General features: G+C 48.4%; 3 protein-coding genes across 7 annotated transcripts; 2 read left to right on the top strand and 1 right to left on the bottom strand.

Moving 5' to 3' along the window:
• The first annotated feature begins 11,673 nt into the window (after nucleotides 1-11,673).
• LOC135829754 (aldehyde dehydrogenase, dimeric NADP-preferring-like) lies at nucleotides 11,674-25,504 on the top strand. Of its 2 annotated transcripts, XM_065342143.1 has the most exons (12): nucleotides 11,674-12,247; nucleotides 16,304-16,447; nucleotides 17,649-17,759; nucleotides 18,421-18,541; nucleotides 18,827-18,912; nucleotides 19,964-20,209; nucleotides 20,777-20,872; nucleotides 21,210-21,262; nucleotides 21,726-21,858; nucleotides 22,086-22,156; nucleotides 22,498-22,746; nucleotides 24,424-25,504. In XM_065342143.1, exons 1-12 carry the CDS (start codon nucleotides 12,188-12,190, stop codon nucleotides 24,566-24,568), a joined length of 1,515 nt encoding a protein of 504 aa, XP_065198215.1. In that variant the 5' UTR covers nucleotides 11,674-12,187; the 3' UTR covers nucleotides 24,569-25,504. The 2 variants fall into 2 exon arrangements, with proteins under 2 accessions (XP_065198215.1, XP_065198221.1); XM_065342149.1 differs by lacking the exon at nucleotides 24,424-25,504 and having other exon boundaries at nucleotides 22,404-22,679.
• Nucleotides 25,505-27,573: 2,069 nt separating this feature from the next.
• Nucleotides 27,574-41,133, top strand: LOC135829742 (aldehyde dehydrogenase, dimeric NADP-preferring-like). The gene is made up of 12 exons (XM_065342135.1): nucleotides 27,574-27,959; nucleotides 29,471-29,614; nucleotides 30,997-31,107; nucleotides 31,848-31,971; nucleotides 32,895-32,980; nucleotides 33,456-33,701; nucleotides 34,989-35,087; nucleotides 35,394-35,446; nucleotides 37,091-37,223; nucleotides 38,129-38,199; nucleotides 39,403-39,648; nucleotides 40,433-41,133. Exons 1-12 carry the CDS (start codon nucleotides 27,780-27,782, stop codon nucleotides 40,572-40,574), a joined length of 1,635 nt encoding a protein of 544 aa, XP_065198207.1. The 5' UTR covers nucleotides 27,574-27,779; the 3' UTR covers nucleotides 40,575-41,133.
• A 369-nt stretch (nucleotides 41,134-41,502) lies between these two features.
• On the bottom strand, nucleotides 41,503-69,829 carry LOC135829714 (serine-rich adhesin for platelets-like). Of its 4 annotated transcripts, XM_065342122.1 has the most exons (21): nucleotides 68,696-69,828; nucleotides 65,896-65,987; nucleotides 65,381-65,493; nucleotides 65,054-65,157; nucleotides 64,061-64,133; nucleotides 63,714-63,824; nucleotides 63,306-63,446; nucleotides 61,474-62,472; nucleotides 61,188-61,257; nucleotides 52,683-56,414; nucleotides 50,690-52,595; nucleotides 49,234-49,352; nucleotides 48,087-48,154; nucleotides 47,547-47,636; nucleotides 46,907-47,012; nucleotides 46,570-46,588; nucleotides 46,174-46,212; nucleotides 45,484-45,595; nucleotides 44,402-44,442; nucleotides 43,495-43,550; nucleotides 41,503-42,774 (listed from the first exon to the last, which is right to left on the bottom strand). In XM_065342122.1, the coding sequence occupies exons 1-21, from the start codon at nucleotides 68,702-68,704 to the stop codon at nucleotides 42,411-42,413; spliced, it is 8,364 nt and encodes a 2,787-aa protein (XP_065198194.1). In that variant the 5' UTR covers nucleotides 68,705-69,828; the 3' UTR covers nucleotides 41,503-42,410. The 4 variants fall into 4 exon arrangements, with proteins under 4 accessions (XP_065198194.1, XP_065198181.1, XP_065198187.1 ...); XM_065342109.1 differs by having other exon boundaries at nucleotides 50,690-56,414; XM_065342115.1 differs by having other exon boundaries at nucleotides 50,690-56,414; nucleotides 65,896-65,984.
• Nucleotides 69,830-71,933: the final 2,104 nt, after the last annotated feature.

The raw sequence follows: 71,933 nt of genomic DNA, 5'->3' as shown, positions 1-71,933 counted from the left end.
AGTTGCTATCCAACTGTTACAAACCCGACGGCAAAGGGCGACAACGATATCAATAGAAGACTGTATATTTTAACTATCAGAGTGATCTGTTCACAAAAAGATCATCAAAAGGAAAGTGACATAGGGGAAGAGCGCTTCCTCCAAAATCTACTTTTCACCACGCGGTACACGTGCTTTCACAGTTTTCAGCCTTTTTTTGCAGTGCAAACTGCAATGAAAAGATCGCCGCACACCGCCGGACGCGCGTTACGAACTCAACGAAAATTTGTCGCACTAGCCTGGTCGCGCGTTACGCCGCACCCCCCTGCGTTACGCGTTACGCGGCAACATACAGTGTTGGCCAGAAGTTTGGGCCTACCTATAAATTTTTGGGGTTTGGCACAATACAGTGGTGCTGCCAAGTTGTGTATCTTCAAACCTGCTGCAAGCCCGATGAAAACGCGTGAGATAAGTTTTCTACAGCGCACGTGCGCTTCAAAACAAATTTTCAGGTGAAAATCATGAAAAAGCTAGGCCCAAATTTTTGGCCAAAATATTTGAATTTGTACAGTACCATACGGTACAAAAATGTGTGATGCAAAACCAGCGGGAAATTCAACTGCACAACACGTGGTGGTCCTCACGACACGAACAACAAATTTTAGTTGCTGTTTTTGACATTTTTCCTTCACCATGGGTCGATCCAAGCACCTTTGGCTCTGACGTGAGGGAGTTGACAGTGAAGATGAATAATGATGGCCTCTCTTCGAATGATATCGCCAATTTGACCCGCGTTTGTGCGCGCACGGTGAGAAAACTGTCACCAGGTTCGCAGTGATGCAAAGCTGCAAGAATTAGGCTCGTTCTGGTCATCCAAGGCTGACGTCTGCTCGTGACGACAGGTACCTCAAGGTGATAACTCTGGCTAGCAGAAGGACTTTGTCGTGGGAGCTCAAGACAGACTGGTGCAAAACCGTGGCAAACATGTCCCGAGCCGTACGGAACGTCCCAGACTGCTGAAAGCTGGCCTGAGAGGCTGCAGGACCACAAAAAACCCGTATATCAACCAGAAAATTGAAGAAACAACTGGTCTTTGCCAGGGCCCACCAAGGATGTACTGTGGACCAGTGGAGCAACGTACTGTGGCCCCACGAGTTTAAATTTAATATGAGAGCATCAGATTGTGTGGTGTATTTCAGTTGTTGACCTGGTGAACAACTTACTTGTGCCAGAGTGTACTGTTGGCACAGTCAAGCACAGTGGTGGCTGCATCATGATACGGGACCGCGTCGCCGGCAACGGGGTCGGGCGGCTCTACAACATTAACGGAGCGATGAAAGCAGACCAATACCAAGGAATACTGCAGAACAGTATGCAGCCGTCCATGGTGGATGTGTTGCGCGGTCTGGATGATGTATTTGCGCGCGCACACGCGATAAAGGCGTAATCGGCGGACCGCCCATATCGCGCACTGGGGCGGCCGACGCAGTCGCCGGACCTATATCCGACTGAGGATTTGTGGGAAATGCTGAATTGTCTCTGCCATGATGTTCCCCAAGTCCCATCAACAGAAACACAGCCTGGGGAAGTGTGCAAGACAGCATGGCGGAAGATCAGCAGGGACAAGTACGCGAAACCCGTCTCGACCATCCCGGCGCGCATGGAGGCTGTCGTCAAGGCAAAGAGAGGACCTACTAAGTGGTAAAATTGGGCAAACAGTTCACTGATAGGTTCTTAGCATGGAAACAAATCATTTCGATTAGATTTAGTTGATATCTATTAGCTAGTCACCTGGATTTTGCTGTTTTTTAATTTTGGCCGTAAGTTTGGGCCTACGCTTTTTCGATTAAATTGACTTTATTTTATTTTACAACTATCTAGCCTTCGAAAGATGGATCAGAGTATGATCTCTTCGGTAGATAGCCAACTTCAGTAGTTTTGTTCGTTCATTATACAAAGATTCTCTCTAGAAACCTGTTTTCTCTTGGGTAGGCCCAAACATTTGGCCAACACTGTATATTGCCAGTACGGTAGTAGCAAGAGTTCAAAACCCCCAGGGCTATATTTTTTTTTGTAGGGATTATGAACTCTTGCTAATATCATACCGGTACATGTAGCAGACAGTGTTATTATTATTATTTATTCATATTTTGATAGGGCAATCCCCACAGACTCAAGGTCTTCTTAGTGTATGATCAAGATGGTAAACGTGTGTTCATGGACTCTAGTCTAGCTCTATGATGATGAGCGAGCCGTGCAGTAAAAATATTGTTTACATGTACATGTATATAATAAATGTAGAGCCGAAGGATTTATTGCAATTACATACCAGTATAAAAACCGAGGTCCCCCGAGGTTTTTATGACTGGTATGTAATTGCAATAAATCCTGTGGCTACTACATTTATTATGCATACATGTATGTTGACCTTCGCTTTCCCTAAAAAGGAGTATTTTATAAACAGTATTTATTGGCCTTAAGCGGGATTCACAGAAGCTTTTTTGCGATGCGACACGCGATGCGACGCGATCTGCGACGGACGCGTGCGATGCGAACTCGCGAAATACCATTCACAGAAGAAGTCAACGATGCGACAAAGTTTTGCTGATTTGGGTACGCCACCATGATATTCGCGCGGTTTGACACAACTTGAAAAAATTTATAGGCAACTCTTGCACCTTTGTACAACTTTGCTGTAGGAAAGGTCAAAATCGTACACCAAATCGCTTGTCGCATCGCATCGCATCGCAAAAGTTGAGCCAAGCTCAACTTCTGCGATGGCCTGCGATGGCCCAGTTGCGGCAGTTGCGTGGGGTGCGACATGGCTGCGATTTGGGGTTTTCCCGGTTTCGCGTCTGTCGCATCGCGTGTCGCATCGCAAAAAAGCTTCTGTGAATCCCGCTTTAGTGGTATTTTATAAACAGTACTAGCAGCACCCCCGCCAGCGTTGCCTGGCCGAATGTGGCATGCGGGTGAAGCAAGTACATGAACAGCACACGTGCTCAGCACGTGGTGGTGGCCAGACCGCTGAAGTCCTGGTGAGGGAGGTTCTTCATCGTTGGAAGGAGAAGGAGGGACGTCTGTTACCTTGGTTACGCCTTCGGGAGGCTGGTCAGGGTTGTCCATCACCTAGCACCTGGTGGCGGATGAAGCGGCTCAAAAAATTCATAAACTTACGACCAAAAGTGCGATGCGCTCTTCACCGCAGATCAGATGCAGAGTGCAGTCAGTGCAGATCTTTTGTATCCTTTTGTTGCAGATATCAGATGTTTCTATTTGCAGAGAACGGTTCACGTGGTCCGCAGCGCTTGTGCGGCTGCTAGTAGTGCTACCTATGGCCTAGGCATAGGCTAGGTGGCTACATGATTCGCACGCTTCGCGTGCTCAGTGCTTCTGCGCGCGGCTGCTACTGCTACTCGTACTGATCGTGTCTGCTATGTATAAGTATAAGCGCTACCACCGGCCGTACCCCGGGGGCCGTACCTACACTGTCCGCACGCTTCGCGTGCTCAGCACGTGGTGGTGGCTACACGATTCGAACGCTTCGCGTGCTCAGTGCTTCTGTACTGTGCCTGTGGCTGCTTCCGCTAGCTACACGATTCGCACGCTTCGCGTGCTCAGTGCTTCTGCGGCCGCTAGCTACACTGTGCTACACTGTTCGCACGCTTCGCGTGCTCAGGGCAGCGCTGCTCCGCAGCGCTTCAGCGTGACACAAAAACACACGTCACAGGTGCCTCTTCTTTATAAGGAGCGTGACACACACACACACACACACACAGACACACGTCACAGGTGCCTCTCTTTTATAAGTAAAGATTTATTGGCCCAAAAGCCAATAAATACTGTTTATAAAATACCACTATTATAAAGGGGTCGTCCTCAAATATCGATGTTTTTTTAGAGAAGATATTCGTTCGTTTGGGGGGGGGGGGGAGGGGGTTTGGGCCCTGTTCGTCTCGTCTTTGCAGAAAAAAATATCGAACTCTATCTATGGACGGGTGGCGGGTGCTGTTCGAACATGTAGTTTATGACCTACACAAAGTGAAAGTCAACATCGTGAGCATAGCCATGGCAAGGTTGTGCGACCGTGGCAACATAAACCTAGGTGTATGGTGAAATTAGAGTGGTAGCTGGTCACGTTTTATGAGGAAATTGAACTTCATAAAAAAATATCGATCCCTTGCGTAAACATGTGTATGTTCGTTTTGAGGGGGGAGGGAGGGGGTCTGGGGAGAAATGAACAAATATCGTCTTGAAAAAAACATCGCTATTTACGGACTAAGGCCAATAAATACTGTTTATAAAATACTCCTTTTTAGGGAAAAGTGCAGTGCTGCATGGAAAAGTACAGTGGTATTTATTAGGGCTGAAACGATTATACCGAATAATCGAGTACTCGTTTGATAACTCTAACGATCGAGCAATCGTTATAGATTACCGATTACGATTATTTTGCGTTTTTTAAATTTTTAATTTCTTACGCACTGCACGCGCGACTCGCCTTGTTACATGCTGTCAAAATCGAAAAACAGTCCTAGTAGAACGAAGCTGGAGCATGAAGCTCGAAGCGAAGGTCAAGGTCGCGTCCGGTCTGCATACATAACACTTTTTTTGTGCAAAATTTTGTACATATTTCCACTTTTGGCCATTCTAATTCTACGTACATATTCCAGGTGCGGCCTCTTAAAGATTATAATCGAATAATCGATCGTTATGATAAAGAGAAATCGATTGGGCTAAATGGATGATCGTTTCAGCCCTAGTATTTATTGAGTCAAGCAAGTTTATTTGAATTTGATACTGTTGATGGTGTGGTCACTAATGAGTGTGGGTATTTATCAAAGGTCGATATATGTACCGGTACATGTAGAGTAAAACCTGCAACTAAAGACCACCGTGACTAGCGGCCAGCCTGGTACTAAAGACCACCGTGACTAGCGGCCAGCCTGGTACTAAAGACCACCGTGACTAGCGGCCAGCCTGGTACTAAAGACCACCTAGCCGGGCACGGACGGTCTCACATTCATACTACTGTAAGACATGTAAAATATTATAACAAGGAAGCAAATCTAACGTTTTAACGGATAACATTTCTTCGTTATAATAAGTTCTGTTGAGGCTGTAAGGCCACATACATTGTATGTGATATGTGCGGATATGCCTGAAGACTGCAAGATCGTTATCGTATGTTCTCGTTAACCTATGGATTTTGGACAATCGTTAAATTTGCGACTCGCTATAATAACATGTCTTACAGTAGTATAATTGTATAATGGTTGTGCGGTGCAAACCTCTAAGGACCACCTGCCACTAAAGACCGCTTTCTCTGGGCCCAAGGGGTGGTCGTTAGTCACAGGTTTACTGTATCATTGTATGTGCGAAGTAAACTTTGTTCCTGGTGACCCGTGCATGCAGGTGACTTACATAAATTAATAACCCCAGCCCAGGCCCAGGCCAGGGTTACTCAAAGGGGAAGTATACCCTAAAATCAAATTTTCACCAGTTGTAGTCTTCTGGGTGCTGAGTCGAATGGTCTTGGTCCGAGGAAGCTGCGACGCTCCCTTCCTACTTGTGTAGCGTCTCTGACGTTCTCGCATCATGACATCATCATTTGTTTGCATGTACACGTCATATTTTCCTCATCATCACAAACACTGATTCACCATACTCTCGCACACATTGTAATACCTACTACACGTACTTCGCTACCATAATAATTACGTAATGTTTGGCTAGCATAGTTCCAATACACATTACGACATCTTTTGATGTTACGCACTCCTCGCCTACAACGCTATTGTAGAAAAGTAGTCTTTACTCATCTCTTGTAAGTTCTGTTTGCATCCAAACACTTCTTCCAAACAGCACACGTCAGATATCTAACAAAACAACAAACTTCATTGCACAGTCTTCTATCACAATCTCTTTCCTATATAAACCTCCTTTCTCTTCACTTTCTTCATGACATTTAGTGTTCGCCAGTCTTGTAAAGATCTTGGAAACTAACACTCGTTGCACTGTATCTAGACTACTAAATTGGTGACCCCCGACGTGAGTAAAGTGCAATATGTCCAGCGACGATGGTTCTTCCGCTTCCGCCTCTGGAGCTTCAGCTGCCGCTAGCTCCTCCGCCCCGGCCCAAAACCAACCACTCGCCCGCAACGACCAACACGACGCACCGGACCGTCCGGTGTCTGCCATCACCTTCCGACTGCCGCAGTACTGGCCCGGCGATCCGCAGCTTTGGTTTGCACAGGCAGAAGCGCATTTTGCCAACCATCGCATCACCAACCCGCGGGCCAAGTATAATGTCGTCGTGAGTTCGCTGGCTCCTGAATACGCCGCTGAGATTCGGGACTTGCTCCTAGCGCCGCCAGCCGAGGAGCCGTACCAAGTCCTGAAAGAGGCGCTCACCGCACGCACACAAAAGTCCGATCAGGCACGGTTGCGTGAGCTACTCTCAACAGCCGACATCGGGGACAGCCGACCAAGTCGCGTCCTCCGACGCATGCAACAGCTTTTAGGCAGTAAGTCGCTAGACCCAACTATCCTGCGCGAGCTATTTGTACAGCGTTTGCCCGTGACGGTCCGCCTGATTCTGGCTGCAACACCTGCAAGCCTCAGCCTGGACGAACTTGCAGCGCTTGCTGACAAGGTGGTTGAAAGCACGTGCTCAACCCCACTCACCGGTACAAGTGTTCACGCTCTGAGTGAAGCCCCTAGCCCTGCTCGGTCTAGTACGTATACGGCCTTATCATGTAGATCTACAGCGTCCACAGATGCGGAACAGGCCTGCACCGCTGACAGGGCTGAGATGGCCCAGCTCCGAGCTGAACTCGCCAAGCTGACGTCCGCTGTGAATGTGATGACCCGTGACACCGGTGCCCCTTCCCAGCGTGGCCGCCAACGAGAGCGTAGTCCCGGGCCACCGTCACGCCACCCAAGTGCCTCCAGGTCTCCCGGCCGTGACAATCACGACGACCTTTGCTGGTATCACCGTGCGTTCGGTGCGAAGGCGAACAAATGCCGAGACCCCTGCCGATTCCTGTCGGGAAACGGGAAGGCCAGCCACTAGTCGCGACCGCTAGTGTGGTTGGCCCCTCGAATACCGCTACCGGTCGCCTACTATTCGTCAAGGATCGCTCCCAGTCCGTCGAGTTCCTTGTCGACACCGGCGCCGCCGTCAGTGTTCTTCCTCCGTCATTCGTAACTCTGTCTCGTCGTGTTCCTCGCAATAGTCCTCGTCTCCGTGCAGCGAATCAGAGCAGCATCGCCACGTACGGTCAGCAGCTGCTAGATTTAGACTTAGGTCTCCGACGCACTTTCAAATGGGTCTTCGTCGTTGCTGACGTCAGCTATCCGATCCTGGGTGCGGATTTCCTTGGCCACTTCCAACTCACTGTCGACCTGGCCGCCAGATGTCTGCGGGACTCCACTACTCAACTTGCCGTTGTCGGATTCGCCTCGGATGTCAGCACCTCCGCTACCAACCTGCTGGACACTGACAGCCCTAGTGAGTATTCTGCCCTGCTGAGTGAGTTTCCTGACCTTGTCCGACCGACCACTGGTGACTCGCCTGTCAAGCACAATGTGACACACCGCATAGTCACAGATGGCCACCCCGTCCACGCTAAGCCTCGCCGTCTGGCACCCGACCGCCTTGCTGTCGCTAAGTGTGAGTTCCAACACATGTTAGATTTAGGCATTATTCGTCCCTCCTCTAGTGCATGGTCATCCCCTCTGCATATGGTGCCAAAGAAATCCGGTGACTGGCGACCCTGTGGTGATTACCGAGCCTTGAATGACTGCACGATCCCCGACCGCTATCCCATCCCGCATATTCAAGACTTTACGTCCCACCTGCATGACAAGATCATATTCTCTAAGATTGACCTCGTCCGTGCATACCACCACATTCCTGTGCACCCTGACGACATCTCGAAAACTGCCATCACCACCCCCTTTGGACTGTTTGAGTTTGTCCGCATGCCCTTTGGCCTTCGCAACGCAGCCCAGACATTCCAACGCTTCATTGACCAGGTAGTTTCAGACCTTCCCTTCTGCTTTGCATATCTGGATGACTTGCTCATTGCTAGCGCCTCACCCGCTGAACATATGGCCCACCTTCGCTGCATATTCTCCCGCCTTGCTTCACATGGCATCTTGATCAACGTCCGGAAGTCGCAGTTCGGCCAGGATGAGCTTGACTTCCTGGGACATCACGTGACTGCCTCAGGTATCCGACCTCTCGACGCTCGCATGACCGCCATTCGTGAATTCCCACAGCCAGCTAGTGTTCGTAAGCTCCGTGAGTTCATCGGCTTCGTCACGTTCTATCACCGATTTCAGCCACATCTTGCTGCTAAGCTCGCACCTCTGCACGCTATGCTTGAGAAACGCCACCGCACCAAAGGCGCGCTCGTCTGGTCCGACTCGGCCATCGCTGCTTTCAATGATGTCAAAGCTGCGTTCACTGAGGCCATCACACTTCACCATCCTCGCCCGGATGCCGCCTACAGCTTGATGGTCGACGCTTCAGACATTGCTGTTGGTGCCGTCCTCCAACAAGAGCTAGATGGTGAGTGTTATCCTGTTGCCTTCTTTTCACGCAAGTTAAAGCCTGCTGAGACACGCTACAGCACCTTCTGTCGAGAGCTCCTCGCTATTTACCTAGCCATTAAGCATTTCCGACACTTCCTGGAAGGGCGTGTCTTCCATGTGTGCACCGATCACAAGCCTCTGACACATGCCATCCACAGCCGTTCACAGACCCACAGCCCGCGTCAACAGCGCCATTTGTCGTACATTGCTGAGTTCACGACAGATATTCGTCATGTCAAGGGTTCTCAGAATGCTGCCGCTGATGCACTGTCACGATGCCACCTACCCGATGAGCCCGTCTCTGCCATCACTGCCATTGACACAGCTTCCTTTGCCGCCGCTCAACAAGATGATCCAGACTTGCCCAGTCCTGGTAAGGATCCATCCACTTCGCTATGCTGGCAATCTATAGCTCTGCCCATGACTGATCACTCGCTCATCTGTGACACCTCTACTGCGTCTGCCCGCCCGTATGTACCTGCCAAGCTGCGCCGTGCTGTTTTCAATTCGCTTCACGGCCTCTCCCACCCTGGTACCCGCGCTACCAGGCACCTGATTACAGCTCGCTACGTCTGGCCCGCGATGAACAAGGATATTAGTGAGTGGTGTCGTACCTGCCACGCTTGTCAGCAGTCTAAAGTTCAACGCCACACCACATCTCCCGTAAGTGCATTCAAGCAACCTGATGCCCGTTTCTCCCATGTCCATGTCGACATCGTAGGCCCGCTTCCATCTTCTAGTGAGTCTCGCTACCTCTTGACGATGGTAGATCGCTTTACTCGCTGGCCCGAAGCAGTACCTATTCCCGACATTACAGCCGAAACCGTCGCTCGCCAGTTCGTTGCCACCTGGGTCGCCCGATTTGGTGTTCCCACTGTGCTCACAACCGACCGAGGTGCCCAATTTGAGTCATCCCTGTGGTCATCGCTCATGTCACTACTTGGCACGTCTCGCATTCGTACAACGGCTTACCACCCTGCTGCCAACGGCATGGTAGAGCGCTTTCACAGACAACTGAAAGCTGCACTCCGAGCTTCCGACAATCCACAGCGCTGGACGGAACATCTGCCACTAGTCCTGCTCGGCATTCGCTCCTCCCTGAAGGCTGACCTCAACTGCTCAGTTGCAGAAATGGTCTACGGTTGCCACCTCCGCCTGCCAAGTGATTTCCTCACTGACGAGCCTGAGCCATTTCCGGATCCGACGTCCTATGTCAGCCGCCTCAAACAAGCCATGTCCGAGCTCCGCCCTACACAACCCCGCAAGCCACCCACCCAGCATCCGTTCATTCCAGCTGACCTCTCGACATGCTCTCATGTCTTCATTCGCACAGATGCAACACGAACGCCCCTCCAACGTCCTTACACTGGTCCACACCGAGTCCTGGAACGTCATGATAAGTACTTCCGCCTCGACCTCAACGGCCGCTCCGACACAGTATCCATCGACCGACTCAAACCCGCATTCCATGACAACCAGTCTGTCGACCATTGCCATCCGACCAAGCCGACGCCATCGCTCGCATTCGACGTGCCTCCGCCACGCCAAACACGAGCTGGTCGTCAAGTCAGATTTCCCGCCTATTTCTGACACTCTCTCGCTTATCCCATTTGCTTGCTCTCACTTTATCGCGCTAGTTATCGCTCATTACTCATTCACTAGGAGGGGAGCTCTGTAGCGTCTCTGACGTTCTCGCATCATGACATCATCATTTGTTTGCATGTACACGTCATATTTTCCTCATCATCACAAACACTGATTCACCATACTCTCGCACACATTGTAATACCTACTACACGTACTTCGCTACCATAATAATTACGTAATGTTTGGCTAGCATAGTTCCAATACACATTACGACATCTTTTGATGTTACGCACTCCTCGCCTACAACGCTATTGTAGAAAAGTAGTCTTTACTCATCTCTTGTAAGTTCTGTTTGCATCCAAACACTTCTTCCAAACAGCACACGTCAGATATCTAACAAAACAACAAACTTCATTGCACAGTCTTCTATCACAATCTCTTTCCTATATAAACCTCCTTTCTCTTCACTTTCTTCATGACATTTAGTGTTCGCCAGTCTTGTAAAGATCTTGGAAACTAACACTCGTTGCACTGTATCTAGACTACTAAACTTGAATCCCAATCGAACTCGCGCACTTCCACCGAAACTGGGTGACTGCGCCCTACTAGATGGGGATTTGTATGCAAAATGTCACTAAAAGCGCCATTTCGTTCTTATAAAAGCACGGATGACCGCGATTGGCCCATATGTTGTAGTCTTTTGGACGCTGAGTCGACTGGTTTTGGTCCGAAAAGGCTGCGATGCAGCGTTCCTCCTTTATTCCCAATCGAACATGGTTGAACAAGCGGTCACGTGCTCCTGGGTGCCCAAATCACCTGGTCACCGCGCCAGCAGGCGAGAACTTTCACACCAAGGTTCAACTCGAGTTCAACTCGAGTGACAGGACTGCACCCAAAAAAGGTCAAACAGGCTAGTAAGTTGTACCCTGCAGGCACGGTGACCAGGTGACTGGTGTACGCAGGAGCACGTGACCGCTTGTTCAACCATGTTCGATTGGGAATAAAGGAGGAACGCTGCATCGCAGCCTTTTCGGACCAAAACCAGTCGACTCAGCGTCCAAAAGACTACAACATATGGGCCAATCGCGGTCATCCGTGTTTTTATAAGAACGAAATGGCGCTTTTAGTGACATTTTGCATACAAATCCCCATCTAGTAGGGCGCAGTCACCCAGTTTCGGTGGAAGTGCGCGAGTTCGATTGGGATTCAAGTAGGAAGGGAGCGTCTCAGCTTCCTCGGACCAAGACCATTCGACTCAGCACCCCAAAGACTACAACTGGTGAAAATTTGATTTTAGGGTATACTTCCCCTTCAATCTCCGGCCTGTATGCATGCATGCTGCCCCCCTCCCCCCCCCCCCCCCCCCCCGGTTATCTGGTTATGTTTGGCAGTAACATGGTAACAGCTGCACGTGCAGCGTGATGGCTCGATCACGTGGACCAGGCCGGTGGACAGATCCTCCAAAAAAAGGACCAAAGCGACTCAGCTAACTCAAACAGTAACTGCTTGCCTTGGACTAGTAGTTGTAGCTAAACAATCCGAACATGATTGTCCATTTCTTTTCTACTAGTACATGTGGTTCTTCCACATCATTGCCTATGATTTGTAGCACAGTCAGTATCAACGGAATCCACTTGCTGCAGCCTGTGTAGACTGAACCCCAATACTGCTCCTCTGACTGGAATCTCTTTCTAACAAACGCTACGACTGACACTCGTGCAAGGCACAAAGAAAGGAGACGTACATGAGCTATTATATGAGGGGTCTACGTCGCTAGCGCTACAGCTGCTAAGAGTGGCGGTGATTGCTACAAGTAGTGCTGACTCAAGCAGTCCTGGTGTTACGCTGCTGCAGATGTGCAGTGCTTCCACCATCTTCATTCTTGGCTACTAGCAGTACTGGTGCATGGTGCCTTTTGGTGGGTAATCACAGCAGGTAGCAGGTCAACTCGAGGGTGTTAGAAGTGTACACTGATATCGTGCAGTGTGGTTTTACAACAGTTAGTTAGGACTCAGCCGCTATGGCACACAGTGGCCAGAGTGAGATCATGGACGAGCAGTTAGACAGGCAAGCCAAAGCGGTAAGCAACTATTATTGTACTAGTAGTAGTAGTACTAACTAGTATATGTGTCCTTCTGGGTTTTGGGCCATTTTTGAACATCCCCGACATGCCATGCCATAACTTTCAATTAACTAACTTACCGTAAAGTGGCGGATAAAAGCCGGGCTTATAAGCACATAAGCCGCTTTCTGCATCAGGCTTTAATGCAAACCATGCTTATATGCACCACTGATAATTTTGCCACGCGTAGATCTACCACTGACTACCGGTATGGCGGCAGTTTTACTATGCCTTGTTCTTAGCGCATGCACTCTTGACCTACCCGATCCGCGCTGCGGCATAGAAGCCAGGCTTATAATTATGCATTTGACCCGTTTGATTTTCAGGCTTCTATCCGCGACGTGCTTGTATGCAAACCCGGCTTTTATCCGCGACTTTACGGTATGCCATAAGCCTTGAAATGAGGGGGGGGGGGGGGGCACTTGGGGTATTTTAATAAACTATTTTTTACACAAGGGAATGGTCTCAAACTGCGGAGAGTGCTCAATGCAAGCGAGGCAGAGTGAATTAGCTCCTCTTATTGAGTTGAGCACTTTCGTCGAAATCTGCAACCATGGATGAACCGTCACGTATGAACCTGGGATACTCATTGAAGAACATTCCGTTGCCATCGCCAAAGGAGTACAAGAAGAAGCTTATCGAGAAAGTCGAGGACGTTATCCGCCGCATGAGGTGGAAAGCCATCTTCTTTCTGAATGGCCAGGACAGCCAAGAAAAGAACACATACGGATTCAGAACGAAGACCTGCCCCCAGAAGGTCGCGGAGTTGAAGGCTTTCGAGGAGGATATGTACACCATGATCGAGACCGTGAGCTTCCGCAATGCCGACAACGACCTCCAGCAGCGCATGAAGGATGACCTACGGTCGGTAAGGACTTCGAGTGACATTATTGTTCCTGCTGATAAAACGAGGAACCTGTACCGCATGTCTGCCAACAAGTATAACGTATTGCTCACCGAAAATGTCACAAAAACGTATAAACATGCAACTGATAGCGCCGACAACGAAATCAATAGTGAAGCCAAAGTTATCGCTGAGCGGTTGGAGATTGATGACCGAGTAAACGTCTTGGCGAAGTCGGAAGCATTCATCACATTAAAAGATCACAAAGAAAACTTTGAAAAGAAACTCCCATGCCGCCTCATCAACCCCGCCAAACCCCAGCTAGGCGTTGTGAGCAAGGAAATTTTGGAGTCCGTCACTGAGCCTCTGCGGAGCCACGTCAATCTATGGAAGAACACGCACGCCGTCATTGATTGGTTTAATGGCATCCAGAACCCAAGGGAGTGTTCGTTCGTCGTGTTCGACATAGTAGAATTCTACCCGTCCATCTCCGAGGAACTGCTGAAAAGTGCCCTGGAGCATGCAAGTAGTAATGCCCTCACCCGAAAGAGCAACGTCGATATCGTGATGCACGCCAGAAAATCACTGCTTTTCGCGGGTGGTCGAGCATGGATGAAAAAGGACAAAGACGAGATTTTTGATGTTACCATGGGATCGCATGATGGGGCGGAAGCCTGCGAGTTGGTTGGCGCTTTCATCCTCAGTAAGCTAGTGCCGATCTTCGGGAAAGAAAACGTGGGTCTCTACAGGGATGATGGCTTGGCCATACTCCGAAACGCTAATGGCCACCGCGCGGACCGGGTCCGTAAGGATGTCATTGAGGAATTCAGGAAGCTCGGCCTGAGAATAACAATAGATACCAACATGAAAGCCGTGAACTTCCTCGACATTACCATGAACATCGCAACCGGCATCTACAAGCCCTACAGGAAGCCTAACGACACGCCACTATATGTCAACACAAAGTCCAACCACCCGCCTAGCGTGATCAAGAGCATACCTGTTGGCGTCAACAAGCGGCTCGTATCAATCTCATGCACCAAGGAGGTCTTCGAGCAAGCGCGGCCGCTTTATGCCGATGCCCTACGCGCAAGCGGTCACGCAAGTGAACTGTCGTTCCCTGATGAAGACCAACCGGCACCGGCAGCGGGCAGTCGTCTCAAGAAGAGAAATCGTGACCGCAGGGTTATCTGGTTCAACCCGCCATATAGTGCGAGTGTGGCCACAGGCATCGGTGCACGGTTCCTGAGCCTCATCCGAAAGCATTTCCCTAAGGGCAGCAAGATGCACAAATTATTCAACAGGAACACTGTGAAGATCGCATATAGCTGCATGCCGAATATGGCCCGACTCATTAAGGCCCACAACAAGAGAGTGTTGCACCCACCAACACCGGACAAGGACTGCAACTGCAGGATCAAGAACTCGTGTCCACTCGAAGGAAAGTGCCAGGCGGACAACGTCATCTACCAGGCCATGGTGTCGGACGACACCCGTAACGCCAAGGTCTATACCGGCATGTCTGCGCCGCCTTTCAAAGCTCGCTACTCCAACCATTTGACTACACTCAGGCATGACCGCTATGAGAATTCCACCGAGTTGTCAAAGCATGTTTGGTCGATGAAGCGGGACAACAGACAGTACGCCATTGACTGGAAGATCCGCGACAGGGCCACCTCGTTCGATAACACGTCCAAGAGATGCGGCCTCTGCACTACCGAGAAGTATCACATCCTCGAAACCGACGCCCGCACTAGGCTAAACAAGCGAAATGAGATTGTGTCAAAATGCAGGCACGAAAGCAAGTATGTCCTATCAAATTTTGTGCCAATCACATAAGGACAGTGATTATTCTATGGCCTTGGTAGCGCCTCTATATCTGTTACCTGGCATGGCACCACTCTGCGCTATCACCTTTCCCTAGGCACTCTGTGCAATGCATCATGAAGAATGGGCTGGTCACACCCCGCAATATCATCACCCTCATCTAGCACCTAGGCACTCTGTACAATGCATCATGAAAAATGGACTTGTCACATCCGGGACCCGACATAATGATAATCTTCACACTCCATAGTGACGGAGTTCACACCTTCTGAGTATATAACCAGTGTATCATACTTTGTTTGATCATCCATCTGATGATCCGTTGCTTGAACGGTGAAACACTGTGTAATGGAATTTGATCTCTGACGGTTTTTCCGCTTGTGTGTAAACTATTTTTTATAAAGGAAAACTCCGGTAGAAAGATGAATGATATCATATTTTCCGGAGTATAAGCCGCACCCAGATTTTTGTCACGAAATACAGACATCCACCCTGTATATCACTGTTCATTTGACCATCGTGGTATAAGCAGCACTGACCTTTTTTTGGGTGAATTGCGAATGTTTAAAGTGCGGCTTATACTCCGGAAAATACGGTAACTGATAAGTTCTGGGTCCATAGAGTTTGGGGCACTGAGCTCAAAGGTCTTCGTCCAAGGAAATCACGATGCATTGACGAGATCGAACTTCCATGTGCATTCCACCACCTTCCGCTGAGCGAGTCAAAGCAGACAGCTTGAAATGCAGTTTTCGAGTGCAAAGAACACGGTGCGTTGCAGTCTCTTCGACCCAAGATCATTTGACACAGTGACGGTCCAGACTGAGACGAAGTGTTGGGAAAAATGTTCACTTTTACTCGTTCATGACAACGTTAGTACATGTATGCCATATTTCCAGCACTATAGTATAAAAAAGCACGCCCTGCACGGCTGCATTGCAACTACATGTAGAATTGCAGATGCACCTACTGTACAAACTTGTCACCCCAGGGTACTACTGGTACCACCACTCATCGCACCAATCCTGTAGTTTTACATTCACCTTTTCAGTCACATGACTGTGCTCGTTACACACTCACAGCCATCAGGCGCGTGCCCCGTATGGGTTCCTGGGTGCCCGGAACCCCCCTTTTTTCGCTCAAAATGCAGGATTTTGCTTCATTTTTTGAAAAAATTCCGGGGAGGTCCCCCGGAACCCCCCCCCCCCCCCTTGAAGGGCACCGTCGCACACGCCTGGCCATAACATTCTTTGCCAAGCCGGTACTACTGGTAAGATAAGCTATGAAGAGCCATTGCAACTATGCTATCGGGACACTGTGTGCTGTTGTCGTTGAAATGCACACAGGCTGTTGACAAGGCCCGTCACAGTTTCAACATGGGCAAAGTCAAGACGTACGAGCAGAGGCTGTTCTACTTGCGGCAGCTGAGGAAGTTTGTCATCGAGGAGACGGAGGCCATTACGCAGGCTGCAATGGCTGACGTCAATCGAGTAAGTCCTGGCCTTGCTACATGTAACTCTGATGGTTCCTTATGTCCACCTCAAAACAACCCAATGCTAAGGTGCCTATGTGCGGCACAGAATTTTCAAGATTACAAATGTACCTTCATGGATTTAGATCAGATGATTTTAAATTCGATGACCTGGTGACAGTGGTATTGAAACGCTGAACTGCAAGTATTAGAGTAACTCAGCGGCGAGTGACTGTGGAGTGAGTAATGTCAAGCATAACACAGCATTGATAACGAAGTGCTGCCAGTCACAGTGTGGTAGTAGGGACTAACACTGGCGAGAAGTAACAGGTACACGAAGCATGATGACGTCACGGCATGATGTGCAGTTGTGCCGTGGCTGGGTGAAGTCTGACCCAAAAGCGCATCGTATTTGGAGCGCTGGACTTGACGGCCCTTGATGCCGTGGTATTAGGCTGCAACCACACTAGGTACAAAATCACGTACAAACGGCATTACAGTAGAAATCGTCATGCCGACGCGTGCGAAATGCAAAATGCGCTTTGTAGGTTTTCAGCAACTGGCGCACCCCTGTAGAAAGCCACGTTTGTCGTTTTCGCGCTCCTTCTCCTGTGTACAACTTTGCTTTTGTACCGGGTCATCGTACATAGCATCAGCACCACCATTGTTTTTGAATTATTTCCCGGTCTTTTCCAGCGTATGGCACACGCTTTGGTACGACAACGTCACGTGCTGGTCCCGTGAAAACGTCATCTATGCAGACCGAAAAGTGTAGTGTGGTTGCGTACCGACTTGCACTGAGATATGCATGAAAATTTGTACTGTGGTTTTTACGTAGTGTGGTTGCGGCCTTAGTACGAAAGCTGATGCCGGGTGTGCAGTGATGTAGTTGGAACCGGTACCTGAGGGTGCCAGCCGGCCAGCGTTGTGTTTTGAATCGGATCTCACCTAGCACAACCAAATTGTTGTAGCCTCAAGCGGGTCAGACTGTCACGATGCAGTGTTATGACTTGTTTGCTGTGTGATGTAGCTCGATATGTGAGTAACAGTTTCCCATGTACACAAGCAAATGTGCATGCATGCGCGCGCGCGTGTGTGTGTGTGTGTGTGTGCATGCACATGTATATGTGTTATTGCTGTTGTTGTTGTTGTTGCTGATGTTGTTGTTGTCACTGCATCTGTCATGGTTTGCTGCCTGTCTCCATTCCGTTTCTTGGCAGTGTCGGAATGAGAATAGTCTAACGGTGACTGTGGCAATGCTTACCGAGATCAATAACGCCATACGGAAGCTAGCAGATTGGATGAAGCCAAGGCCCGAACATCCCAACCTTGTAAGAGCATTCCTCACCTGCCTTCAAGAGTTGAATTGAGTTGAATTTTGCAAGATAATATCTCATGTCACTTATTGTATTCAAGGATAGTTCAGGAGCGTGAGAGACGAACTATTCTATCATTTCCTGGGGCAATTATTTGAATGCCACAACTTTCAGGGCTAATTTTTTGGTCTTCCTGAAAAACTGGTATTGTGAACTTGATTCCACTTCTTTCAAGGAGTAATAATTGAAAAGAAGTCCCGAAAAACGAGAAATTACTTCAAATTAGGTCCGAAAGTCACCCCAACGCGGACCGTGCCTTATGACCCGCGCCGTTCGACGTTGAACATCGCAACGACTGCTGCATGTCATGTCGTACGAATTATACAGGATTTTACAGCTCGCCCCAGCCGCCCCGACAGGCCCTAACGTCCTGTACCGTCAGTGTTGCGTCGAATGTGAACTAACACATGCATCGCGTACATGTGTAGCAGTGAGCATGTGAGTGTGAGGATTGATTGCAATTTCTAATTCGAAGAACATGCTACACCAGTTATAGACAACGTGAGGTTGAAGAGATCTTTCTGGGTGTGGTAAGGACGAACTGGACGGGATTTTTATTGAACTATTGAGCCTACAGTTTCTCATAGCGTGCATGCTCATTGGTTTTATCCTTCAGGTGTGCATTTTCGATACTTTGGAAGTGCAGTCACAGCCACTGGGTGTGGTTGCCATTTTCGGACCCTGGAACTATCCATTGACACTAATTGTTCGACCCCTGGTGGGCGTCATTTCTGCTGGTAAGTCCTTTCACCTTTACATCAGAGCGCTAGCTGCTGCGCTGGCTGCTGCGCTGGCTGCTGCACTGGCTACTGTGCTGGCTGCTGCGCTTCATGTCCTGTTGTGACACACTCAGACTGTTGTATAACTTATTATGCAGTGGTCCTTGGAACAAGTCAATGCCTGGTATGGTCGGATTGTATCAGGTAAATGTTACAGAGTATGAGTTGTACATAGCTTGATAGCGGATGATTTCAGCAATGGACCTGTATCCGATGTGCTTGTTGTATGTTGCTTGTAAACAGGTAACACCGCTGTTCTGAAGCCGTCAGAAGTAGCACCAGCCATGGAACGAATTGTTTCCGAGAAGCTCCCCCTTTACCTGGATCCTGTAAGGCCCTGATGTGTCTGTTTGTCACTGGATCAGTGTGGCGACTGGATCACACTGATATGTTTGTATGTCAGCGGGCTGTGGAGACTGGGCCTCTCATATGGTGCAGTGGTATGTGCAGCGATTTCCAATCGATAGGTTGCGGGTTCGATTCCCGACAATTATGGTCACACACGTCTTTCTTCTCTTTCTCAGACTCCTGACTTTTCTTTCATTCTCCTGGGTGGTTACCAACAGTCAGTGCATGCCGGAGTATGTGGTGTGATGTGTGTGCGGGGAAAAAATGAAAAAGACCAAAAAGTAGGGAGTCACTGGCCAGAAAATGCCACTTCACGGCATAGCTGTGTGGTGTAGACCAGGCTGAATAGTGGCGGTCAATTCATCAAAGCTGTTGAATGGTGCAATCCCAGCACAAGCTGCTATGGCTTCTGCCGTAGCATCGCTATCATTGCCTCCGGCGATGGGCGTCAAAAGGTAAAAAGGAGACTGGGCTACACTCCGCATTGTGATACAGGGCTGTGGGGTTTGCCAACTGCCAGGTGTAGACTGTGAATGGGTGTGAAGGACGGTGAGATGTGATGATAACTTCAGGGCCCGGGAAATGCGGGAATGACCGTCATTTTTACAGTGGCGAACTTTTCAACAACAGGACTCTGCCTGTCTAAAGGCTGGCTCAGTACCACCGACGGTGATGTTGCCATTGCACAAAGACTGGAGCAGGGACATCAGATTTGCAGCATTGCAGCACTGACATTCGTTGCTGAAGAAGACGCGGGAATACGTCGCAGGAAACATCTGAATGCATTAAAAATTATAAAAATTCACAGTCCGCGTCAGACTCGGCTTGAGGCCGAGTTTTCCGCATCAGTAGGAACGCCACCACCCTTCAAGGATCAAGGCGCAGATGCAGCTCCTAAAGCGGTGGAAGGTAAGGAGATCAGACCCACCAATGTGGTCAAAGACCGAAAATCCCATTCACTGCACCCATGCTTCGGAATGCATTAGACCATGAGTTATTTTTCCCAAACTGTTCCTGTTTTCGTTGTTGCAGGACTGTTTCCCTGTTGTGACTGGTGGTGCTCCTGTGGCTACTGCACTGCTAAAGCAACGTTTCGATCATATTTGTTTCACGGGCTCTGCGGCCATTGGACGCATTGTGATGCGAGCAGCGGCTGAGCACCTGACACCATGCACACTGGAACTGGGTGGCAAGAACCCGCTGATAGTGGACGACTCCGTCGATCTGAAAATGGTGGCCCAGCGCATCATGTACGCGAAGAGCTTGAATGCTGGGCAGGTAAGTTGGAATTGAGGGGGATGGGGGGGGGGGGGGGGAGGAGCGGGCTGTGAGATGTGTTCCCTACCCATGCAAGGGGTAGATTAGTTGTTTTCAATGTTGGATCCATGTAACGTTTTAAAGAGATGTCACTGAGCGGACATGATGGGAAACTCTCTGGGAATCCCATTCTAGTGGTATGGTTTCCAGACGACTGCTCCCTACGGTGCTGTACTGCAATGGCATTCAGGATCATTGAATCTAAGTTGGGGCGACCACCTGACTAGAACGTGTCAACTTCATGCTAGCATGGCCCGGGTGGAGATTCACACCAGCTTTCCAGTGCTGCAGGCCCGGAGGAACCGGCCCAGTCGGTCAGGCCATGGCCAGACCAGCTTTGGCATTGGCCACTAATGTGTGTTTACCGCTGAAGAGGTCATGTTTACACCCTCCATGTCATACACAACGTATAACAGGCTAGGGTGTGGCCGGGCCAATCAAAAACTGCCTCCGCCGGTCCTGTGCTGTCAGACCTACTGCTGCCCAAGCTTGTCATTGGGTCACTCATCTCCATTTGTCTGCCATCAGATCTGTTTGAACATCGACTATATCATCTGCGCAAGAGCGCTACAGCGCCCACTCGTCCAGGAACTACGGAAAGCAATCAGATTGATGCATGGCGAAGTAAGTCACTCCATTTTGCTTCTCTCCTCTCCTTTGTAGTTTATTCTTCCCCAGTTCTACCATCATACCACACAGGCTCCTGTCCCGCGATCCTTATTTCATTCTAATCATTATCCCACGGCCCCGCTCATCCACTCACACCGGCGCATGCCACTTTTAATAATAAAACTTCCAGCCTGCTTCTGATTTTGCGATTTAAACCTGAAATGTGACCAGCGATCTGATATCAACAAATTCAGTTAACAAGCCCATGCCGTTGGTTTGGCCTGCTGATCCTTCTTTCTATTTTTCAACATGAACGTTACTGGTGTTCGCATTCATTTCTGTGCCTCTTCAGGACATGAAGGAAAGTAAAAACTACTGTCGCATTGTCAACGAAAGGAACTACGAGTACGTGCTAACTAAGTCTGGTGTTCTGTAGCCTGCTGCTGTCTATCGATGGTGCATGTCAACCTAATACATTGGTACACCTTGGTGTTCTGCAGCATGCTGCTGTCTATGTGAATGCATACCACCAACCCAATACATTGGTACACCTTGGTGTTCTGAAGCCTGCTGTCTTTCTGGGTGCATGTCAACTTGATGCACTGACCTTGGTGTGCCTGGATGTCAAAGTTCTGCCACTCGCCTGAAGGACCAGTAGAATGTAATGTAGGTCCGCTTCTAATTTCTTTTCCATTGGCGCCTCTTGATGAGAGGATCACAGTTGTATGAGCCAGAGCAATAATGCTTATTTGGCGCATACATATCCAACGAATTAAGATGTCAAGTGCGCTGTCTGTATATCCAATGATCTTCTCTTGTGACAATGGAAATGATTTTTGTTTCTTTGTGCTCCTCGGATGAAGTGCAGCCGTCTCTCCGGTATGTTGGAAAGAACAAAGGGCACTGTCGCTATTGAGGGTGGTATGGACAAGGACAGCCTCTTCATGGGTATTACAGTCGTGACTGACGTTGCTGCAGACGACTCCTTGATGCAAGATGAGGTGAGTAACTTATGACGTGGATACATGTGCATGTAGGTCACTACCGCACTGGATACAGAGGATAGCCCAGGTCTTGTGTGAGTTTAATGTCAGCTTGATCTGCTGTAAATCATGCTGCATACCAGCGTGTGTACACTCCCATTGAGTCTCTGTATCGTCCCAGCCGCATGCCATCCTATTCATGATGTGAGCTACCCCGTCCCGACTATGGCATTGTGCTTGTGCAGATATTTGGACCGATACTGCCCATCCTACCGGTGGAAACCATGACCAATGTTGTATCCTACCTCAACAAACGGTGAGTGTGGCCTATGCTGTGCTTCTAGTGCTAGTATGTTTTGAACGGAAGGGATGCAGCGCTAGCGTAGTGTGAGTTCAGCACCCCGCTCATGCACACTTGTCTGCACATGTAGTACCAGTGCTGCTGCTGCTGCTGCTGCTGCTGCTGGCACATGTATGACCAGTGAATGAGTTGAGAATCGTCACTTTTATCTTGTGCAAAGGGCCTATGTCCGGTTCTGTCACACTCACTTGTGTTCTTACAGCTGCTGCATTAGTCAGCCACCTCACTGTGCAGGGTTTTTCGGTTTTGTTCCATCCCCGTTTCGTTCCTGTGATTGTGCGGTACCTGCCATGCAGAGAAAAGCCACTTGCCCTGTACATCTTCTCCAAGCGAAAGTCAAACATTGACCTGATAACGCACAACACGTCGAGCGGCGCTGTGCTCGTCAATGACGCCATAATCCACTACATGTGCGTCAACACGCCGTTTGGTGGAGTCGGTCAGAGTGGCACTGGCTGCTACGTGGGAAAGGCCGGCTTCGACAACTTCAGCCATCGCCGCGCTTTCATGCATCACCCAGCCGGCTTGGAGATCCTTTATGAATGGTACGTTGCGTTAGTTTAAACTGCACTCGTTTACTTTGGAGTGTCTTCTAACTCGAAATGTCCCCAGCTCTGAATCACATATTTTGACGGGGAAAGGCCAGGGATATGGCGTACCGGTATGATGCCATCACTATTTCCACAAAAACTCAAGAAATGACAAAAGAGTAGTAAAATGTCCACTAACACTCGCCGAAAGGGTGCTCGGTAGACCGAAGCCGAGTGTAGTGTGTCAAGTGAGCAATCAGATTTGCTCACTTGTGACTGATGTGTCACAAAAGAACGAGGAAGTTGAGCAGCTCACTGCCAAGCATACTGCCCTCACCCAGCAAATGGATTCAGCCCATGACAGAATTGGTCATCAAGAGCAAGACATTGCAATGTACACAGGTCAATTGCAAGAGTCTCAGCAGGAGTGTAAACGTCTCGAAGAAAAGCTGGAGTGCATGTTGCAATCGGAATCCGCAGCACAACAACAGTCGGACAAACTCCGCGAGGAGATGAGCACTGTCTCAAATACACTGGCTGCAGCAGAGGCATCACGCCAAGAGCTCGCAGAAGTCTTCGAGCAATCTCTTGCAGACAAGCAGCAACTAAGTGAGAGCTAGCACAGGCAAGAGATACCTTGAACAGTACGCACGCTGGTATGGCTGCTGGCCTGTCATCATCCCAGGACTTAATCAAGCGTCTTCAAGGCCAGGTGCAGGAATCTGTGTCTGACATGAAAGTTGCAGAAGATGCCTGGCAGCTGGAGAGGCAGGGCATGGCCGATCGCCTTGCAGAGGTACAGAAGGTCCGCACGGATTTGCTGGAGCGGCACTTACAGTCCTGCTAGTGCCTTGGTGAGCAGCTAGCAGCAGACAAGCAAGAGCTGGAAGCGCTTCAAGAAGACCGGGAAAAGTATAATACTGAGCGCAGTCGAATAGAGTCAACGCTTGCACAGGAACGAGAACTTGCAAGTCAAGCCCAGGAGCAGTGTTCAATGCTGTAAAATAAATATGAGAAATAACCGGCGTTATGCTGAAGAAGCAGCTGCTCTGAAGGAGAAACTGGAATGTGGCCAGCCTGAGCTACAGCAAGCATTGTCTGGAATCAACAGTGCTATGGTATTGTTGGAAAGTGAACGAGAGCGTGTGACGACTCTGGAGCAAGAGAACATTAATGGATTAGCTCAAATCAGACAGTTGGGAGTTCACAAAGAACTCTCGTAGAACAGATTTGGATACGTGACGTCAAAAGAAAATGAAAGGGTCAAGAGTAGAAACCTAACACGGCTTCTAGCAGACACACTAGTGACTAAGTCACTACACTTCGGTTTCCGGATACCGGTAACTGAGGTATGAGCGTACTCGTGACTTGAAGGTTGCGAAGTTCAACGTTTGCAATTTGGCACCCTCGCTTCACACGAATACATGTAGCAAAATAGCAAAATATCTCATGTTGCACACAATACCCAATTAATCGTATAGGTAAGGTCTGTGTGGAGCTATGGGGACATATTTGATGCCGATGGGAAGTGTTGGGTCGATTGCCTAAACCATAATTTGGATGACTGCGTGGAAGCTTGCATGCTTTCTCTTGTGTGTTCAGGTACCAATGTTTGGTACGTGTATTAGGTGGCTTGTTGAGATAAATCTGATGCATCCTCAGGCCCACCGTTGCTCTTTTGTCCTGGTGTAGGTTTCGATATCACCCGCAGTCAAACATTGGGCTGAAGCTGGTGAATACGTTCGTTCAAATCTACCCAGGCGAGTACCGCTGGCGAGCGCTGGCTGTGCTGCTGATGGTAGCACTGCCCTTCTTATGGGCTCGGCTCAGAAGGTGAACCGGCGGCTACCCTGGGACAGTATTATAATGTGTGCAAGCTAGCATCGGTGATGTTTGCAGTGTGGACTCTGAACCGAAAACAGGTTAGCATCACTGATGGTGTCTGTGGTGTTGGCAATAGACCGAAAACAGGTTGGCAGCATCAGTGATGCCTGTGAAACTGACACTGAGCCTAAAGGGTTAGCATCCGTCGTGTCTGTGGTGCTGGCGCTCACCCCAATGGATCTACTTGAAACTAGGGTGTCCTGTCCGGGGGCGACGACCATCTGGCTTGTGAGTTGCAACTCCTGGCGAGTGCAGTCAATACCAAACTCTGCCGTACCCCCCCCCCCCCCCACACACACACACACACTGCAGCCATGCATCCGTTGCATCCCACATATAAAGCAACCATATTGATATTCGTGTTAGTGTGATTTAAAAACCGCTGTGAACACTGTATGATTATTACTACTACTACGTTTTTTATCATTACTGGATGGAGTGTGCCACAGCCAATTGGAGCGTGGCTAGGGAGACGCATGGAAGCCAGGCAGCATTAGCCCTGTAGACTGCCATTGGCGCTAGTATATTTTCTTTAAAGAAGTAACTATTTTAAAAGCCACTTTACATGTACTTGAGTCATGACAGGTGCACTGTACATTGGAATTCGAGCATGTACTGTTTGATAGTGCATGGTACATGAGAACTCAGCTAGTTGACAGCTCGAGTGCGATGATCCGGATGCATTACATGATTTACAATCATACTTGTCAAAATCAATATCCGATCATTATTCTTTATTTTCATTACGTTTAAAATAAGTATCACTATCTCGAGTGCTAGCTTGTGTATACACATAGAATGTAATCGGTACGCTTTGCAGCTTGCTATGGTCATGATGTTGCACTTAACTGCACATCTCTCTGTTGCAACACTAGTCACTAGTATCATATGGCGTGCAGTAGTAGTGCGCACTGGTGAGCTGATCGGTGCCTGCGGCAGTGAGTAAAAAAGAGTAAATTATCCTGTCCGTTCCCAAAGGGAACTCACGACGGCCGCTAACACCCGGTAAACCCTAGCGGCAGATGCGGCGCCTAACGGTGGGGGTGGGTGCAGTGAGTACATGTACGTGACGGAAATTCCTAGTCTGTGCGTATGCACAACATGCGTAGGCAACCAGGAACATATCAAGGTGCCATCTGCACAGCCACTCCACAGTGTAGATTGCACACATGATTATCTTGTGTCTATGCTCCAGTGTCTGCTCTAGGATTGTAGGACAGCCGGGTACACGTGTACCGGGCGCAACCATTTCAACCGGGTCGGAGCCGGATACACAATGATATAAAGGCGAATGGATAAGCCGCATTTAGAAAAGAGAGGACAGGAATTAGAAAATTACGAAAAAAGAAGAAGTATCTGACACATACAAGCCATGTAGTCAGTCCTTTCAAAGTTCGAAAGTGTAAAGTACCAACCGGGTCACAGGTGACCCGGTACTATATTTTCAACCGGGTCCAAGCGCCGCCCAACCGGGTGGATTACCCGGCTCACCCGGTGCTGGAGCAGACACTGTGCTCTACAGAGCCTGCAGCACCCCATCACCACCGCTGCGTTGCATTTGCAGCCCCATTCAGTCAATGTCTTGTTAGTCTGTTGTTTTGTCATTTCCTGCTTCTTTCTTCTTTTACGAATTGGGTGCGTGGTTTCAAGTATATTAAAAAAAAAACAAAAAAACAAAAGCAGTGGTATGGTGCCGGTGTTGCCATCATGTCCGGCCTCATGGAGGTGACGGCTCCGGGGCGTGTGCAGCCCTAGCTTTGCGAACACTGGACTGTGCAGCGTGAACCATGCATGGGGAACACAGCTCTGGTATAAATCATGAAGCTGACATGAAGTGAATGTGAGGCTGCTGAAGTGAGCGCTTTCGCCAAGAAACGATGTGCTTTTGGAACCCAGATTTGGAAGGTCTACAATGTGATCAGTGGTCTATGCAGCTTATGATCTGCAGCATGCTGTCCCCAAACACGACCTTGTCCGGCGATGCCATAATAATAATAATAATATTATGCTTGTGTGCATAAATCGGTCCTACCCCAAGCTGCAAGGGTGACTGGAGCGTTTGGTGTTTACAATCATAGTTCATATCTGTGTTGTAACCGGTAACCCCGGACACTTGCCCTGTGTCTTCCTGGTACGCCCCCCCCCCCCCCCCCCCACACACACACACGTAGACCTACTGTCTAGTACTGACTACTGTGTTGGCTCCCCGGTAGGGCCCCACGCCCAGGTCCAGGAGTCATGGTGCAGCCTAGACAGTCTGTGTTTCGAGCATCCCTACATAAATATACATTATAAGATATGGCTGAGTGAATTATTATTTGTACTCCCGGAGCACTACATACCGGTAATACTAATAAAGTAATAGTGCTCGAACAGCCCAAACAGCCCCAACATCAAAAGGGATACGAACTAACAGTGACACGTACATGTACACTCCGTTTCCAGGGCGAAAAACACCTCTGCATCAGGCCCCAGGTAGATCTACGCAGCGAGGGTCAGAGTCGCTCACGGAGTGGTGTAAAACAGACGCTGCATGAGCTGCAGGTGCGGATTCACAACGATGTTGCTCTTTCTCTCTATACAGCATTCTGCTCCTTTTTCTTGATAGCGCTATTGAGTATTGTGGTGTGAAAGACGAAATTGTTACTGTAACTGCGAACTAATACTTCGGAAGGCGTGGAGAGCATGAATTGTAGTACAATGTACAATGTATTCTAGACCATCTGTAGCGTCGTTACACTGAGCGAAGTTTGTTTAGTCACAATCAATTCATGTAGAGCTGCCTGCAGGCAAGTGTAGCACAATCATCGTCATGCAACTCACTACTGTGATTCCGTTATGATAATAATGTGACAGAGCTTTCATGATTGTATGGTGACAGACTTTTCTGGTGCTAGTTTACCATGGTTTTACTTTTACTAAGTTTTAGTCATGTATCCACTTCTACACTTTTTCTAGTCTTTAGTACAGTACTTGTACATGACGGTCTCTTTGAAAGACTTTGTCTCGGCTGAACTAATGCAGTAAAACTGCATGAAAGCTAGGTTGCTTCCTGTACTAGCTGTAGATCGACGAGGTCTGTAGACTGTGTAGTGTAGACTGAGTCTGTAGTCCCAGTCATTTGTACAAAGTCATGCACAAGTCATGATGACTGTAGCAGTGCTATGTCGTTTTTCCATCATCGCCATCGCCGCATCGGCGTTCCTGGTCGACTTGGTGGTCCCGTCTCAGTGGTGCGGATCTGTGCTGGAGTATCTACCACCTTGGCCATGTCACTTACAGCCTCGAAGGCATCGGCCTGTAGCGCCGATACAGCCCTTGTCCTGGAGCAAAGAATGAAGCAAGTAAGTACCATTATCACACGGAAACTCCGGCAAATAGGGAGGACCGAAAAGAAGTGGTGCGGCTGAAACTAGGATTCGATACAAGACGAGCTAGTCAAGAGACACGCCAGCTTTATTTTTAGTGATGGGTTTTACCATGTTTACTGTGCATGTGAAAGTCGCGGAGCGATAACGTTTAGCGTCTGTACCGCCCCCGGCCCGGAGTACTTCTCAGTTATACTTATACTTATAGAAATACCGCGCCGGTGCACAACAATCTGCGACGAAAAATAAAATCTCACTCACTGCTTGTAGTTGTAGTCTTCAGGGTGCGGAGTCGAATGGTCTTCATGGTCTTGGTCCGGGGAAGCTGAGACGCTCCCTTCCTCCTTTATTCCCAATCGAACTCGCGCACTTCCACGGAACCTGGGTGACTGCGTCCTACTAGATTATAACGTTATGGGCATTTATATGCAGAATGTCACTATTAGCGCCACACATTTTTATTTCGTTCTTGTAAAAGCACGAATGAACGCCCATGTAGTCTTTTGGACTGGTTTTGGTCCGAGAAGGCTGCGCGCGATGCAGCGTTCAGCCCTTATTCCCAATTGAACAGTCACTTGCTAATGCGTACACCAGTCGCCTGGTCACCATGCCTGCAGGCTACAACTAATTACTTTCACACCAAGGCTCAGCTCGCCCGCTAACACTAACAGGCTCTTTAGATGGATAATGAGTGATATGCCTTGGCCTTATGTATGCATGTCTGAACAGAACTAATTACTTGGACAAGCGCCACTATCCCGGCACAATGGCCCCCGGGCCTTCCCCTTTGAAACGTATATGATTCAGAGTCACAGACATATCAAAGTTATGGGCAGTGCCTGGTCGCGGAACCCCGGATAAGAGGGATAAGAGCAACATGAGATGATGAGTGTAAAGTAAGACTTGCAGTGAAACCTGTCTAAGACCACCGCTGCTCAAGCACCGCTGCTCAAGCACCGCTGCTCAAGCACCGCTGCTCAAGGGAACTTCAAAATGTGGTCTCTGTTGTCAGGTGGCCTCCTTATCCAGGGTCGTTTGACTGGAAATAGCATCCCTTGGTCCTGGTTACAGTGGTCTTCTGGGGCAGGTGGTCGCCTTATCCGAGTGATCACCTTGACAGGTGTTTTACTGTAGTGTAGTGTGTAGGTGTGTAGCCATCACTGATCACTGATCGGTGATCGGTGATCACCGATCACTGATCACTGATCACTGATCACTGATCACCGATCACCGATCACTGATCACCGATCCCACTGATCACTGATCACCGATCACCGATCACTGATCACCGATCCCACTGATCACTGATCACCGATCACCGATCACCGATCCCACTGGTGCCAGGACTGATGATGTAAGTTCGTAGCCGCTCCCCGCCAGTGTGCTCAGGGACTTTTGCCAAGTTAGTTTAATTCCGCATGATCGCCATGATGTGTTATGTCGCGGGCCATAATGCCGGCATCCTGGCTGTGCTATGTGTTTGTAAGGCTGTTGACAGGGCCAGGCAGAGCTTCCATGCGGGTAAACTCCGGGAGCACGGGCAGCGCATCTTCCACCTCGAGCAGATGCGGAAGTTTCTTGTAGAGGAGTTCAGTACACTCCTGCAGGCTGGAATTGATGACTTTAAAAGAGTAAGTTTAACAGCATGGTTACTACCACCTAGGTCTCCTAGTGTAACATTCCTTGAAACATTACATCATTCTACTTAAGTAAGGAGCTGTGCTACACAAACATACCGGTACATTGGGTCGGTGGCGTGACTCTGTCTGACCCAGAGCAGAGTAAGGTTAAAATCACAACTGCAACGGAAGAGTAGTACTGTACGCTTGTTTTTATTGCTGCGATAAAGTAACTCTTCTTGTGGGACTCAAGACGGTGTAAGTGCTCATACTACTACAGTAGGTATCGGTTATAGCGTGGGTGTTTGAAAAACGACTTTCTATTCTTATTGCCGATATTTCTTACACACGATAAATCAAGTGTGACATATCATGTGCATGTGCGCAGAGGCAGGAAGATGATCGTATATGCAATGTAGTGCTACTGTGCATGCGACTGGTCATAGTCACATAGGCTTACCATGTGGCGATGCAACTTGAGTTACATGACCGCAACAGTTGAATCTGCAGCACTACGACTCAACGCGAGTCGGATCAGAACTGCATTGGACGGATGTTATTACTACAGGCGATATACAGTGAAACCTGTCTAAGGCGACCCCTCAAGGGACGAGAAAAAGTGGTCGCCGTGGCCAGGTGGTCTTCTTATCCAGGTTCAGTGGGTCACGTGACCATATCCACATGTGATACACCATTTTGATCAGTGCATCACAGCGCACACACCGATGCTACTCTAGCCCGACTCGTGTGCCTGGGGTCCTCAGACCTGTCAAATGTCGTGCATGCACCCTGTACATCTACACTTCCTGCACTGATGTGTAGATCTACCATGCCTGGTGCACCATGCAATGCATACATTTACATGACTAGCACTGTACAAAGCGGTCGCGGGTGGGTGGTCGCCGGTCGCGCTGAGCGAGTGGTCGCCTTATCCGAGGTGTTTTGAATGTGAATGCATCCGTGACAAGGAAAAGTGGTCGCCATGGTCGAGTGGTCGCCATGGTCGAGTGGTCGCCATGGTCGAGTGGTCGCCATTACAGGTTTTACTGTACTTTGTACTGATGTGGCATGTTGCATGTTTCATGTTTCATGTTTCATGTTTCATGTTTCATGTTTCATGTTTCATGTTTCATGTTTCATGTTTCATGTTTCATGTTTCATGTTTCATGTTTCATGTTTCATGTTTCATGTTTCATGTTTCGCTACACAAAGTCCATTCTTAGGACCCATATAATTATTCTACTGTACAATAAAATTGCTTGTAAGAATAAATATGCACTTGAAACCCATGTTATGATTATGAAAACATGAGAGTTCATTCTTGTAGGCAGCATATTCTTTTACACGACCACGCCGTATAACCAATACGCGCTGTACCTGTTTGACTGGCACAGAGCCCGGAGGAGACGGAGTACATCGTGCTGCCCGTGATCCACGCAGAGATTGACCATGCAATCAGGAACCTGTCGTCCTGGATGAGGCCGCGGAATGCCACCCGTTCCCTGGTGAGTGCATTGAAGAGGAGGAAACTGAGAACTCGTCTCTCGCGGGTGTTAGTTATCTAGGGTAGTGGCAAGTGCGTATGCTGCAGCTGGTGGCTTAGAGATAATGCTTCTTTCAGACATGGCCAACCCATGAGCTTGATACCCCACACTCTGAGGAGCACAGCCTACCAGGACAATGAGGCCTATTGGAGATCAGTCTTGACTCTCGGCTTTGAAGCTTCCCCGCTGACGCGATATGTGCACCCAAAGTAGAGGCGGATGCTTTGGATAGATGATATGCCAAATAACGTGCAACTAGACTTGGGAGGGCATTGCACACCAGTTGCATACAAACTGTACTACAACGTGTACATGGTAGGCTCTGAGCTCTGCCGGAGCACAAGTCACAGGTACCCCTACAACTTTGAACATTGTATGCAACTACTCTACAATGCCGTCCCAAGTCTAGTTGCACGTTATTTGGCATAACTATCATCTATTGTGGGTCGTTGGGGCTGCCAGCTGCCAGCACCCTCGATAAACCAGCATAATTTTCCAGTAACCAAATGTCCTCTTCATGCACATTGCAGCAGTAACGGAATCAGATGAGTTAATCCAGCACCCTCCCTAATCCAGCAGAATTTCCCTAGCACATATGGTGCTGTATGGAGAGATTTGTACTGTGAAGAGAGCGCATGTGAGCGTTCAGACAAGAGACCATGCATTTTCTGATTCTCAGTTGTGCCCCTTGCTTCGTGCAGCTCCTTGCCTCGTTCAATAAAGTGCAGGAAAGGGCACAGCCGCTTGGTGTCGTGGCTGTCATATCTCCGTGGAACTATTCAATGCTTTTGCTACTACGGCCACTGGTGGGCGTCATTGCGGCAGGTATGACATGATGGGTAGCCCTGAGTTGTTTTGGGGAAGAGGATTTGTAGGCTAAGCCAGTAAGACTGCAAAACGTTCTCCTTTTTGATTGCATTACTGGTCGGGCTTGTCAAGCTCCAAGCCTCTAATCCCAGTACCAGTACCCTCTCCTCCTCTGCCCCTTCCACTTGAGCCCTACTATGACCAGAGGGTGGTAGGGTATGATTGGCAGGTGAGCAAAGTTTGCCTGCGGACACAGCACCAGTTTTACCAAACATTTGTCGTCATGTCATCGGAGACTTTAGACTTGGTGTGACTGTAATGCAATTTGCAGAGTAGGAAGACATCAATAGTGTGTGGGGGAAATGAGGAACTGTGTGACGAACAGTGAGTTGGGAATGGTTTCACAACCTCAGACCACTCGATTCAAGAGGAAAAAGCCCTGGCACGATTATACTCAAAAGGAATTCTTGCTCAAATAAAGGAAAGCTGCACTGTACCCTACTGCACTGGTGAGTTAGAGTTCACTGTAAACTTCTCCTTGGGAGCTTTCCAACGAGTCCAAGACCATCCAAATCAGCCAGGTAGAACCGATGTTATTTTCGAAAATCGAACGTAAAAATGCACATGTGCGTGCATGTGCGTGCATGTGTATAACGCCAGTCGAATATCATATAATTATATCATTTTGATGATTTCAGCCGGCCTGATTCCTTGTAAGGTGCGGAGGTAATATGGGTATCCGTGTACTCGTGCACCAGGGGTACGACTCCCTGCTGTGCACTCAACACGCACCACAACACGCACTTCACCGCGCACTCACCCCCCCCCCCCCCAACAAAAGCGGCTTTTACACATGAAATAACTGTAAAAATATATATAATGGAATTGTCGATCATGCTTTTCACACAATATCAATAATACACCCATGTGTGTGTTCACAGGAAATACAGCTGTCCTCAAGCCATCTGAAGTTTCTCCAGCAATGGAGAAAGTACTTGCTGAGCGGCTTGGTCTATACCTCGATCCGGTCAGTTGATTGGAAGGCAATTTTCACTTGGATATTTCTCCCATTTTTTTAGTGCAAAATTGATAATTTGGGAACCACCCCAAATTGGATGTTTGTACAGGCGACTGCTGCGTGTACTTCTACTTGCACATGTATAACGAGAATGTAAAACCAATATTTCTAGTCACTGCCTGGCTAATTTACCTGATCTACAGGTTACGCAATATTCTTGGAACTGTTTGAAACGAAGTCTGGAAGATGCTCATGATGCAGCAACAGTGGCAACGACAGTGGCATCAGTGGAGGCAGCGGTGGTGGAGGCAGCGGTGATCAGGGCGGTGACAGCAGCAGTGGCTGTGGTACCCACTGCTGCGGTACCGGCTGCGGTGGTGGCGGCGGTGGTGGTGGTGACGGCTGTGGGTTGGCGGCGGCAGCAGAAGCAGTGTCTGCAGTCATCACCGTTCTCAAACAATCTGTGCTGCTTGTCTTGTCTCAGGATTGTTTTCCCGTCGTCACAGGAGGCATACCCGAGACGACTGCTCTTCTCAAGCAGCGATTTGATCACATCTGCTTCACTGGGTCCACACCGGTCGGTCGCATTGTGTTGCGTGCGGCTGCAGAGCACTTGACTCCCTGCACTCTGGAACTAGGCGGCAAGAATCCTGTTATCATTGATCGTTGCTGTGACTTGGAGGTGACAGCCACTAGAATCATGTTTGGCAAGTCCATTAATGCTGGTCAGGTATGTTAATGCTGGCCAGGTATGTTAATGCTGGTCAGGTATGTTAATGCTGGCCAGGTATGTTAATGCTGGCCAGGTATGTTAATGCTGGCCAGGTATGTTAATGCTGGTCAGGTATGTTAATGCTGGCCAGGTATGTTAATGCTGGTCAGGTATGTTAATGCTGGCCAGGTATGTTAATGCTGGCCAGGTATGTTAATGCTGGTCAGGTATGTTAATGCTGGTCAGGTATGTTAATGCTGGCCAGGTATGTTAATGCTGGCCAGGTATGTTAATGCTGGCCAGGTATGTTAATGCTGGTCAGGTATGTTAATGCTGGTCAGGTATGTTAATGCTGGTCAGGTATGTTTAGTAATGAGCGGGTTATCCACTACACTATACTGTAGTCATGTTGTGCAATGTGCATGCTAGTCAGGCAGAGGCTGTGAGGCTCAGTTTCAGTCTGGGTCGAGACAGAAACGTCTTTCTTTCGTGTTCTGTGTTTGTGACAATACATGTACTACCACCAGGGGCGCCAAAGCCCGGGCCGCGGGGCCGCGGGGCAGTGGGGCAGTGGGGAGTGGTACGACCCGGGGTCAGGGTGTCCTTCGGGGAAAAAAAGTTTTTTTTTTGGTCAACAGGGTACGTTTTAGCGCTCTTCTATTGCTTTTTCGGATGAACTGGGCGGACCATCCTGGACGAAAGTGGTACGAGACCATGGTCGTACCGTGTGTGACGCCCCTGACCACGTTGGGAACGGGAGAGTGTGCGACCAGGTTAAAAAAAACCTTGAGTGATAGCCTAATAATAGATCACCATTGGTTGTAGGTCACACTTTCTTCCTCGACCTTCGGGGTTCTTGTAAAATCCTTATGGCTCAAGCGAGTCAGTCGGAATGATTTTCCGCATCCGCAGGACCCTCAAGGATCAAGGTGCAGATGCAGCTCCTAAAGCGGTGCCGGGAAGCAAGTGGATCAGACCCACCACCAGAGTGGTTAAAGACCAGCACTGATCTCATCCCCTGAATCTATGTGTCCTCTCGTGCCAGGCTACACAACATGTTCCTTGATATGCGCACCTGTCCAGTGGACGGATTTCTTTTTCATTTACATTGGCTGTCACTTTGTCTCGATGTGTGCGTGTGCATGTGTGTGTGTTTGTGTGTGTGTGTGTGTGTATATGTGTGTGTGTGTGCTGGTGTGTGTGTGTGCTGGTGTGTGTGTGTGTGTGTGTGTGTGCGCGTGCGTGCGTGTGTGTGTGTGTGTGTGTGTGTGTGTGTGTGTGTGTGTGTGGCATTCTTCTGCTCAGCTGTGCATTAGCTGCGACTACATCATCTGCCCACGCGCACTACAGGATGAACTCGTCAAGAAGTTCTGCTCTGCTCTACAGAGATTACATGACGGTGAAGTATGTGATAGCATGATGGCCCGCTGCTTTTATGTTATTATTTATCCACACTGTGCCATGGGCAACCAGGCTGCAGGCTGAAGCAAACCACCTTGGCCGGTTTGCGTAAATACATTGTGAGGAGGAAGGTGAAAATGAATATGCCCGCTATCACCATTGTGTTGCTAGTTAATAATCTTACCATTGAATGCGATTTGAATCGGCCTCATTGGGAATTTCAGTGCTGCTTGGAGGAGTGCAGATCTTAGAGATCTCCTTTTTCTATGCATTTAACTTCTGTGCTGTTTTCTATTTCTCCCACCATAGGATTTGAGTAAAAGCAAGTCGTTTTGCAACATTATTAACGAGCGGCATTTCAGGTGAGGAGGTTGTTACCCAGGACTGAGTCAAGAGCTCAGCCACGGCCTTACCAATCATATGTACGCATGTAGCTTTTCTTCACGGCCTTACCAATCATATGTACGCATGTAGCTTTTCTTGTTGGACAACAAACAAAACAAACAAAATTCCACGTGTAGAATCACCACTCTCTTGAATTGGATGATGACCTTGAGAATCGGATAACGCCTCTTGTACGGGCAAACAGAACACAATTCACTGCGACACACGGTAAAGGATTTGAAAGAAAGAAAAGAGAAAAAGAGAAAATATTGTATGTGTAGACTGAGTGTTATTCGACATGGCGTGGACATGGCGTGGACATGGCATGGACATGGCATGTCCATGGCATGGACATGGCATGTCCATGGCATGTCCATGGCATGGACATGGCATGGACATGGCGTGGACATGGCGTGGACATGGCGTGGACATGGCGTGGACATGGCGTGGACATGTCGTGGACATGGCGTGGACCGAATTCCCATTTGACTTTAAAAGCCGATGTACAGAAGTTTTAAATATACACAAAGTATCATCAGAACAAGCCATGACTTATTTTATAAAGGGAAACTATCCTGTCTAATGTCACCTTGAAATCACTTATAGCCGTCCCTCTGCGATGGCCAACTCCCGCAAAGCATTCACAGGACGGTGATAGGCTGATCGGGCACCACGGATGCACATGATGGCTGGACGCAATAAAGCAACAAAGCAACATAGCCGGCACCGGACATACCGAGTCATTGTCTCAGCGTACAACTTCTGGTCTTCGTGCAAGATGAGACCACGCAGGTGCTTCACAAATCTGGAGCACTCTGGCGCACACTGGCGTGCAGAGTATGGAGAGAGGGCATACAGGAAGAACAGAGTGCATGCACTATGCTTCTAGCATAATTATTAGCAGTTTACTGAAAGCTCATGACCGAGACGGAAACATGCGTTACACCATGAGTCATGCACATATCAGACATATACACACGGGAAAAGCGCGAGCTCCAGTGTGAGAGCAAACAACTAAAGTATCGCCGAGGTCGCTACCACTATTTCGTACTGGTGTGCCCAGCGCGAGCTTGTGACTAGTTCGTTTGGAGGTGACAGTGTTGCGATGACCGAGGGTTCTCAGCGTCTGTTCTGCCTGTCCATGAGTGACACTGACTCGCGCTGCTATCAGGTGTTCACGAGGTGTTTGTCGCACTGGAAACGGAGCGCCTGTGTAAGGTTATACCCCTGGTGATGGTTTGGCCTGGAGAGCACTATATAAGTGGTGCTCTTCAGGCACAATCTTCCTTAGCAGATTGATGACCTCTCGTGTGCTCTGGATGGCAGTCGTGAGGCAGTTAAGTGTCAAATCAGGTCGGCGGGAAAAGCGTATGCTCCAGTGTAGGAGCCACCAACTTCCTTATAAAATGTTCTTTAAAGTAAAAACATATTGGCTGGTTGCGGTGGTTGCGTTGGTGGACGGTTAGTAATAACTTATTGGTGGACGGTTAGTCATAACTCATTGGTGGACAGTTAGTCATGACTTATTGGTGGACGGTTAGTCGTAACTCATTGGTGGACAGCTAGGTCATAACTCATAACAAATTGTCCATTATGACAATGTTCTACCTCTGTTTGTGCAGTCGTCTGGTATCTTTGCTTGAAGGCACGAAAGGTAATGTTGCCATCAAGGGCTCCATTGATCACCAATCATTGTTCATGGGACTAAGCGTTGTAACGGATGTGACAGAGGATGATTCGCTGATGGAAGCTGAGGTGAGTATGGGGGCGGGGGATGGTGGTGTTGATGATGCGGTCGAGATGTGGGTGTGTGCCCCTGTTGCCGCGATGATACTGGTGCCGTAGCTGCACTGCATAACACATGCTCAAAGCAGTAGGCACAAAGTACTAGTAAGCTTAGACAACCCCAATGTATTAGTATTGCCTTTTAAGACTGTGTCTTTTGAACTGCACCATGGCTTGATCACCCGCATTACATATTTTTTGAACTGCACCATGGCTTGATCACCCGCATTACATATTTATTTGCACATGCCTTCGTGATTATGATGTACTAGTAATAATAGTAATAGGTATAGATGAAATAGCACCTCAAACTAACTGCCCTCCATTGTGTCCATACCAGCTAATATTGCCCAACACCGGCAGTTTGAACTTGCAAAAGCATACTGCGCTCACGCCTTGTTTATCCGGGGGATCGGGGACCGGGCACTGTGCGTAACCCTGAGTCACGTACACTGATGGGGAAAGACCAGAGATACGATGGCATGTGATGCCACTATTTCCACTGAAAGTCACAGCAAAGAGCAATAAGATTTCCACTAAAACTGAACCAAATGGGTGCCCGGTAGACCGAAGACGAAGTGCCCGTAACTTTGATGTCCGGACAGCTGAGGTATGAGTGCACATGCATACATATGTGGCATGGCCATGGCGCTTTGTGGTCACAGACCAGTTGATTTCATAAGTGTGAAAGTATGGTGTCACTGATATGTGGACTTCAGTGTGTCACAGAGTCGACTGAACAGGTGCATGCCCAACTTGCCTTTGTAGATTGCAACATGTATTTTACTAGCATGTGCCACTGAAGTATACATGTGTGCATACATGCATGTGTGTGTCCTCTGCCCCCCCCCCCCTCCCTTATATGCCACTCCTAGATCTTTGGGCCTATCCTACCGATCCTGCCGCTGGAAAGCACCGAGGAGATTCTGATGCACCTAAGAAAGAGGTATGTGTGTACAGTAACTTAGCTAGCTGCGTCACAGTCCTACTTGTAGTCACGCTGTTCAAGATGTGTGCTGGGTAGTTTACATGATTTGCACTGGGCGGTTGGCATCAGTGGACGAGTTGTTTTCAGGAGAGGGGCAGATCTAACGTTCCGTGTCCTGTCGATCAGAGCATGCAGCAAATTTGTCTCCGGCAGCTGGAGTGGAGATTGTAGTCCTGTCCCGTCTCAGTCAATTGCTAGAGTACTGTATGGAGATTTGTCCAGACGTGTACGTGTGTGAATTGCTGCTGACAGTGCTGTGTGGAAAGGGAGTTTTAGTGTCTTGTGAAATGCTAGGTTGTCCAACTAGGGTAGGGTGTACAATGTGCAGGTACACTGTACACTAGCAACCTTGTACCTCACCCATTGTAGCACAGCCTCTCCTACCCCCCCCCCTCCCCCCCCCCCCCCCCCACACACACCTTGTACAATGTCACAGTGCAGGTACACTAGCAACCTCACCCATTGTAGCACAGCCTCTCCTACCCCCCCCCCCCCCTCCCACACACACCTTGTACAATGTACTGTAGTACTTTGCAATCTGAAGAAGCACCAGTTCTGGGGTCCATCGGTAGCCAGCATCACCCAGGCTGACTGGAGGCCAACACAGCCTCCCGGGATTTTGCTCTGTGTCACCGAGTGGAACCTGCGTTTCGAGGGTGTTTGTCGTTACCTTGCTAAACTAGCCTCTTGATGACGCCACTATGGTATACGTATACACAGAACAGATGGCCAAGTATGTGCTAATTTCTAGGTATTAGGACATCATCGCTGTACCAACGTGGCCAGAATAACACTTCAGTAGGCAATAAGGCTAAAACGGCACATCCTTTGGAATTTTTACAGAAAGAATGTAATACTATACGTGGGTAGTTGTTTTCCAGGAACCAATGTGTGCTTCTTTGTTCATACTCCACTTCACGTGTGTTTTGCACACCACTAGTCACTAGTGTTTTGTCCCAGTGTTTGTTGTCAAAATCGTCTTGGCAACTCCCAGGTCTCACTGCCAAACCTCCTCTCGGGGTCTTGACGTACTTCAGCTAAGTGTGACTATGCGAGGTTAGCGCCACCGTACTTGAGAAAAGTGTCATTTGGGTACGCGTGGCATATCCGCGCATAACTGATCATGCTTTGCCTGCTTTCTGTGCGTCAATGCGGCGGCAGGGACAAGCCGCTCTCACTGCACGTCTTCTCCAATCGTCAGGCGTTCATCGACGAGATAATTGACAACTCGTCGAGCGGCATGGCGGTGGTTAACGACTGTGTCGTCCAGGTTACCGGGATGAACACTCCGTTCGGTGGTGTCGGCGCCAGTGGCATGGGTGCTTACGGTGGCCACACAGGCTTCAGCACCTTCAGTCACAAGCGCACCTTCCTACAAGTGTCTCTCTGGGATGGTTTCAACAGCTGGTGAGTTCATAGCTAGCCGCTTGAAACTGCTGCACTGGCCAGTGCTGCCCCGGCATGCCTGTTCACTCAGTCGGGTTCTCACACACCGGGCGGCGGCGTGCTTGGCTAGGTGAACACTCACCATACACCTGTGCTTGGCTAGGTGAACACTCAACATACCTGTCTCATCAGTCATCAAGCTCTTTTCACTGTACAGTGCATTGGGGGAAACTTAGGAATAGAACAGGTTGTCGTCGGGTCAGCTTGTCGAATTGACTATCACAGCACGACTAGGAGAGGTTCAGTACCTAATATGCAGTTTGCTGCAGTAGCTAGTTTACTGCATACGAGACGAGTCAATGCGCAGGTTTGGGTTGGAGTCTGGTGAAGATCTTGTAGATTGGATTCGTTTACACGAAAAGAAAAGAAAACTGTGTGTGTGTGTGTGTGTGTGTGTGTGTGTGTGTGTGTGTGTGTGTGTGTGTGTGTGTGTGTGTGCGTGCATGCATGCATGTATGCATGTGCATGTGCGTACGAAGTATATTCATTCCTTCATCTCAGCAATCCTCTCTAAAAGCAAAGGGATGCAGCATCAGTCTTACATTATAGGTATTTTTCGGGTAAGAAAAGGGCATAAGAGGAGAGCTGATAAAATAAGAAAAAAGCATTAGCGGATCATAAACTAAGATACGAAACCAGGTGTGTGTGTGTGTGTGTATGTGTGTGTGTGTGTGTGTGTGTGTGTGTGTGTGTGTGTGTGCACGCCCGCACATACATGTGCATGCATATATGTCTGTGTGCTCAGGTTACGCTACGGATACGCCAAGAAGCCGTATGCGAGAGTGGCAGTAAAGCATTTTGAATCTATCCACCCATTTGACTATTGGCCACAGGTCCTGTTGACTTCCACGCTTTTTGTAGTAGCGCTCCTGCTAGCCAAAGGCTAAGCGTAGCCTTTGAATTCACTGCACTTCTACTGCTACATGTATCTCTCTGTGCAGTCACATTGCAAAAGTGGGATCTCGCAGTCACATTGCAAAAGTGGGATCTCGCAGAGGAGCATAAGCCCTGTCTGGAAGTCGGCCATTCGCCAGAAAACAGTCCAGCATTCTCATGCCTCCTGACACCCTCTCGCCATCCCGTGTTCTACTTCTAGAGATCGTTCATAATTATAATATTATTGACCTTTCACACGAAACGAAAAAAGTTTCTTTTAATAATGGGCGGGCAGTTTATAGAGGAGTTTCATTTTGGAAAAAAATATAGCTGAAAAAGATAGCTGAAATCCATATTCTACTAGTAGCTGTCAAGCTTTAAAATTATATTTTTCGTTCCATGAAAATTCTTCCCGCACTTTTTTTGGTTTGGAAACAGAACTGAAGCTATCTCGCGTTTTTTTCATTCTGTGTTTTACTGTTTTCTTCATTGCGCATGTACATGTAGCTTGGCTACTGGCATAATGCGTGCTGCTGAATTCACACAACTAGGTTTTTCACGTACGGTTGATCTGCTAAAGAAGTGAAAATGAGAGTGCCGGCGGCCGGGCAAATCATGCCCCCCCCCCCCCCCCCCCATGGGGCTGGGCAAATCATGACCCCTCCATGGGGCTGAGTAGCACTCGTTATCTTGATGCTTTGAGGTTGAACACACTCAATACTCATGCTTCGAGCTGCAATGACAATCTTACGTGTGACACGCTAAAACAATACTGTTTTCTGATGATCGCTTAGTGCAGAGTTAAAACACTTTCTCTGTCCTCTTATTGTTTGAAAACACGCTAAATTGATTATTTGATGGAGGGAAGTAAAAAGCAAATTCTGATGCATGCAGCTCTCTAGTCGGACTTGCACAGCACCCCACAATGCACACACACAGTTCTCCAACCATACTTGCACAGCATGGCTGTGAAATAAGAACAGTTCAATTGTGGGTCAGTGACAATGACTGAGAAAAAAAGTAAAAAGTAAAAATAAAATAAAACAGCAGAAGTAGGTAAAAGGACAAAGGTTGGCCATGTAATTACATGAACACAAGGGCACAGGAAACACTTCACGCAAGCTGTGCTGGAATGGTTTCCTCCAAGTAAAAATAGCAATTGTTTTCAGCAAGCAAAAATTTTCAAACATTAAAAAATGTAACTTCAATTAGCAGCAAAACTGTCAAGTAATGATAGGAAATAGGACAGTTTCAGACATGAAATCAAAGTCAACTTCAACAACGTGAGAATAAAGAATTCAAATTCAAAAAAAAACAACAAAGCTTTTACGAATGGGGACCGGGGACGTATGTGAGAGAAAGCAAGACGAGCTGTTGCATGCCATCCGTACTAACGAACCTGCGTGTGCACGGCAGCATGTATACTACACACCCGCTGGTGTACTGCTTGTCTTTAGCTTAGTGTGTGCTATACGGCTCTAATGCCTTGCATCGTCGGTGCTCTGTACGTTATCGTAGTTTCACACCAGGTGTTGTTGTTGTTGTTGTTGTTGTTGTTGTCAAATGCATGAGTGGTTGGCAGACACAACAAGCAGGAGCCGTAGAAGGTCAACATTAATCGCATCTAGTCGTTGTCTTCAGAAGTGGGTACTTCTCGAAGCAAAAAGTAGCCAGTTGGAAAGTCAGTCAGTTTTCTTCCTGTCTGGAGAGAAGCGCAGTAGCAATGTGCTGGTCACTGCTACTATCATACCTAACACCCACAGAGGTGTAATTCTGGCCTTGTGCTGGTTGTGCAAGTGGGTAGACGCTGCAGCGCCGATGTGCCGACACCGTACTGCCCAGTGCGTCTATGGTGGGCTAGCATATGAACCAACTTGGTTCAGTGCCAGATCAGCCAATGTTGCCAGGTTAGTGGAAGCTATGTACTCCTCCTCCTCCTGCTCTTGACTTGGCACATGCAGACTAGCAGTGGTGGCACATGCCTGCAGCATATGCTCCTTCGGCCCAGCAACAGATGGAGTGACGTCATTCGTCAAGGCGGATGACTGAAGTTGCTGTAACGCACGTGCTGCTTGCTTTTCACTATACTCTAGCAATGTGCATGCGCTTCCTTCAGCGGTGGCAATTGCTGATGCTGCTTCTACTGTCACAGCGCATGGCAAGACTAGATGCCGTTCTGTAGTTTCTCTGGTACTGTGCTGCACGTCAGGACTATTTAGTGAGCAGCGAAGAAACAGAACATTGCAGTACATGTAGTAAACGACACAAATATCCATGTTCGCTCGCGTGCACACACACACACACACGTTTGTGCTTGTACTTGGACTTGCTCACTGCTAAACCTGGTCATGTGGGTCTCCCCGGAAGAGGTAAGAGAGATTCAAAAGGAATCTTGGAAAGATAACTTAATCGGCTATTGAACCGTCCAACAGCCGACACCCCTGAAACTCTGGGTGGACTTGGAAATGATCCCACTTATGGGATCACCACACCTCAGTACTAGTAAGTGGGTGAGGACAAGGTGCAGAAAAAAGGATTGACGGCAAAGGGCATCCATCCCGGGATTCAACTGCATTTACCCCTGGCCCAGGGGCGGATCCAGAGATCAGGGGGGGGGGTTCAGTTTAGCTGACACATGTACAATGTAGATGCATATGGTTTCCAGTAGCACATTTGCGAAATTTAGGGGGGGGGGGGGTCCGCGGAACCCTTGGACCCTCCTGCACTTAGGCGCAGTAGATCAGGGCCGATGTGATCAGTTTTGGTGGCGCTACCCCACACTCCCTCCCCAAATAGCAAAATACCAGCAAATGTAGAAATGAACCTGACGTTCCAGCTGTCTTTTCAAGAGAGTAAGACGCACGGCTATTACAGCAACCCCACACGTGCAACTTACATGGTAGCAGTAGCAACCACACACGTGCAACTTACATGGTAGCAGTAGCAGCAAATTTTGAGAGGAACTCCGCCAGACTATACACACCCATCTGCAAATAGAAGCATTGAAGAAGAAACCGTGATGTCAGACCATCATCACCTATCGTATTTCCCAGATTATAAGTCAAACCCCCATTTTCAGCTCTGAGCCATATTGTTTCAATATGTTCACATAAGTACGTTGTCGCATTCGATTCTTCTAAGTCACATCCCCTTCTTTGCCCGCGACGTTTGTCATAAAAATAGGCGTGACTTATATTCGGGGGAAATAGGGTATGTGTAGGTGTTGTTAGCAGAGTGTAGGACAGCGAGAGAATTGCATGCACTACTCAACATGTGCATGCAATATGTCAATACGGCGTCGAGGCCACAGGCCACGGGAGCCGGGGGCTTGCTGCATTCTCGCAGGGTTTGCCAATCACCCAAACATAGCTCGAAAACATCGAATCCGTACACAGGGTATGACCGTAGCAGCTGAAAGTGGAATTTCCGTATTCTCCGGAGTATACGCCGCACCCAGATTTTTTTGTCAGGAAGTACAGATATCTACCCTGTTTAACACGGCATTGATTTGACCATCGCAGTATAAAAGCCGCACCTACTTTTTCAGGGTGAACTACTGGTGTTAAAGGTGCGGCACTAGTATACTCCGGAAAACACGGTAATGAAACTTGCTCTTTTCAGTTCATCTTGTCCACCAGCGCATGTCGGAATTCACCTCAAAGCAGGCACATGTACATGTACATTCACCATGCGACTGAGCATCACTCGTAGTACTGGTGATACTGATATACTTCAGAAATAGAATGCACGGGCACAGAACTCAAATTGAGAATCACAGTTCACACTATTGCCAACACTGACGCATTTTCGCTATTGCAGCTCAGCTCGTACAACTTACCCCTTTGCCAATAAACGGCCAACTGTCCTCCTCATCCATGTCTGGAAGGGCACGGGGCAGGGTGGAATGCAAGCATAGTTAGCTACTACCATGTACAAATCTTAGCCACCATAATACAGCCATAATGACAGTGTACAAACACATACATGAGGTGGGGGGTACAGAACGATTTGTTTGGTCAGGCCTGACACTTCTTGGTATGCAATATGCAGCCAGGGGTGCACACGGGGATGGTCCACTTCTACATATAGAGAGGCACAGAATTGTGGGAACGGGGTCTACAAGGGGGGGGGGGCAATCATTCGTACATGTACACACAGATAGCTAGACTTGAAGGCACAATGCAAAGAGAGACACACAAAACCTACTAGAGTCGTACTTGAAGTAGTTACAGTAAGTATCGTTTATAAAGTGACCGGATATAATGATATACCGGTTATAGTGATAGAACACGTCAAAATCAAAATCAAATCAGAAAAAATACAGCTAAAATATCACTATATACACTATTATCGGCTATACCGATATATCGCTTATTGTGATGGACTTCAGGAAGCAAACCATATCAAATGTACAGGAAAATATCGCGTATAATGATCAAGAGTGATCTTTCTGCATGCTCTTGTCCGTTTCTGGCTGTGTTGCCTCTCACAATGATTGATGTTGCCAACTCACGTACACAGCCACTCATGTCTATTTCTGGCTCTACGCAACTCGTTGGACACCGAGTAGATCTACGTGAGTACGGATCCAGCTCAGGCTTTTTTTGGAGAACACGCTGAAGAAGCAGCCATGCCACATGATGTATCGAAGTTCTAGTACATGTACCATGTGTACAGTCTGTACTCGTACTGCACTGCCATGCACTGCTCTGTGTCATGCACCGGTACACAGTCCGCGGAGCATGCATGCACTTTCAGCATGCTTTTTCCAGCGTGTAGATCTACGCATCATTTCATGTGCAGTCATGTGCCATGTGTCGGTCAAACATGCAAATCGGCTATAGTGATGCACCGGATATAGTGATACATTTTCGAAAATCAAAGGGGCACGTTATATCCGATATTTACTGTACTACTAACCGTCCAAGAGGATGAAGTGGCGGTGCGTCTGCATGTGTTTTCGCTGAAGACGGGACATTGTGCCTAGCCAGTCTGTCGTGTCTGAGCCACCGTCTGCTTTGGAGACAACTTCCTGCAGGGAACATGATCGCCATGGATAACAGTTGGTAAGGCTACAATGAACTCAAGTTGTTATTGAATATAGAGTTAGGAGAACTTTCACTGCACACCAGCTCAATCCCAGCTAAGTATACACACTGTGTGTATGAGTGTGTGTGTGTGTGTGTGTGTGTGTGTGTGTGTGTGTGTGTGTGTGTGTGTGTGTGCGTGTGTGTGTGTGTGTGCGTGCGTGCGTTCCATTCAACCCAACAACCAGGACAGCACAATGTGGATCATTAATGAGCTATTGTTTCACATGGGTAAAAAGCTTGCCCTGCGGTCACTTTCTATTCCTCGACCTAAGCATGTCCACATTTTAAAATATACAGTTGAGTGTAATGGATCCACGGTACAAGTTGAGTGTAATGGATCCACGGTACAAGTTGAGTGTAATGGATCCACGGTACAAGTTGAGTGTAATGGATCCACGGTACAAGTTGAGTGTAATGGATCCACGGTACAAGTTGAGTGTAATGGATCCACGGTACAAGTTGAGTGTAATGGATCCACGGTACAAGTTATGTATTGTACACTGGACTACGGGATACTTACATCCTCCGAAAGGATGCCGTCATGCTTTAAGAGGATGTCCTGCAGAGCAAAACGCAGCAGATCCATCACATGAGTGTACCATCATGTCATTGAGGTACGCAGGCACATTTTAAAAGCTCATACACCATTGCCCTGGTTGCTGTCCAAACACTGAATAGCAACAACCACTTGACAGTGTCAGCTAGCCAATGACAGACCTCCGGCACAGTTTTTAACCAGAGTTCCGGTACGGCTTACCAAGTGCTAAAACTAGGAATCATTCAGACTTTCCGAGGCACAACAGTTTATTACCAGTAGGCCAACGCAGACAGCTGTCCAAATCAAAACAAGCAGCTTGCTGACATGGTGTACAGTTGGCCAATGTTGAAGGACAGAAAAGTGACAAGTCGGACTCACCTTCATCTCTTTGTCAACCCTGCAGAAGACGGGACCGAAAAAGAGAAAGAACAAAGAGAACCAAGCTCTACCATCATGTTGCATCGTTATACTACTTAGAATAGCTGTCCATTGATCAGCCACCAACACAAGCCAAACCATTGCAACCCTCATTTACACTATACACACACAACATAACATACACACACACACATACACACACACGCATGCGTACACGCACACGCATGCGCGCGCGCACGCACGCACACACACACACACACACACATGCGCATGGATTGATAACGCATGCCAAGACAATCACATTGCTGCTGCTTCTGCGTGGGTGAGGAGGACTCACAGGTTCTCAAAGAGAGAGCTGAAGTCTGCTGGTTGCATCTTGAACTTCCAGGAAGTGCCATTATGTGACATACTGTCGATGAATGACAGTAACCTGGACACAATACCTGTGGAAAATAGGCCGGAAAGCAATCAACTAATGAATGTCTATGCCAATCTGAATGAAACTAGATGGTCTTATTTCTACAGTAAGTACCTGCAGGAGAATAGCATGCATACTTATGGCGAGGCCGATCTTTCATTAGTATTCCAGTGAAAACATGCCCTGCACCAATATAGGTGACGTATGAACATTCAGGCGATGCTGACGCGGATCCCGCACATATTATTATTTTATTTATTTCTCACAGATCACAGGATCTGGTGTGAGCCGGTCTCACACCAAACCAGCATGCACATACACCGGGCATCAGCCATGTGCGCAGGCTTTCTCATCTGCTACAAGATGGCACCGTTCAACACTCTTGCCACTCCGGGCCTTTCCGACTACATGGAGTGTGTGTACGATAGGTTACTCCCGTTGCCGGTAGTCATGCAGAATGAATGCGCTGAAGGCTTACTTGAAGCACACGCACATCAACCACTACCCAAACACTGTATAAGCATTGTACACACATGTACTCGCACTCGTATAAGCTTACCGGCTGGCAACGAGAGAAGATAGGATGCCGTGGACAACACGATGCCAGTGTCAGCGGGATACAACTCATGGCAGTGGTTAGCACGTAGAGCTGCAAACACACACAATGCACACGCACATGCACACACACACACACACACACACACACACACACACGCACGCACACACACACACACACACACACACACACACACACACACACACATACGCATGTACATGTACATGGCCAAGCACAGATAAATACTCAAACCTACCAAGCAATTTGTCCAAATTTTCACCCAGGAGGGCATCATCAGGGATCTACCAAGCAATGCACAATCAATTCAGTATTCATTGCATTAAACATCACCCATAACATACCTGCTATCAACATCTCAGCAACCAACTGGCAACTGCGTACATGAGTAACACCAGATCTTCGCAGAGTATGCTGGAAGTACCAAGCACAGCCTGCACAGCATTCCACACTACGTGACCTGGCAACACGTAAACATACCCGCAGGACTCGGCACTGTGCACAAGGCCAATGTCTACAACTAACCTTCGACTGTTGGTACGTGCACAAATTGGACATGTCGATTCATCTTCAGAAAGAACAGCTCTGAAATTCTGCAAACAACAACAACAACAACAACAACAACAACAACAACAACAACAACAACAACAACAACAACAACAACAACAACAACAACAACAACAACAACAACAACAACAACAACAACAACAACAACAACAACAACAACAACAACAACAACAACAACAACAACAACAAACAACAACAACAACAACACATAAACACAAGGACCTCTTTCAACTATGCCACAATCCAAAGCAAAGAAGGAGCATGTTCTGCGTATCTCTTAATAAACTGACCAGGTGAGATACGGCATCAACAAGTAAAATACCTGCCTCTTACTTTTTGTAGTAGTGTTACAATTCTCACCATTCTTTGTACTTCAATTTATGACCGATGAGTTGAGGGTGACGTAACAGGTTATCAGCTATGCTACCGCCGTGCCCTTGTCATGTTCACGCACCACTTAAAAACTGACTCACACTTTTTTCTGAGTATAGCTATCACTTGAGTGACATGACTTTCGTCATGCACCTTCCCGGCACCCATTCAAGCAGAACAAACGCCTGCCAGAAACAGCACTTAGAGCACCGTCAGCATGTCAAGATGAGTATTCCATACTTGAGAAAACTACAAAACGTTCTAGTGTAGAATTGGACAAATTTTCAGTACTGCTAATTTTAGCTCCTCCGCTTTTAGCAAATATTACGCAACATAATCTACCACTCCGGTCACAAATTGCCACATTGACCTTCCTTCAAGTCAATGTATCCCATCCCAGGCATTCACAACAACAAAACACAGAACTAATTACTTGGCACGACAGCGCTACCCAGCAATGTCTGGCGCAAAGGAATAGTGACCTGTTTACACTGTATGACGCAATCGTGCGAACTAGCAAAGATAGATAGTTGAAGCATGATCCCACCAGGGCAGACATACTAGTCTTCCAATGTGTTCCAGAAAGGTCCCACACAGTCGAGGTCTACAAACACATAGAGCAACAACTCGGATACTTTCCTCGTGTCCCTGGGGGTTCGGATAAGTACAACAAGTCAACAACGGATTGTCACAATGTCGCCCTCCGATAGAGGCTTCAGTAAGCGATACTCACTCATCAGCTGTGTTCAGATAGGGCTGCGGCGTCAACACCAGACAGCGTTCGATACTCTGTGAAAGCTGAAAAATGTTGTCCTTCCTGACCTGCGTGCAGCCATGGCAGATGAGATAATCCTGCAGTCATATAGGGGAGATACGGCAGTCATATAGGGGAAATACGGCAGTTATTATACTGAGGCTGAGTTATATAGTGGAGATACGGCAGTCATATAGTGCAGTCGTATCGGGGATAATACGGAAATACGGTGGGCAGGCACGCAACAGCAATAGAGAGGTTAAGATCTTATTGGAGATGGTGCCATCGTGAGAATAAAGAATTCAAAGGTGCACTTGACGCAAACATTTGTGCCCGCGCACTCAGCTCCATAAACCACACAGGTCACATTTTCTGTTATAAGAAACAAACAACTTGGATGAGGGTGCGTGTGCGCGTGCAAGCGAACGCACGCCAACTTACAAATAAAATCATCAACGCGTGCGCGATAGTAAAATATTTCTCGGATATTGACGAACATGCAAGGAAAGCACAAAACAAACTACACATGCATGGTCCTGCGCGAGTCAGGCCTCGCACATGTGTGGTTCCAGGTGCAGCGACTTGCGGCAGTTTCACCCCATACACACATCCACCTGACGTGTATCCTAATCTCTCTAATGTACCCCGTTCACTTAGAAGAGTTGTTTAGGCTAGTACTGATCACTGCATGCTGCAACAAACAGGACGTCCGGGTTTGTCACATTGTACCTCGCTCGAAGTGCCTAATGTCAAAGAGCTATACTGGCTAGTAGTCGACCGGGAACCTGTTTTAACCTGTTTGCTATATTGACCAAAGCAGCACATACTACTAGGACACTCGTACTACATGTAGTACCAGTACACCGCCATCTGCAGCAAGTGCCGACTCAACAACTGTATCCACACCACTAGAGTACAAGGATGTATGTAACACAATACCGGTGGCACCACTGCATCCTCTGCACACAATCATACATCGAGGAGACCCGGGTTGACTGCCGTAGAATCCCGCGGATAAGCCCACCCGCGTATAAGCCCATGCTCGCGCATAAGCCCAGGGAAAGTTCGAACATCACAAAGCTTCATCGTACAAGCCCATGGGCCTAAATTGTAGCAAGAGTCTATAAATTATGGACTCTTGATCGTACCATGTACGTAGTCATGTTTTTGTTTTTTTTGTACATTTCAACACAATCATCGGTTGTTTTGTATGCACAGTGGCTTTCAGCAATGTACTTCTCACTTCCGTGGTACTTTTCAATGCACACTTTTGGTGTCAGCGTATAAGCCCATGCCCGCGTATAAGCCCATGTTCTTGTATAAGCCCACCGAAATGTCCTTGTGAAACAGATAAGCCCATGGGCTTATCCGCGGGATTCTACGGTAACCTATCTAGTATGCTGCAATCAAAACAACCTGCACATAAGGTACATACCTTCGTCTTGATGAACATCGGATGTGCCACACTGCCGTGAATGAAGAAATTGCATCCATTGCTGATTTCGGGTACGTGTTTCTTATGCAGAGTGAGTGCCGAGCTATCAGTGGCATCAGGGGCGGCGACCGTACCCGCGCTGCTGAACGCAGAACCTGCAGGACCAGGCTCAAACAACTTGCCCGGTGTGGTATCCATTGCGGTAGCCTGGGGCAGAGCAGTAAACAACTTGCCCGGTGTGGTATCCATCGCGGTAGCCTGGGGCAGAGCAGTAGCACAGGTAGTGGCTGACAGTAGTGGTGGTGCTGTCTCCTTGCTACCCACCGCCACCACTGTTGACAGTGCATTAACACCAGTTCTGTGTGACATGCCTGGCACAAGGCTGGTCCGAGCAACAGACACTACGCTGTCATGGCATGTATCCTGCTGCTCGGAGGGCTCTGCATCAGGTGGCAGTGTTGTAACCTCTAGGTGAGCATTGTGTCGAGTGTGTTCTGACGCTGGGCATAAAGCTGGTGTTAGCACAGGCACAGGTGATGAGGGTGGAGACGGTGTGACCTGTGACAAATCTATCATGGGTGGTATTGAGACCAGAGGAGGTGGTTCAGATGGGACTTGTTGTTGACTCTCTGCACTCTGGGTTTCGAGATGTGCAGATTGGACGTGTGATGTTTGGCAGTTGTGCGGTGCTGTTGTTGATGATGACAGTGCTGGCGAGTGGGACTGCACCGCATCACCTACCAAGCGTGAAGAAAGTTGTTCCAGGTCCCGTTCTTCTCCAATAGTGGCAGCAGATTCAGCTGAGGTTGGATCTCGATCATCACACTTTCGTGTATGTTGAGTATGGTGCGCAGGCGAGACAGGCGGACTGCCCAACGGCACCACACTCTCTGCAGTGCTCTTCCACGCTCCAGCACATGTGTCGGCGTCAGTCACAGTACCCGGTTCGGCTTGGCCGTGTGAACTAGTGTGCGTCACCATGGCAGCATCTATGCAGCTGGATCTCGCAAGTGTGCCAGGATTAGCACCAGTGACACCACTAACCACTGCATCGTCCAGAGTGCCACATTCCATGTCCAGCTGTTTCTGCTGCTGCTGCTCACGGTGCTCCTGTTGGACCAGATCCAGGGCCGACGACGTGGGGGGCTCACTCGCTGATGCAGAGATAGGCATGCTCTGGCTTGCTGTCAGCATCTGCCACTCGTGCGACGACATGGCCTCGTTGCTCATAACGGACGACTGAAAACTCTCCACGCTCATGTCGGCAAAGACAGTTTTAGCAAACCCAAACGGCAGCACAATCACATTGCTAGTACTTAGGCTGATATGCTCGAACGAGCCCACACCACCATCACCGCTACATCTAGAGCCCACACCACCGTCGCTACATCTAGATTCAGAACATGCTGCTGCTGGTGATGCATTGCCGTCTGACGGCGACGCTACTGCGGTGCTGGATTCTAAGATCTCTTCCGCAAGCTCTCTGACAACACCACTGCTGGTTACTTTTAGATTCTTGAACCTTGTGTTGCTATCTTCGGCATCAGAAGTTGCAGCGCCGCTGTCTTCTCGCGTCACCACCGGATCATCCTGCTGGCGTGACGTTGCAGACTCATTCATCTTACTTACAGTGTTGGCTAGTGGGCAGCTAGACTTGTCACAGACAACATCGCTGCTATTCCTCGCGTCGTGCTGGTCAACGGGGATTTCCAACTGGGAGTAAAACTCGCTGGGTTCACCAATAGCTTCTCTCAGCTCTCGGATAGTGTCGTTCAACTTCTGTATGGCAGTGTCATACTCTTCAATCACAACACGGTAATCTTTGACCTTGACGGTCTCTTCCGTATCAGAAACATGACAGCTACCGGTCTGACTGCTGCACGTACTACTGCTACCACTACTACTGCTACTACTGCTGCTGTTACACGTACTGCTGCTGCTGCTGTTACACGTACTGCTGCTGCTGTTACACGTACTGCTGCTGCTGTTACACGTACTGCTGCTGCTGTTACACGTACTGCTGCTATCACACTGACCACGGTGCTCATCATCATCAACTACGGGCGCAGAATGACTGTCTCCAGGTTCGCTGGCAGCTAGTGGTGACTTGATCTGATCTAAGTCAGGGTTTAATTCTTTGGACACTGTGGCACCATAGCTTGACTCGGCAGGATGGCATGCTTCAACAGCCTGCACAGGAGTATTTGGCACAACATCTTCAACCACACTTTCTTGATTGATATCCATTAGTTGATGCTCACTGGTCGTTTCCATAACTTGTGTGAGCGCAGTGGTCACGTCCATGTCTTCACATTCCACTTCTGTCAGTGCTGTGCCATCAGCACACGCATGTATCCTGCAAGGAGACTCCTCGAGCTCAGGCTCTCTGCTGCTATCGCCTGCAATAGCATTCTCAGCATGGGGTGGTGTTGTTGCATGCATACTGTCAGGTGACCCGTGGGTAGCTGTCATCATGTTGGATGTGCCGTCGTCTTCTGCAGTTCTAACCACACTTGGCGAGTGCTCTGTAGATGTTCTCGCATCAATGGGGAAATTCTCTATGCACATATCATCGTCAGAGGCATCTTCATGCATTGCTTCAACCATAGCTTCCACTGGCTCACCCAATTTCTCCATAGCTGAGACATTTGTGATCACCTGCATAGCAATGCCACTATCTACCCTTGCAACACGATCATTCGCTTCCACCGTCTCAACATCGTCATCATGATATTCGTCATCACCATCAAGGCCGCTATCACTATTGGCCAGTGCAGCAGGGCTAGCATCCTGGGTTTGAGGTGATTTTACGTGTAGCTCGCCGCTGCCAGCATCACATGGTTCGTCAAACGCACATGGGCGTGATTCCATTGCATCGCCAGCACTTTCCATGTCTCCTTCCACTGATCCTTGCTGGCTAACTGAAACAGGGGCGTCTGATTCGTACAGCACATCTTCTTGAGAGTGAGAAAAGACACATGGGCTGCCATTTTCCAAACTCATGCCACGATGGTGTACACCCTCCACACTGTCGTCAATGTCACTCCTATTGTCAGTCGACGCAGTCTCGGAGCATATGTTTGATCTATCGTGCGGAGATGGAAACTGGCTGCTTGCATCACAAAGCATGGAGATTTTGTCCGCTGCTGATCCATCTGCGATGCATGTATCACCGCCAGGCTTGGAGTCCATGCTGGAGAGCTGTGGGTCAGATGGCGCAGTACATGAAACACCAGCCACTGCATGGTCACCATCGGTGATGGCAGTGGCATCAGTGGCACATGGAATACCACCCACCGCATCATCACCATCGGTAACGAGAGTAGTATCAGTGGCACATGGAATACCACCCACTGCATCATCGCCAGCGGTAACGATAGTAGTATCAGTGGCACATGGAATACCACCCACTGTATCATCACCATCGGTAACGATAGTAGTATCAGTGTGTTGTCGCTCGCTTGACCCACTGCACTGCGCTACTGGTGAATTCCTGCTACTACTCCAAGTCGATATCGCATGTTCAGAACTCGGAATGGCTGCAGTTGCTAGTGATGACATGGTTGCATTGGGCTGTGGACTAACATCAGTGTCAACAAGTACTGACTTGGTGCTGTCTTGGACTTGCACACACATAACAGATGTTCCAGTGGGACTGTGAGCAGTTTCCCTACAGACATCCACTTCACCAGCGCCAGATGTGGATAGATCGTCATCGGCACTACACACTGCGCCCTGAACAATAGCATCCACACTACACTCTTTACTCCGATGAGAAGCTATGGACACATCGTCACCTTCACTACACTCTACACGCTCATCAGCATCTGTGCTGCAACGAGTTGCAGATATTGTGTCGTTTACCACTGCAGCCTCACGGGATGGACTTGTATCAACAGGGCTAGTAGGTATGGTGTTATTTGAGACAATGCTGTCAGAGTCGTTGACAATACTGTGCGACTCATAAAAACAATGACTGTGGCTGCTGGAGTCACTGGAGATGCTCATGTTGTCATCATCATCAGCAAACACAACATCTCCAATACATTCTTCTTCTTCCTGCTGCGTTTCAGCTAGTCCACATGCCACAAGCGGTAACACCACCGACACTGGTCTTGCACTGGTTGCAGCCTGAGAGTGTGGACAGTGTGAAGTCACGTCGTCTGCCTGTAGCGACATCTCATCCTCCTGGTTCGCGGCAGCCATCATCCCATCGCTGCTCGCAACAGGACTGGACGAGCTGGGAGAAGAAAACAACCGCGAAGACAGCCTGCCGACAGGAGAGGGTGTGCTGCCATTCAGCTGACAGGATGACTGTAGTGGCAGCTCCTTCTGCTGCTGCTGCTTCTGTTGCTGTTGATATTTGTGTAAGTGGTCTGATGGACTGCACGCCCGGGGACTATTTAGAGATACAGAAGAAATATCAGTGGTAGGAGTAGAGGCACCGGCAGCAGCATCATGCGCAGGCATTGAAGCATCACGCACAGGCATTGCAGGATCATGCACCAGCATTGCAGCATCATGCACCAGCATTGCAGCATCATGCACATGCATTGCAGCATCATGCACAGGCATTGCAGCATCCATTGCATTCATCTCATTGTCCCGGCCAATTTGTCCAGCTCCGATAGCAGTAGCAGCAGCAGCAACAGCTGATGCAGGACCAGTATCCTTGGTAAAAGCCTGCTGCACCTGAGAGTTGAGACGGTTGGAGAGGCGGCCAACAACAGACAAGCCCCCCGATGAGCTACTGATAGTCGGTGAACTTGCACACCTGGCATCCACCGTGCTGCTTGAACTGTGTCTAGTGCTACTCGTTCTCTCCAATGGAGTTGCTTCGTTGCAGGTCAGCGAGCCAGCGGTGGCATCAGCGGAGATGAGGCGGTGGGACAACTTGCCAAGTCTGCAGATCACTGCCTTTGAGTCGGCCTGGTTGGGTCGGACACTGTTGCCGCTGCCTTCACTTCTACACCTAGAAGGCATTGTCGATGATGATGATGGCACATGTGGGCTTGGTGATAGTCTGGTAGCAGCGGTCTGACCATCACTGCCAGGATCGTGACCAGCATAGGAACATGAAGATGGCGTTGAAGCCGCTGATGGAACGTCAGGAAACTGGAATTCATGTGCCCACTCGCTCGTACTGTCTCTGCCGGTCGACGGTGGGTAACGAGACGATGCGCCGCCGTTACCTTTGCTGAGAACTGGTGCAGTTACCGGATGCTTTAAGCTATTCAGCGGAGATCTGCGCCTGCAGTGGTTCACTTCTTTGGTTCTCCTTGAGCTGCCAGCATCAGAGTTAGGGCCACTAGGAACATTCTCGGAGCTCGAGGACGGCGGGAGACTGAAACTGGAGGCGCAAGACTGCAGAGACTGCATTGATGAGCAGCTGCCAGTAGACTTTGGAGATAGCTCAGGGGGAGGTGGCTGTCTTGATGGTGGTGGTGGAAACGGTGGTAGAGGTGGTGGCGGTGGCGGAGGCATTGAAGGAGGTGGTGGGACCTTTGGAGGTGGAGGCGGCGGCGGCGGTGGAGGGGGTGCCTGTGGCATTACATGATTGTGCTTCCCGCTGGTGTTGCTGCCATTACTGCTACTACAGCCGCCAGAACTGGCAGAACCTCCACCAGCACCACCACCGGCACCACTCTGTGATGATACCTTGAATGAGTACATGTGCGTGGTAACGGTTTGCTGAAGCTTATCTAGCATGATGTCCATGCTTGTCCTGCAGATGAACAAGTGGGACAAGTACAAGCATGCACGCACACATGCACACGTGCATACACACAGTATGGTTAGCAACATTATATGCACACACACGCACGTATGCACGCACGTATGCACGCACACACACACACACACACACACACACACACACACACACACACACACACACACACACACACACACACACACACACACACACTTGTACTTGTATTTGTACTTGCTCACTGCCAAAACTGGTCACGTGGGTCTCCCTGGGAGAGGGGAGAGAGACTCAAAAGGAATCTTGGAAAGATGACTCAATTGGCCATTGTTTGTTGTTTCTTTATTTTACTTCACCATATGAACATTGAACCACCCAACGGCCGACACCCCCTGAAATCCCCAAACTAGGGTGGATTTGAAATGATCCCACTTATGGGCTCACCACACCTCAGTAAGTGGGTGAGGACAAGGTGCAGAAAAAGGATTGACGGCATCAGGGTATCCGTCCCGGGATCCAACTGCAGGTACCCCCTGCCCCCAGTGATGGTAATACTTGGTACTAGTGTGGGTGGCTAAATCAGACAAGCTTCACTAGCACCATTGATTACACAAGAGTTAATCTAGCCAGAAGCAGTCCATGGTTCACACACACACACACACACACACACACACACACACACACACACACACACACACACTTGTACTTGTACTTGTACTTGTTGCTCACTGCCAAAACTGGTCACGTGGGTCTCCCCGGGAGAGGGGAGAGAGACTCAAAAGGAATCTTGGAAAGATGGCTCAATTGGCTATTGAACCGCCCAACGACCGACACCCCCTGAAATCCCCAAAACTCTGGGTGGACTTGAAAATGATCCCACTTATGGGCTCACCACACCTCAGTAAGTGGGTGAGGACAAGGTGCAGAAAAAGGATTGACGGCATCAGGGTATCCGTCCCGGGATCCAACTGCAGTTACCCCTGCCCCCAGTGAAGGTAATACTTGCTACTAGTGTGGGTGGCTAAATCAGAGTGAATCTGATATAAGCGTCACTAGCACCATAGATTACACAAGAGTTAATCTAGCCAGAAGCAGTCCATGGTTAACAGGTATGTATACTTCAAATAGAAAGTATATGAACCCTGAAACCAACAAAGGTGGCAGATACAACAATACACCATCATGCAGCCGAGCCTGTTGGCAACAGACCCAACACAATCAGGCATAAGTGTACCCACCAACCGAACTAGCTGGCACACACACACACACACACACACACACACACACACACACACACACACACACACACACACACACACACACACACACACACACACACACACACACACACACACACACACACACACACACACACACACACACACACACACACACACACACACACACACACACACACACACACACACACACACACACACACACACACACACACACACACACACACACACACACACACACACACACACACACACACACACACACACACACACACACACACACACACACACACACACACACACACACACACACACACACACACACACACACACACACACACACACACACACACACACACACACACACACACACACACACACACACACACACACACACACACACACACACACACACACACACACACACACACACACACACACACACACACACACACACACACACACACACACACACACACACACACACACACACACACACACACACACACACACACACACACACACACACACACACACACACACACACACACACACACACACACACACACACACACACACACACACACACACACACACACACACACACACACACACACACACACACACACACACACACACACACACACACACACACACACACACACACACACACACACACACACACACACACACACACACACACACACACACACACACACACACACACACACACACACACACACACACACACACACACACACACACACACACACACACACACACACAGTTTCAAGCATACAGTGATCATCAGACAGCATTGGCTACCGATTGCATTCGTACTATGAGTGATCCCCCTAAAAGATGTGCAAGAAATACTAGCATGAGGAAATGCACTCTATCCACCCCATCTTCCCACATTCTCGTGTCTGGACGACTGGACGCCTACAAACAGGATTCGCACATGACCCTTGTCTAGGTCCAAAAAAGGCAACTGCTAAGAAACTGTTATGATTGTACTTTTTTTTAACACAATTCTGAATTTTTCACAAATACACTTTCATGCCTTCTCTTCAGGTGATATACAGACAAGAGCAAATTGGAACAAGAACAATGAGTTACGTACAGCAGGGAGGTGATGAAAGAGTGCAAAGAAGAAGTGCTTAAAACAATGATAAATGCGTGACCCATACACACGGAAAGAATGACAAAAAGGTACAAGTGTGAAGAAAACCTAACAAACGTGAAACGTAGTGCGACAACAATAGACAACCAATGGACGTAACGAACGAGTTGTTGACGACCTACCTAACGGCCTAAGTGTGAATTTAACATTACTCAAAGAACTTTATGAATCTGCTTCTGTAACACAAAACACAAAGAAACCGAACCTATAACAGTTCACATTTGTTAGATTTCTTCACACTAGCACATTTCAGCGGCGGATCCAGAGTTCATCTGAGGGGAGGGCGCGGGTAATATTCATGACAGGGGAACCTATGCCGTACCTGTATTTTGTACACATTACGACATAGCGGCTATTTTACATCATAGGCTTAGCGGTTATGTAGAATTACTATTTTAGCACATGCACTCACTCCCACTTTTTCAACCACTTCATTGAGGACTCTGGCTGTAGTAGAACATAGCCGTACTACTCGTACATTGAATTGTGTAAAGGTAGTGCTTCAAAGCTCCAGACATGCTGAGATCGAGAACAATGGCAAAATAATAAAATATACGATTACTTGGATGGCCATGTCCAGCAGTAAGAATGGATGATGAGGTATTCACCTCGGGTTGATCCTTGTCGAAGCAATGTAGGAAACGGGGCGCACGGCGCACAAAAAACGCCTTCCTCGCCAGCCTTTCCAGAATAGGCAAGCCACTCAAACCTCTTCAGTAGCAGCAAGCGAGTGGAAGTACCGGTCTTTCGGCGGCTGTCGGGATAATCCCTAGATGGCAACACCGTCTGCTTATCAGGCTTCCGGATCCCAAGTATGCTGCGCTTTTCTGCATCGCTGAGAGTTGCACCGCCAATAGGTGCATCAACAGCATCCGAGTAACTTCGCTGCGTAGCAGTGCCACCAGCCACATTCGTGGCAGTCACAACATCGTCATCTGCGATAGTTTCAACAGGTAAACGCTCCTAACTCGCATCACTACTACTGACAGTCCCACCATCGTCGTCAGAATCTACTTCGGATTCCATTTGGGGAAGATCAGAGTCTGAGCAGACCTCGATCTCAGTGTTGTACCTGCGCCTGCACGTGTTATCTCTTCGTCGTAGCTGCTGCTGTATTTGTGTCTCTGTGTGTACATGTGGTTGCACGTGTTGTCTCTTCGTCGTAGCTGCTGCTGTATTTGTGTCTCTGTGCTGCTGACCCGTACATGCTGCTGCGCTGCTTTGTTGCTGACCCGTACATGCTGCTGCGCTGCTTTGTTGTTGACACGTGCACCTTTTTGTGCTGAGTACACCACCTTTTGTGCTGACGAGGGCACCAATTTCTGATATCATGTTTTCCTTTTGCCATGTCAGAGTCAGTTGTCCGACGTTCGTCGTCAGTTGTGAGACGTTCGTTGTCAGAGTCAGTTGTCCGACGTTCGTCGTCAGTTGTCCGACGGTCGTCGTCAGTTGTCAGACGTTCGTTGTCAGAGTCAGTTGTCCGACGTTCGTCGTCAGTTGTTAGACATTCGTTGTCAGTGTTAGTTCTCCATTATGAGTTCTTCCGTCGCCGCTTGAAGTAAACTATGAAAAACTCTCTCTCTAGCTCTAGAGAAAAACCACTGATTAGTTCGTTTTGAGGTGTGGCGTGGCGAGGATAGAAGAGGCAGTTCGTTCTCAACCTTCCGAGACGACATTAGGATCTTCGCGGTGGTCCGAATTCTCCTCCAAAGACGGATCGCTCGACTGAGCAGCTGACGAAGCGCAAGTTTGCTTCGCGAAAAATCCGTGGAGAGTTTGTTGGCTCCCTAGCCGCTTGGGCGGGCGGTGCGCCATCCCCTTCACCGACTTAGCTATACAAGTTCGTGAACTGAACACTAATTTCAAAACTAAAAGTCAACCAAAGTCTAAGAGAACAACTACTCCGTGTTCAGAAGAACTTTCTTACCTGACACTAGAAACTACTTGTCACAGCATGTGCAAACACTTGCGCAACTGCCCATGTGCCTGCACTAAAAAAAATCGAACTGTTTGAGGGGAGGGCGCGCGCCCACCGCGCCCTCCCCTAGATCCGCCACTGCATTTGTTTGCCATTCTTTCTATGTGCATGGGTCAAGCATTTATCATCGCTGTTTTTTAGCTGTTCTTCTTTACGCTGTGTTATCACCTCTTTGCTGCACTTAATTCATTGTTCTTGCTCCTGTTTGCTCTTGCCTGTATACATTACTTATCAACTAAAAGGGAAGGCACAAAAGTTTATTAGTAAAACACTTCAGAATGTTGTTGAAGAACCTGAAGGTTGTGCTCCCACTAAGTGTTAGAGCTTCTCTCTTTTTTTTCAACTCCGAGGAAACTTTGTACTTTTTAAAAGTTCCAATTCAGTGCACTTACCCAGCTGGAAAGGCTTTGAGTGAACTAGTGGCACTCGACATCATCTCATCCATTTGTTTCTGATTTAGACCTGACACACGCAAACAAGCAGCCATCCAAGACCAGACACATGAAAGCCAAGAGAGCGTTTGCCGCCATTGTCACTCCGAAACTGAGACGATTCAAAGTAGGCAGCAGCAACACGTTACAAGCCGGGATGAGCAACGCCAGCAACTGAAGAACCAAGCGCCACACTGGCCCACAGTCATTGAAGTACTCTGTACTTGTACAGACAGCAGCGGCTTACCTCCCAAAAGTAAAGGTAGAAATGGGTTTCTACTGGCGACTCTCATCAATGCAGACAATGCATCACCATTGAACTCGTCCAGCATTGTCCGGCTGCTAGTAGCTTCACGCACTTCTGCTTTCGATCGCCTGTGTTTGCTCTCTACTCTGTTGGTTCCTGCTGCAGCATGAGCAGGGGCTGGGTTACTTTGATTCGATTGGCTGACATGCTTGAATGCGACATTGGCAGATCTGGGTGCACCGGATGACGACGCTTCAGACACTGGCGGAGGTGCAGCCACTGGCAGTGCTATTGACGCTGTGCTTGTCGCTGAGGATACCGCACTGGATGACAGCGGCCCACTACCTCCTGTCTGCTGCATCGGTGTGCCTGACACACATGATACCATGTCGGCTTGGAGCGCATGCCTATGTCGACGTCCTGAGTGGCGCTGATGCTTTTGCTGTTGCTGCTGCTGCTGCTGGCCTGATCCAGGCGCAGGAGTGGAGTGTTGCAATCGATCGACAGAGCACTGATCAGGTGACATAGCAGATGTTCTGCTACCATTGCCTCCTTCAACTGATGCTGTGCTCTCTGCTGCTCTTAACCTAGGATCTTTGGTAGGATGTTGGTGGGCCACAACTGCAGACGGCGGCCGAGTGAAAACAGCAGAGATCTGACTGTTTCTCGTCGCCTCTCCATGAGAAGCAATGGATTGGGAAGTCGACGAGGTCAGCAGCTCCCTGCCAGTTCCTGTGCTCAGGCTCAATGGTTTGGATTCCTGCAATGGCTTGCTTACCATCAGGGGACATTTGCGTTTAGCAGCTGGTGGAATAGCTAGCATGGGTAGACGTGGCCGCTCTCCGTGCGATACATCGTCCAATTTGTCCGCGGACGGCCACGAACGAGCAGCTTCCTCCGGCTGACTTTCACTGGACAGTCGAGTATGGCTGCCATCGCTAGAGCCAGACTTTCTCTTGATTCGGATGGACGGATGGCTAGCATAGCTTCGCCTAGCACCTAGTTACACCAACATAGCACGTACCCGGCATGGCAGAATGCAACGTATTTCTCTTAGCTGTGAACACCTTAGACAAGACTGGAACTCAATAGGTCACACACTAGTACACAAAGGCAACAGTCGGGCAAACCGATTGCTAGTACATGCAGTACGATATAAATAACTTCACACATACAATTTGATGCATAGCTATTTCCGTTGAGTACTCTTCGTGTTCGTAGTGTTGAAGAATATATTGCTCCATTCTCCATCAAAGTTTACTGAAGATGCATGGCTGCCGGTCCAATCCGACTTAGGCTGATTCGTCCTGGTTGCCTACTATCTGCTGGAATCGGGCATAATCCAATAAATCCATTATCTGATGCTTTCGATTTATGTGCATGTGTGTACCTTGATTGGTCTGGTACTGATTTATTAACCGATACCCTGTTCATGGTGTCTCCTGAAGGCATGATCTTCGTATGCACTGTATATACCCAGAATGCAGAAATTTTGTAGCCGGTGTATGCTCTCCCAATAAGATAATTTTACTTCCCGGCTACAATTCCAATACAAAAACTACTGCCATTGGATACTGTGCTCTTAGAGTGCGCTCATAGCACACCTTATTTGACTGCTGTTTCGGCAACCTTATCTTTTCAGTAAGTAGTAATTTAAAAGTAAATTCATAGGACCTACAAGGAGAACACAGCAAAAGTACCCAGCAAGCACACAGTCACAGTCCCGTACCTCCGGTGCAGATGGACCGGATTTCTATTCCTCCCTACCTAGCAACCCCCCCCCCCCCCCCCCCGCATGCTCGCAGTATCATTGATCTCCCAGTCGCACATACCTGACGCCGACGATTCACCTGGTGGTTGTGCGACGGGAGCTGGCTCAGCAGCAGTCACAGCAGCAGCAGCAGTCACAGCAGCAGAAGCAGTCACAGCTGCAGAAGCAGTCACAACTGCAGCACCACTAGTTGCATCAACAGCTGTGTGCGGCACAAACACAGACATTTAAAAGGATAAGGTGCAGCAGCATCGTCATCACAACCCCAGTAAAACAGCACGCAGGGATTGTATTCAACCAATCACTATTAGATACCAAAGACTAGAAAAGAATCTGGACGGCTAAGCTCCGGAGAAGGCTGGCACCAGTTCACACAACCACCGCTGCATTCCAATTTGAATCCATACTATGAGTACTGTACTCAAGCTAATAGTGCTGCATTGAGAGGAGCATGACAAGCAGCACTTACATTGCACTGGAACAGGCTGTTGGACGGCGGCAGGAGAAGAGCAGATACTCGACTCGCTTGGCCAGATGAGCAGACCGTGAAGACGTGCGCTCACAGACATATCACTCAGCCCTGCAGTACACGACACGCACACATGAACACACACTCAGTCTCCCCTCCTCGCCCTCATTTCAGAATCGACAGAATGAGATTCTGTCGATTCTGAAGACGAGATTTGTGTATTCATTATTAAAACAAACGATTCATTCACTGTACAGAATTCTAAAATGCACGCAATTATGCGTAATCGAATGGGTCCAGTTACTACCATGCCTCATGACAGCTGTAACAAATTAGTGACCACATACCAATGTCACGACTGAAGCTGGAAGTAGGGATTAGGTAGAGACGATGTTTTGCAGATAGTGTGACTACACCAGCCTGCCATAGAGGACAGGCAGAAAACAAAAAAAGGGAGCACATGCGTGAACAAATGCATTCACAAAAAGCCAAGCCAAGCCAGCCCTCCCCCCCCCCCCCCCCCCCTCCAACACACACACACACACACACACACACACACAAACAAGAACACACATGCACACATGGATATGCACAGACACGAACGGACACACACCTACACACACACACACACACACACACACACACACACACACACACACACACACACACACACACACACACACACAACTTCCAATACATGTATCAACGTTGACATAATTATTTTTTAGGAGTATGGCAAGCAGCACATTTGCCCACAGTGAAACTACGGCCAGTGAAGTGACAATACAATGTATTGTCTACAGTTTTTGCATAGAATAAGAAAGTCATGTCATTTTCATACCCAGGGTATGGTTCGCACACAAGTGTACGCTTCTCGTTGGCTGAGAATTCGAAAGAAACGAGAAGCAATGTTCTCTCGAACTTCGAATATTTGCGAAGCTTGTTGTATTATTTTTTGTTGTGGCACGCAGTGCAGGTTGACGTCACTGTAGTGACGTAATCGTTGTTGAGCGAGTGCTGTGAAACAGCGCTTGCGCAAAAAGATTGTCCTTCTTTTTGTCTTGCTCATCAAGGGTGCAGTCCGTTTTGTACACAGCGGAGAAGTTTTCTTTTTTGCAAATTGTGGTAACTTATTTTTTGCAATCATGCTTATTTTATCTGGGTGGTCATTCTGCACTAACTGTTGCTGTATCATTTTGCCTCGAATTCTGGCAACTCTGTTTTCCCCTTGAAACAAGGCAATGTGGCTGTCCGCAGCCGACCCTGCACTGTGGTTTTGCTGTTGCAAATGTGAGGTGTGAGAGAGAACTGGTTAACACAAAGAGGTACTTAATACTTACCCATTGGTTGGCAAAAAAGAACTCTGTCAACTTCCTACAGTTCTGCTGTTCATCTTGCTCGGGCCGTATTTCACAGTAGAAGTAGCAGCTTGAGCCATGGCACACTGCAAAGTGCACAAACACATGCACGTACGCACACAAACACACACACACACACACACACACACACACACACAACATACACACACACACACACACATTACTGGAGGTTCATCCTGACAGACAAGCAGCTCACATACATGCTTTGCTCAGCTGTGAAAAAAACCTCTCTACATATCAACACACAAAACGTGCAATATTTGATCGCATATCATCTTCAGAGCTCACCCGATTGAGTACGAGCCTTCTTTGGGTTGCCACAAGTAAAAACCGGAATCTGCTGAAGTAACAACCTCAGTCTGACAAACGTGGTCTTGGACCTGATGTTGATCGTGCTTCCACTGGGATAGGAAAGATAGAGAAAGTGATGTTTTGCTTAAAATATACTAGTAGAGCGATAGTGCCTGCAACAATGGCAGTCCACTGGGAATTACACATCCCAGAAATAAGGTGTAATAGAACAAGTCCTAAACAACGACATGCCAGTGCCAGTACTAGCTTTGTAACAGGGGGCATGCTTGCGAACAAACATTTTTTTTAAATTAAAATTGTTCAAGGCATGGTGCCTTCTCATCAGAGAAGGACTATCCGATTCTCTTAACACAAAGTATGTGAATTAAATTCCTTTGGGTGCAAACTCATTGTGGTCTAGTGCGTGAACGCGGTGTAGCACGGGCTGCAGTCATGGTAAGCAATTTTACAAAAAGACGAGGAGAGTGGGGGTGGCATTATGGTACACTCACATTGGACATGGTAAATCCTCGTCACAAAACGTGGAGAGGGAGACTTCTGCAAGGTACTTGTCCTTGTTGAGGAGAGGACCGCTCCATACCTTCTAAAGATACCAAAAACAGACACACGCAATCAACGTGAATGGGACACATCTTTGCTGAGCAGGTGCTCGATCAGCAGGCTTAGCACACAAAAAAACCATATGACCGCAAGCAATGGCAAGCTCAAAACCAAGACTGACCACTAACAGGCATTACATAGTGCGTATTCCCTACTCTTGTAGCCAGACCCGTTGCAACCTTTCACACGAACCACCAGTAGCCAAACCATTCTAGAAGGAAGCACTTGGTCCTGTGACTTTCGCCAACAACTAAGCTTGGCGGAAGGACAAGCAATCCCCTGGCTCCTGTGTGCGGGGTCATGGACTAGGTCGACCACTGGTATAACATGAGAACATATGGCAGATGGTGAAGAAGATCTCACCATCTGCTTGTGCACTCCAGTGGAAACTGCAAATCAGAGAACGTGTCAGGCTTCAGTAGACAGTATACTGCGGCAAGTACATGTATGCATAATGGCTCCTTGTACGATCGTATCGCAATGCCACAGTTAACAGTATCCTTCATGAAGCCCCTGCTGTACTGAACAAACCACTATTACCACATTTTGTGCATCCATGTGGTAGGCTACTGTATAAGCAGAAAATTTCGTCGGTCAATAATTTCGTCCAACTCCAAAGAAAGGGAGTTCGTTCGGTTGTAAATTCCGTCCATTGATCATAAGAGTGTATTAAAAAGCTGGACAAATCGATATTAGTCCGGCATTTAATTTAGTCCAAAAGCTCCTTGGACGAAAAAGACGAAATTAAATTCCAGACGAATATTTCTGCTTATACAGCATTCGTTGTCAAGTGTTATTTTCGATCAAATGAGTTGTTACACAGAGTTCAGCAACTGCACCATGATCAGAAAGATTCACAGTCTCGCACCCTGATCCTTGGTTGCGCCGAAAAAGAAAAAAAAAGATGTTTGCACTGAATCTGTTATTGCACAGATGCGTCGACGGGAAGCATGTGTCCCTTTCTTTACATGCCTTTCTTTTTTTAGATTTACTGAATTGAAATAAGACCATCCAGAATAAGTTTGTTGTTCCGCGTCACCCAACCAACCGTCACTTTTCAGTTTTCACCCGACCGCAAATATATTTGTTGGTCCCAAGTTGCATGGACTAGTCACGGGTACATGACTGTGCACATGACTGCGTGCACACGAAAACAGCACAAGGAGCAAGGAATGTTTCCGTAAGGATCTCACGGATAGGCAGGCAACATTCTCACACTTCAATTTCGCTTCGACGGAGCATCACTCAGAGAAGCCATGGGCGAAATTGAACATGTTCTCACAATGCCAGCGGTGTGTGCGTTCGTGATCGATTTTCAACAGTCCAGGCATCGCCCTCTGAAGCAGCCAAATGACAGGATGCACCGCTTGGTAACGACGTTAGTCTGCACTTGGAGTCTGACTGTCATTTCATCTTCTATTATCCGCAATCGCTCCTGAAAAAACACCAGCCCGCCTCCTCGTCGCTCGTCGACAGATTCTCGGATGAGAGCTGCTCGTCAGACTCGTTATCCAGCGAGGCCAAGATTATGGTCCTGGCGGGACAACTGACAGCGCTGGATCGTCCACAGCAAGATTCCAGATCAACTGGTTTGATTACCGGTAGAGTATGTAATATCTACATGTAATACAGTCGTCCCTCTCTAATCCGGCACTTTATAATCCAGCACCCTCGATAAACCAGCACAATTTTCAGAAGCCAAATGTCCCCTTCATGCACATTGCAGCAGTAGATCAGATTTGTTAATCCAGCACCCTCCCTAATCCAGCAGATTTCCGTGGCACAAATGGTGCCGGATTATAGAGGGACCACTGTAATAATATCTTTATTAGGATGACCCAGAGCCCTTGTCGCCTATCAAGGGGTTCACCGCTTTGAAGGGTGTACATGTACGTGTACATGCATGGCAGGAAAAAAAACGGATCGACCAACCCTGGTACTGATGAGTGAAGTCACGCGAAAAAACGACTTGATTCTGGGCGGCCCTATTCGCTACATTTTCAAATTAGATATCTGCAAAACGAGTCGTTGGCTGGATTAGACAGAAAGAATTCCCCAGCACCCCGTCCGCACCAGTGTTCGTTGTTGCTCCACACCCCCTTTGGCTTTTGTCATGCCGTGTGTCCCGCGCTATCTCAGACGGGAGTTGTGCATCATGTGCACAAGTGGGTCTTCAGATAAAAAGCAAACAAACAAAAACTAGGAACTTTAACACTACGGGATTGATACCTATGGGCTATGGACCCCCTACTAGCCCTCCCTTCACGACTCGTGCAGGACACGGTATGCACTGACAAACGCGGTCACGTCAGTCGGTGAACTATTTGCTAGTACGCCAAATATGCAGCCGACACCCGTACCCACGTCCAACGTGACCCACGTATGGACCACGGACCGATGCGTATATGCCAAAACCACCCTCATCATCCAAACACAAACAATAAGTTCAAACACCGGTACCACTCAACCTCAAATTGTCTCGACTGACCCCCGAATCAAGAGCCCCGACGTGCGAAGCAACATTGCGAGTGCCATGCCATACGGTACACGGGCCATTTACGGCAGCACAGCATGAAAAGCCGACAGGATATTTTTTGAAGCGAAATTCCGGACGAAATGAAAATGCATTTCGCAGGCTTAGCTAGCTGTCGTGGAGAAATAAAAAAGCATGTCCATTATTCGAGCACTTACCCTCGCCATCAGGAATTCAGGACAGTATTTCTGGCCGCAACACAAGCATCATTCTCCTTTGGTCAAATAATTTTATTCCGTGACGCTAACAGTCAACTCTGGACTATAATTTTAATACTCGATATTGTACGACCAAATGCAGCAGCAGTAGCAGCAGCGATGGTATCTAAAAAAGCAAGACATGGTTCACTGCTACGTGTGCCAGATGACACGGCCAGAAAAGGAGAACACAGCGCCAAAACGGGGAGAAAGAAGCTACCAGCAACTAACATGAAAGGTTGAGCAAGAATGAACGGATCGGAGTGGCCTGGCACAGCATGGCAGCAGGTGCTAACAATCTGTCGCCTCACATCCTAGGTGAGGAAGCGTATCTAGCTACAGCTGCTTCTTTCTCGTCGCGAAGACTTGCCATGCTGGACACACGTACTGACGCGTGATGACGTGACGTGGGCCTAGCATGCTAGCATCATCAGCATACACAATGAATCATGGCAATCTGCATTATTGCATAGCGCGCCTCAAAGCTCGCACACAGGAAATGAGGGGATAAACAATCCATGCCAGAAAAACGTCTGTTAGTCACGTGTTGGTGTACGATAGTATAGTGGTTATCAGCTCGTTACATTTGTCACATGTTGTGGAGATCCAGAGAGTTTGGTGGGCGACATGTCGACAAAGCGCTATACACAGCGCTGGTAGATCTACATGGGTCACCGGTCACCGGCAGCTAGCTACGCGGACGATCTACGAGTAGGACAGACCACAGTCAGTAGCCGTAGCTGACACTTTTAAGTTTTATCCGGCACACGGCCCAGTACTGGCAGTAGGCGATAGGGCCATGCCTAGACTCTACAGATCGACTCGGCGATACGGCCAGCAAGCAGTCTCCAACACTCAACAGTCCAAGAAAGAGTGGCAGTGCGAAGCAGACTCCACTGCACATGTCATGGAGATGGAGATCGACGAACGTTGTCTCACCGTGCTTGTCAAGTACTGAAGAGTCTCTTGTGTACCTGTGCATTACAGCAACTCCGGTGCATTTTTCCTCTAGAAGAACTGTATCCTCACTGATTCCACTAGTCCAGACTGTCTTTACTCCGGGTAGTTACTAGTAGCAGTGCCTAGTGGTACAGTACTTGATTACATGACTGTACTACAATCTTGATCCATGAATGATAATGTGCATCACCAACAAGCCAAAGCAAGCCTTGGCAAAGGCAAGAGCCCCATTTTAAAAATAAAGATATTTTCATAGGACTCCAATGTTCAACAGTACTCTTCGCAGCCTCTTTTGCAACACATATTGGCATAGTATGCAGCCACCGTTTTCTTTTTTCTTTACTCTATTTCACGCACTTACGGCTTTCTTCATTCAGCTCTATTTCACGCACTTACCTGGGGTACCCTGTAAAAAGACTCACAGTCTGTGGGGATTGCCCTAGTAAAAATACTACTTCTCCACAACCAGTTAAGTGTTGCAGTTTTACAACTAACGTTACGTTACTTGATCATGATTGTACAATCTATGTTGCTGAATACTTATCACTGCTTGATACTGCGAGGGCAGAGGCAAAAGACACAAGTTAGCCATGGCGCAACGAGGCTAACAATTTTGCACTATTCCTGACGGTCAATGCATGCGGTCACGGCCCCACCGATATCCGAGCACGGCGCCTTCAAGGCACCTCCACCTACTACACTGCCTGATGATTAGCCCAATTGGCATGCCGGAGACTTCAGAGTAACAAAAAAGTGTAGCCTCGTTACATTGCTAACTCGTGTCATGAAGTATCTAAATTGTTATCATAAATCTCATCCATTTGGTTTGTCTTTGACGATGTAACGTTGACTCTATTAAAGGGGAAGTTAAGGCAAAAATCAAAATTTCACCAGTTGTAGACTTCGGGGTGCTGAGTCGAATGGTCTTGGTCCGAGAAAGCTGAGACGCTCCCTTCCTACTTAAATCCCAATCGAACTCGCGCACTTCCACCGAAACTGGGTGACTGTGCCCTACTAGATGGGGATTTGTATGCAAAATGTCACTAAAAGCGCCATTTCGTTCTTATAAAAGCACGGATGACCGCGATTGGCCCATATGTTGTACTCTTTTGGACGCTGAGTCGACTGGTTTTGGTCCGAAAAGGCTGCGATGCAGCGTTCCTCCTTTATTCCCAATCGAACATGGTTGAACAAGCGGTCACGTGCTCCTGGGTGCCCAAATCACCTGGTCACCACGCCAGCAAGCGACAACTACTTTCACACCAAGGTTCAACTCGAGTTCAACTCGAGTGACAGGACTGCACCCAAAAAAGGTCGAACAGGCTAGTATAGTAGTAAGTTGTACCCTGCAGGCACGGTGACCAGATGACTGGTGTACGCAGGAGCACGTGACCGCTTGTTCAACCATGTTCGATTGGGAATAAAGGAGGATCGCTGCATCGCAGCCTTTTCGGACCAAAACCAGTCGACTCAGCGTCCAAAAGACTACAAGTTCATATGGGCCAATCGCGGTCATCCGTGCTTTTATAAGAACGAAATGGCGCTTTTAGTGACATTTTGCATACAAATCCCCATCTAGTAGGGCGCAGTCACCCAGTTTCGGTGGAAGTGCGCGAGTTCGATTGGGATTCAAGTAGGAAGGGAGCGTTTCAGCTTTCTCGGACCAAGACCATTCGACTCAGCACCCCGAAGACAACTGGTGAAATTTTGATTTTTGCCTTAATTTCCCCTCAAAGAACGTCAAAAATTCAGAATTTTGACATTTTCCTTTGGCTATTGAAGGGTTAAGGTCTGAGGCCAAAGGACAGGTACATGTACATGTAGGTGTGTTAACGTGTTAGCAGTGAGACTGAGACTTGAGAGCAATGAGTGCATGGGCAACCATGGTAATAACATAGGGTAGTTTCACAGTAGACCGCGGCGGGCTGTTTTTATTCAGAACTCCGAGTTTCACAATTGAACCATCTGATCCTCAGACCAGGGTAGTTTCCACGGTTTCTGAACCTCGGTAGTGCGCAGGGAGTTGTCAAATACAGGTATTTGACAACTCCCTGGTGGTGCGGCATTGTCCGTGCTTGCAGCCATGTCCTCCGAGAAGTAGTAACAGTACACAGCAACGGTAACCCATTAGTTATCACTTATCAGGTTATAGTAAGTGTACGTCTTGCTTGTGAGTTTACCATGCAGGTAAGTGACAAGGGCAGCATATATTACGAGGCCATTCAGGAAGGACACAATG

Source organism: Sycon ciliatum, chromosome 1 (assembly GCF_964019385.1).
Source record: "Sycon ciliatum chromosome 1, ocSycCili1.1, whole genome shotgun sequence".
Taxonomy (NCBI): Eukaryota; Metazoa; Porifera; class Calcarea; order Leucosolenida; family Sycettidae; genus Sycon; species Sycon ciliatum.
The sequence above is the reverse complement of the archived record's forward strand: the minus strand, read 5'-3'. Positions and strand labels throughout refer to the sequence as shown.

Excerpts from the sequence above, each read along its gene's own strand:
- LOC135829754 (XM_065342143.1), top strand. The coding sequence starts at position 12,188 with ATGGCACACAGTGGCCAGAGTGAGATCATGGACGAGCAGTTAGACAGG. Across the intron at positions 17,760-18,420 it reads GGCCCGAACATCCCAACCTT|GTGTGCATTTTCGATACTTT; the intron begins GTAAGAGCATTC and ends TTTATCCTTCAG. Across the intron at positions 18,542-18,826 it reads GGTGGGCGTCATTTCTGCTG|GTAACACCGCTGTTCTGAAG; the intron begins GTAAGTCCTTTC and ends GCTTGTAAACAG.
- LOC135829742 (XM_065342135.1), top strand. The coding sequence starts at position 27,780 with ATGTCGTTTTTCCATCATCGCCATCGCCGCATCGGCGTTCCTGGTCGA. Across the intron at positions 33,702-34,988 it reads AGTCCATTAATGCTGGTCAG|CTGTGCATTAGCTGCGACTA; the intron begins GTATGTTAATGC and ends TCTTCTGCTCAG. Across the intron at positions 37,224-38,128 it reads ATTCGCTGATGGAAGCTGAG|ATCTTTGGGCCTATCCTACC; the intron begins GTGAGTATGGGG and ends TGCCACTCCTAG.
- LOC135829714 (XM_065342109.1), bottom strand. Across the intron at positions 64,134-65,053 it reads TCTTTTTTGCCAACCAATGG|GCTGGTGTAGTCACACTATC; the intron begins GTAAGTATTAAG and ends CCTCTATGGCAG. Across the intron at positions 47,013-47,546 it reads TCTTCTCTCGTTGCCAGCCG|GTATTGTGTCCAGGTTACTG; the intron begins GTAAGCTTATAC and ends TATTTTCCACAG.